Source organism: Amblyomma maculatum, chromosome 1 (assembly GCF_055883805.1).
Source record: "Amblyomma maculatum isolate TAMU_Amacu chromosome 1, ASM5588380v1, whole genome shotgun sequence".
In the NCBI taxonomy this organism is placed as follows: domain Eukaryota; kingdom Metazoa; phylum Arthropoda; class Arachnida; order Ixodida; family Ixodidae; genus Amblyomma; species Amblyomma maculatum.
Genome location: NC_139344.1, coordinates 185,232,002 through 185,301,565, shown reverse-complemented (window position 1 = coordinate 185,301,565; position 69,564 = coordinate 185,232,002). Strand labels below are relative to the sequence as shown.

At 43.5% G+C, this 69,564-nt stretch overlaps 2 protein-coding genes across 6 annotated transcripts; one reads left to right on the top strand and one right to left on the bottom strand.

Annotated features, from left to right (window-relative positions):
* The first annotated feature begins 9,266 nt into the window (after positions 1 to 9,266).
* LOC146205109 (uncharacterized) lies at positions 9,267 to 44,285 on the top strand. 4 transcript variants are annotated; one of them, XM_084589802.1, is made up of 3 exons: positions 9,267 to 9,472; positions 13,405 to 13,870; positions 44,199 to 44,285. In XM_084589802.1, the coding sequence occupies exon 2, from the start codon at positions 13,423 to 13,425 to the stop codon at positions 13,864 to 13,866; it is 444 nt and encodes a 147-aa protein (XP_084445928.1). In that variant the 5' UTR covers positions 9,267 to 9,472; positions 13,405 to 13,422; the 3' UTR covers positions 13,867 to 13,870; positions 44,199 to 44,285. The 4 variants fall into 4 exon arrangements, with proteins under 4 accessions (XP_084445928.1, XP_084445927.1, XP_084445926.1 ...); XM_084589801.1 differs by lacking the exon at positions 44,199 to 44,285 and adding an exon at positions 17,848 to 22,894; XM_084589800.1 differs by lacking the exon at positions 44,199 to 44,285 and having other exon boundaries at positions 13,405 to 15,932.
* Positions 27,634 to 61,062, bottom strand: LOC146205108 (D-aspartate oxidase-like). Of its 2 annotated transcripts, none has more exons than XM_084589797.1 (10): positions 60,747 to 61,062; positions 59,422 to 59,645; positions 53,437 to 53,560; positions 52,300 to 52,379; positions 46,153 to 46,218; positions 45,937 to 46,090; positions 43,703 to 43,761; positions 31,193 to 31,310; positions 29,965 to 30,063; positions 27,634 to 29,048 (listed from the first exon to the last, which is right to left on the bottom strand). In XM_084589797.1, the coding sequence occupies exons 2-10, from the start codon at positions 59,643 to 59,645 to the stop codon at positions 28,923 to 28,925; spliced, it is 1,050 nt and encodes a 349-aa protein (XP_084445923.1). In that variant the 5' UTR covers positions 60,747 to 61,062; the 3' UTR covers positions 27,634 to 28,922. The 2 variants fall into 2 exon arrangements, with proteins under 2 accessions (XP_084445923.1, XP_084445924.1); XM_084589798.1 differs by having other exon boundaries at positions 60,822 to 61,062.
* Between the last annotated feature and the right edge of the window lie 8,502 nt (positions 61,063 to 69,564).

Below are 69,564 nucleotides of genomic sequence, written 5' to 3'. Positions count from 1 at the left end.
AAAAGAGAGGGGGTTATGATCAGACACCGTAATCTGGGCTCCGAACAGCCAGAGGTCAAACTTCCCCAGCCCCCAAATCACGGCAAATGCTTCCCTTTCTATAGTCGACCATCGCGCCTGGGCTGGAGAGAATCGATGGCTCGCGAATGCGATCGGTCGCTCGGAGCCATCCTCCGCGCGTTGAGCGAGACAGGCTCCTGCTGCTAAAGCTGAGGCATCCGTGTACAGCCAAAATGGCTTACACGTATCAGGCGTCCCGAGGGCAACGGCTTCACAGAGCGCCGTCTTGAGATTTTGGAACGCTCTTTCGGCTCTCGTAGACCATGGGATTGTGTTCGGTATCTTTTTCCCTGTCAGTTCCGTCAACGGCGCTGCGACCTCGGCGTAATTAGGTACGTAGCCGCGGTAGTAGCCGCACAACCCGAGCACGCTACGAGGCTCCTTTTTCGTTTTTGGCGCCTTCAGTCCCTTAATGGCCGACAACTTGTCGGGATCGGGTGCGTGGATTCCTGAACCAACCACGTGACCCAGGTAACGTATGGATCCTCTCGCCACTTGGCACTTTTCTAGCTTAACCTTTAAGTTGGCTTTTTGCAGTGCTCCAAAGACGGCGCGCAAATGGCATGCGTGGTCCGTCACCGTATCACTAAAAACAGCGATATCGTCTAGGTACGCGCACGCGTTGGCAGAGTGCGGTAGTAATAGTGCGTTTATCACTCGCTGAAATGTTTGAGCTGCATTTTTCAGCCCGAATGGCATGACTTTCCAAGCAAACTGCCCCTGGTGGCAGACGAAAGCAGTGAGCAGCTGGGCGGATCGCGCCAGCGGTACCTGCCACTATCCTCTCCGAAGGTCGAGGAGGGTGATATAGTGCGCCCTTCCTACGCTCATTATAAGTTCTTGCTGCAGGGCCATAGGATAGGCATCAGCCACTGTCCCCGCATTAAGTTTCCGAAAGTCCACACACATTCGTATGGTTCCGTCCTTCTCGGGGACACAAACAGCAGGGTGAGCGTGCGGGCTTTCACATGGGAAAATCAGGCCCAATTGAAGCAGTTCGTCAACTTGCTTCCCCACTTCTCCTTTCAAGCTGGCAGGTATGCGGTAATGGTTACCTGGTCTAGGGTTAAATCCCTCTTCTAAGATGATCTAGCTTATGCTCCCCCACGTCAGCTATCCCGGGTCTGTCATCGAACAGTCCTTGATACCCCTCAAACACCTTGCGAATTAGGGCACCTCCTTCTACTTCTAGGTGAGCAGTCATCCCCTCGGGGAAGATCGTAGTCGTAGTGAGTGTCGCCCATGACCTGGGTACGCATTCCACTTCACCGAACGCGCGATCATCATCAAATATCACCCCGATCGTCATTACGCTCCTCTGGTAAGGTCGTAGTTTGCTGGCGTGTACCAGTTTTCGGCCTCCTCCCGGTATATCCACGAAGTACGAATGCTCGCGGTACTTTTCCACTACACTTCCAGGCCCTTTCCACTGAGGGAACATTTCTCCAGGGCGCTGGTCGTCAAACAGCAGCACGCTGTCGCCTACCTCAAAAGACTTCTCCTTTGCCCGTCGATTGAATTGGGTTGCGTATGCGTTCTGCTGCTTCGAGCTTATTAACTCTGCGGTCTCTGCTACGTGCTCTAGGCGCATCTTCAGTTGTCGCATATACTCTGATGGGGACGGCCCCAGTGTTGCTGGTACGCTCATCCGCCCTGCCCAACTACGCTTTAGAAGCGATAATGGGCCAGTTGGTTCTCGCCCGTACAACATCTGGAATGGCGCAACTCCCGTCGTATCGTGTGGCACTTCTCGGAAAGCCCACAAAAGGAATGGAACGAACTTGTCCCATTCTCTTCCTTCCTCTTGGATGACATGGTAAAGCATGTTTTTGAAGGTTCGATTCCACCGCTCTACCGCCCCGTTGCTCTCCGGGTGCCCTGGCGTAGAAAACTTCGGGGAACACCCCAACCTCTTAAAAAACTCCTTGGTGAGTTCAGCTGTGAAGTTAGTGCCACAATCGCAGGCCATTATTTCAGGAATCCCTGTTCTGCTGAACACCGTCAGGAGGGCGTCACAGGTAGCTTTAGCACTGAGGGAGCGCAAACACACCACTTCAGGCCAGCGCGTGCACAAGTCGATGATGCAAAGCGCATGTGACCTCTCGCTGAGGGCGGCTCCAGTGGCCCGATTATATCCGCGTTAACCTGCTCGAACGGGTACCGCGGCCTCGTTAAGGGCTCTATGGGTACATTGTCTTTCTGCCGGCGCTCAGACCTCGTTTGACATCCGTGGCAGCTGTTGCAGTACTCGCGTACGTCGCTTTCCAAACCTGGCCAATAAAAACTGTACTTAATTCGAGCTTGCGTTTTTCGGACTCCTAGGTGTCCCCCCCAGCTAGCTTCATGTGCTAATTTTAGGACTTCTGGACGCCGGGATTTCGGGAGCACAAGCTGCATTACTTTTTGTCTAAGCAAGTTTTCCTTATGATAGAGCAAGCCATCTATCTCTGCCATGCCTCCTCTCCCTTCTATACCTTGTTTCCAAGCTCCTGTCAATGTGGGGTCACTCTTTTGATCCTTCTGGAAAACTGCATACGCGCTGCTTTCTCCGGTTGTACTAAGAGCCGTGTCTTCAGTATCTCGAGCACCGCCTTAATTGTTTCCTTACTGGTTACCGCCTTTACTTCTGTGCGATAACGACCCCATAGGCTTCCTCTCCCTGCGCGTCTGGCACCAGTTCTGTCAGGTCGACTTTCATCTGGTCTGTGGCTTCCACCTTACTCGCTCATATCACATTCGGCCCTAAGAGACTCCCAGGCTTCCTCCGAGAGTAAGCAATCTTTCCTCGACACAAGTTTGTCGGTCAGGGCGCATACCACCGGTACTGCCTCTTTAATGTCGGCGAAAATGCCCGAGTCGCGGTCTATCGTGAGGGGGACAATAGCAAGTTTGGCCTGCACCTTCTCCCCGAAAGCCGATACCAACTCGATGGTTCCGTGCGGCTTAACCAACTCTAGGGGTACTATACTTTCGCGCACTACTGTGATTTCGGCCCCAGTGTCGAGAATTGCGTTAATCCGTCGGTTCCGGCATGTCAAAGAAATCGGTTTCAATTCGCTCATTGCGACAAATCCGTCCTGCGTCGCTACGCGTGCCGACAGTTTTTCCCCTTTTGTGTGCGGCGCTTTCTGCACTGTTGGTCCCCCGCCGTGTGGGCAGTCAGCCCTTCTATGCCCCATTGAGCCGGACGAGAAGCACCCTTTGTACCTATGCTTTACGTCTGGCCGCTGCTCGGCTCCTGTCTCTCGCTTGGGGGGCCCGCGTCTCGCCTTCCTTCTCGCCCGCCAAAGCCTCCCGCGCCTCCCGGTTCACGCTTTTTGACCGCGCTATTCTTTCCTTGGCCCTCTTCAAAATTTTGTAGCAAAGTGGCAAGCTCTGGTGCTTTCTTCCACCTGTCACCTTCTTGCAAGGTTACATAGCGAAGGGCGTCTTCCAACAGCGTGTTTTTTAACTGGTCGGCCACTAGCAATTCGGCCAGCTCCTCGAACGTTTTGGCTCCCCTTGCATCTGCATATAAGTTAAAATAACTCTGCAGGCGGGTTGCGAACGCTTTCCAGCCTTCGTTGGGTAATTTTTTGGACCCCATGAATCGTCTGCGGTACTCTCCTGCAGAAAGTTTAAGCTCTTCCAAAACCACTTTCTTCAGAACCTCATACTCGCGATGCTGTGCCGGTGTCAAGCGCGTTGACAGGAACTGAACTTTTTCCGCAACTAGCGGGAATACAATGTGGCCCCACAAGTCCCTTGGTACCGCGTAAGCCTCTAGCGTATGTTCGACTGACTCGAACCAGACCGGAACTTCTGCCTCTGCCGGGAACTTCGGGATCGCACCGGATAGCCATTTTGAGTAGCGACCGAACTCAGCGCGAGCGTCGTTTTTCTCCACAGCAGCGGCGTTCTTCGCCGCGCTTCCTTCCTTACTAAAGCTCAAGTTCGAGCGCTCGAACTCTCAGTTCCTCCCTTTTCACCTCCATAGCCGTCTGGCTATCGGGAATCTCAGTTACGGATAAACTGTCCTCAGTTACCACCGTCTCATCTGTAGCGCTCATTTTCCCCGCCTTTCGCCTGTCCGGGTTTAAATGTGCGAACCGGGTGTCCATGCACCCCTCGAAATCCTACACAGACAGTAATGCTTACGCCAAAATGAAGGGCAAAGAGGACTCACTCGCTTGTCGGAGCAGAATTCGAAGTTGGCTTCCGACCTTCGTCGCCTCTCCCTTGTCCTTCCTACTGTCGTTGTCTCCAGCCTCCTTGTAGCCGATGATCAGGATCGCGATGCCTGCAGCCGGTCCTGATGACGCGCCGCTGCAGCTCCCCTTCGGGATCTTTGTTTCAGCAGCCGGTCCTTTTGACGCGCCGCTGCTTGCTCCAAATCAAACCCTTGGTGCCTACAGCCGGTCCTTGTGACGCGCTGCTGCACTCTTCACCTCAGGATCTTGGTTTCAGCAGCCGGTCCTTTTGACGCGCCGCTGCTCGCCTCAGCGGTAGCCTCCTGGCTGCCGCTGTCCTTGCTGCTGCTTCTCTTGTCTGCTCTCCTGGAATGCCGCTTCCCTCCTGCGTCTGCGTTGAAGGAACGTCGTCGTCTCTCCCCTGTGCTCCCACAGGGTCCTCGTCGACTGCGCCAGTGAATTTTTGTCGTTCTTCTCGAAATTAGGTTCTTTTCGGTGACTTGAAGACGTGGCAAATTGCACCACAGGAGCGCCCCTTCCAAGACGGTGATCAGAGACGACGAAATATGGATAACGACACTTGAGAGTTACAAAGAGATTAACCGAAGTTTATATACAAAACTTTACAATATTTACAGCAAGGTTAGGCAAAATATACATGGATCTGGCTAGCTCGGCCTAGCCGAAAATGTACACATCAAGTCATAGCTCAGAACATCAGACTGGTCTCTCGGGCTTGGTTTTAAGCCCTCCGTGTCCAGCCCACATTTCAGTTGCGTCCAATCGCCACGAACTTCAACATGATTGGTTCGTGGCCACGTGCAACTTCAGCAGCGTGAGTGAAACCCTTTCCCCACAACTAAAGAAAGAAAAACACAAAATGTCACATGCTGCCCACATTCCACTGTACACCTTGCCGCGTTCTCGCGTCAAGATCATCAAAGCAAATGAGCAGGGTCGTTAGCGGACCGCCGCCGTCTCTCGCCCCCGCTCTTCCTAGAACTTGTAAAGTCCGTGACCTCCGGCTTAGCGGCGGCGCGGCGAAAAGACGCCCGGTCAGTCGGTCCTCCCGCGGACGTCTTCCCCTTTGTTCAACGTTCCCCATCACTCTTCCCCCGGCGCCGAATGTCACCTTTCTGTTTGGACGCGGCGTGTCTATGAACGGACGTTTCAACCGCGACGGCGGTGTCGTGTCGGCTCGTATGGAAAGCATACTGTCAGCCGCCCGGTGACACTTGTCACTCTAATGGCTTTCCCTGCTTTATCCGGTGATTCGCGGCGCCTTCTCGTCTGCATGCAGCTAGCACCAATTCATGCTACAAGCAAACCTACCACGAGGTACTGAGTACATAGCCGCTAATCCGGGGGTGCCTAGCGATACCTTACACCCCTCTACAACTTGATGAAACCCACTTGGCCCCAAAGCAAATAATAGATATTTTGCAAAATTTATCTTTCTTTATTAACTAATTGAGTTGAATGTAAAAATACTCTCAGGAGCACTAATTAATGACGGAAGAGTACATGACGTTAGTTTCACCGAGCTGCGCTGCACCGTTCTTTTTTATCCTTGGATCATAGTTATGGGAAACACCCTGTATATATATATATATATATATATATATATATATATATATATATATATATATATATATATATATATATATATATATATATATATATATATATATATATATATATATATATATATATATATATTTATATATATAAACTTGAAGTAGGTGAGACACGATGAAAAAACAACACTTTAATCCGACGTATATATATATATATATATATATATATATATATATATATATATATATATATATATATATATATATATATATATTTACCATGTGACAGCTGTTTTCGAAAGCTTGTGTAAGTGGTTGCGTATTTATAGTATATGTACACCCGAGGTGTCGACCACCTCGAAAAATGGTTAACTATGAATTGTTCCATATCACGCTACCGCTTAAGCAACTAATTTATAGACTTTCGAGAACTGCTGTCACGTGACCAGATGTTACTTTAAATCGTTTGCCAAGTGCGTACCAGTGGAGAGAAAAGCGGATTTTGTTGAGCTCGTCTCGGGGTTTGCAGTGATGCCGCTGTCACGTTCTCTTTTTTTTTTTTTCTTCTTTTTTTCTTTTTTTTTTTTGCTGAGCCAGGTGTCATTTTCGACTGTTAAAAAAGCACTTTACATAAATGATAATTTGATAACAACGCAGCTAGCCATTTTTCGAGATGATCTACAATTTTTGCATCCGCACTTTTTCTCTGAAGCTAATAGTTAAAATAGGTAATTAGTATTTGCTAATTAACATTGGTAAACGAACCGCCGAAGAATTGAGGCGTTTGAATTGTGGTGCTGGCGGAGACTGCTGAGAGTTCCTTGGACGGCCAGAAGATCAAATCAGTCGATATTGTCGACCATAAACCCTGACTGCTCATTGGAGGGTCAAATTCTGAAGTTAAAGCTCAGCTACTTTGGTCATCTGATGAGAAGAGAGAAGTCGCTGGAGAAAGATTTGATGTTGGGAAATATTGAGGGTTACCGGAGAAGGGGTAGGCAGCGAAAGCGATGGTTGGATGGCATCCTCGAGGCGCTGCAGATGAAGTTATGTAATGTTAGGAAGATAGTGAGAGACCGGAAAGCGTAGCGTGATATGGTCCATAGGGTGACGAAGAGTCGGACACGACTGAACTGAACTGAACTGAAACGAAAACGTACTGAAGATTAGCAGGCGGCAGTGGAGAGCTCTTGGCTTGACTGGGCTAGGGCTCATCGTATTATTTAAAACCTTGGTTACATTTAGCTGGGACACCCAATATGCATATGGTTTTGGGTTTAACCTTTCAAAGCGACTCAGAATATGGGAGACGGAGGGCTCCGGAAATTTGGCCTTCTGGGGTTCTTTAACATGCACTGACATCGCACCTGCACACGGGCGCGTTATTTTTCACCTCTATCGAAAAGCGGCCGCCGCGACCGAAATTCGACCCCGCACCTAATTGGGAACAGCACACGGGCGCCTTTCGCCTCCATTGCTAAATATCGTCTGTAGCCTATTTTAAATCATTTCTAACATGGTGTACAACTGTGTAAGAATAGAATTTAACGCCGTGGTTTACAAACAAGAATAAAAGCAGTGAGATGGGCACTAAAGCAAGGATATTACAAATGGAACCATGCTGCTGAGCCTTCAAAGGCCGCACATATACTGATAAGGCGGACAAACCATCTTTTATCACAAATGGAAATACATAGAACAGAAATGGATGTCAAGATGAATATAGTCACAGTACACACACACACACACACACACACACACACACACACACACACACACACACACACACACACACACACACACACACACACACACACACACACACACACACACACACACACACACACACACACACACACACACACACACACACACACACACACACACACACACACACACACACACACACACACACACACACACACACACACACACACACACACACACACACACACACACACACACACACACACACACACACACACACACACACACACACACACACACACACACACACACACACACACACACACACACACACACACACACACACACACACACACACACACACACACACACACACACACACACACACACACACACACACACACACACACACACACACACACACACACACACACACACACACACACACACACACACACACACACACACACACACACACACACACACACACACACACACACACACACACACACACACACACACACACACACACACACACACACACACACACACACACACACACACACACACACACACACACACACACACACACACACACACACACACACACACACACACACACACACACACACACACACACACACACACACACACACACACACACACACACACACACACACACACACACACACACACACACACACACACACACACACACACACACACACACACACACACACACACACACACACACACACACACACATATATATATATATATGTTTTGAAAATCACCTGTAGTCTATATTGTCACTCGATTCCAGCACGTACGGGTTGATATATGCTTCACATTCGCTTAATTCCCTTACGGTGCAGTTCAGGTGTTCACCGAGATCTGTGGCAGGTTATCTGCGCCTTTAATTTACAAATTAAATGCGGGTTTCCACCAAAAAGGGAGAGAAATACAAGCTTCCTTCCTCCAAAACCTACTTCAGCTGTTGAAAACGATATATAAAAAAATCGCGGAATGAAAAAACGGTGTTAAGGCGCTATCGCGTTGTTGTTAAGGGGAAGCTTAATGCAGTGTTCCTCTAATATTTTACTGGAGATCTTTGGCGTGAACTAAGTACATATGGTGTTTGGTGTTACGTAGTTTCTTAATTGCGTCGCGTCGTAATTGAGGGTAAATGTTAATATAGTTGAATATGCGAACGCGCACCATATAACGACGGTTATTAAAAAGTCAGTCTTAAAGTAGCAAAAAAAAAAAAAAGTTCAAAAGCTAAATTTCACAATCAAAATATGATTTAACAGCTCAAACAGTAAAGTTACACGTAATATATGTATGACACGGCTGGATGCATGAGAACAGATATGTAATATTTTAGCTTTATGCGGCTTGATCTTAGCTGGATACCGCGGCCAGAAGTTACAGGAGGTAGCCGGAATGCCCTCAGCGGCGAACAGACAGTTGACGCACGAACGGTGCTTTTTGTGCATGCATTGGGTTAGCGTCAAGAGTCCAGAAGTCGAATGACCCACAGCGCCCGCACTGGAGGATCGGCCGGAGCGAGGTTGCTTTTGAGTTCAGAAATCTTTACCGCAGAACAAATTTTCAGAACGATGATCGACCGCACTAGGAACCTGAAAGAAGTCTGTCGTCTGCTGTCCGCCGCCGGCCGGCCGTCCGACGAGGTTATTGGGCGCATTTCCTCGTGACGTAATACAACTTCCGCTACGTTTTGTTGAGCAAGTGGGGTATGGCGTATGGCATCTCGGGACATCTTTTTTCATCCTTCCTGTACGAACTCTGCGAACGCACCGCGAGCATACGTTTGTTGATTTCTCAGCTCGGCAACCATGGCTCTATTCTGGCGTAAATGTCGAAGATGTCCTCTTTTTTTTCTATGAGCCACTTCTGAAGAGATCAAGCGCAATAGCCTATTTGGACATCGTCAAGGTTCGTGCTTGTCTTTAAATATGTTTTACGGTATTTTGTTCTCAGAATTTTTCCGTCGACTCTTGAACAGCTGCGCCTCTTTTAGCACTCATATCTTGAGCGTTCGTCTTCTGTTTTTGTTTTTACCGCGAGCACTTGTCCTTTGAGGCGCTACTTTCTAGTAACGGGGTACGCTTCATGCGTCTTGTTGCAATCGCTTTGTGTTCATATCCTGGCAAGTTGCCTGCTCTAGTATTTGAGTCATAAACAAAACAATGTAGACACAAACTCGCTTCGCGCTCGGCGTCTATCAGATGTTGTGGGTCAGGTAAGCTCTCCGACGCTTTGATCAACCAGAATTTTCTCCTTGGGACCCGTAAACTATGTAACCGTGCTTTTGGGTTCGTTCCGAAGTCATGTGCACAGCGCACGTCCAAGTACTGTGGGGCTTCAACACACTTGCATCTCATCTTTCTGTCATGCGATGGCATGGAAGCTTGGCTCGTGTAAACTTACGAAATATGAAAATAACTTTCTGGTCAGCTGATTTTAATTACATGTCGAGATGATTGCAACTAGTATGCAGCGTGGGGACGGTGTCTGCCAAGCTTCTTGAACCGCCTGATTCGCTTTGCTAGTGCAGCGGAGAACACGGCGATTGACTGCGGTCAGAGGCGAGAGTGGCAAAACTGGCTGGACCAACTATTTTGCGTTGGCAGTGCAGCAGGTAACTTCAGAAGGCCATCATTGTGTCGTTTCACAGTCCCGCTAGAACTTTTCAACTGCATAAATGTGCACCTGCTTGCCACATCGATGTTCTTGTGGTCCCGTTGTTCAGGGTAACTTGCCTTGCGGGGAATGCTTTGCGTCACAATCTAACCACATTTGTTGAGTTTGGGAGTTTGTGCGAAGTAGTGTTGTACCTAAAAATAAAAAGAATAAATAAATGTTTTCTTGACAGGTTTAACAAAGCTAACCCGTTTTGGATGGCAGCAAACGCTACTTTGTGCGTATTCGGTGTCATTTTAGTTCTGCTAGTGTACCAGAAATTGCTGCTTTCAAGCTGTTTTTATGTGGCCAATTTTCAACAGTTTTTGCAGTGAGACTCTCACATTCATTTCATTGCTCTTTACCAAGATTACTGTTGAAGCCATGCTTTATATAAGTCCAAAATGCTTTATGAAGGAAAGTGGATTTTTTTTTTTTTGGTAATGAAAATAACTGTTATACCATGGAGGCAAAAAAATTCCTTTTCACTTTCCAGCTGCAACTTAAAGATATCACCAAGTGGACAGCTGTCTGCTTAATGTTGTCATCTGCAGTTTCTCTTGTGCTGTATCTTTTTACTTATGTTTCCTGAAGTCAATATTTCATAAATGTAGTTAAACTCACTAAGAATATTTTATCACTGAAAATCACAAGCCAAGAGTTGCAAGCTCCGTAGTGCTGCCTTCATTCCTGAGAAGCTTCATGCTGTGGTATGCCACGCACATACAACATGCATATCAGCAAAGAAAAACTGTAGTTGGATGCATTGGGTAATTGAGAGCTAGCATTATGGACTCAACTCCATTTATGCAGCATGGCTCATTGTAGAGTGTCATTAACTGGAAGGGCACAAAGGCATGCAAAATACGCTGCAGGTATTGTAAAATACAATTCCTGCAACAGTAAATCCTAGCTTGCACTTTTCATTTAGACAAGGACAATGTCATCATCTGGATCTTATTTTTTTAATTTTTTGGTGCGTTATAAGTTGTCTTGCCCAAATTATTTGCGGAAACAGTTTTACATTGTATGCAATGTGTGAAAAATGTGAAAATTGGTTTTTAGTTAGTACTTGGTTGGTGTCTGTTTTGATAGATTTACCAAAGGTAGCATTATATGCACATGTTATATAATGCTGCTTTTATTATGTTTAAGTTGTATACCTGCCAACTCTCTCAAATTGTCCGGGAGTCTCCCGAATTTGATTACATCTTCTGATTGTAAGGACGCTACCTCAAATCTCCTGAAAAGTGGCCAGCACAGCCCAGCATTTGTTTTTCTAACTTTTTTGCATGCTATAGCTATAATCCCATAACATTCTGTAATATAACCATGCCGGAAACCAGCACAGGACCAATTAGTCACCAGCATGCACCTTGAATCTACGTAGCGGCCGCCAGCACCACCATGAATGTGAGCGACTGACTGGAGCTGGATTTTCTGGACTGGCTGGTCTCTGGCTGGATCATGCATTTAGCAATCCAGTCGTTATATGATCTCGGGTGTGCTAGTACAGTGGCTGGAATACTGTGGCGCCAGCAGTGCTCTAGGTTTCATTTCTCATGTCGTTGAGTGAAGTGAGGAACACCGAACTACTCTTTGTGTTTCCTCGAGTTGGAACGATTGATGGTGCTATCAAAACCAAGAAGAGTTTCGTTACAAAAAAAGTACTTTCAAGCATACTTGGAAGAGTTTTGGACGATGCAACACAGAGATCAGTTCAAAATAAGCTAGTAGGCCGCCACTCCCACCTCTTTTGAATGTCAGCCTCAATAACTTCCGGATTGCTGAATTAAAAGATATGACCCCCCCAGCAGTCTCCCGAATTTTCATGTTACTAGATTGGCAGGTATGAAGTTGTAAGGCTTATAAAAGCATGCAAGAACACTATTTCCGTTAACAGGCGTGTAGAAAGCACCCTTGTTAATTTTAATTTTTTTTTTTTACATTTCACTCATTGGTTGCTTGATTCACTGAAAGCAGTGGCAACCAAGCACCATAGTGGCTATTTGATGCTGTCCTTGTCATTTAACAACAGCATTGAAAAGCTTTTTATTATTGCACTTAATAAATAGGCTGTCAGCTTGGTTTAATTAATGTGGACTTTCCTGAAAGCAAATGGACAATCTAGAAGCTCTCTTGATAGTCATGTTGAATAAATATCCTCTGTATACCTTAACCAGTCTGTGTGTTTTCTTGTCAAGGTGCACTAGTTGCCTGCATCACATCATCAGCCATTTACATTAATGCCTATTATCCAATTTCTTTAATTTTGCATTTTGGGACTTGAAATTTATCAATTGAGCTCACTGCATATCTTCTACTTGGTTCAGGATTGGGGAGCTGCCGCAAACATTTTATGCATCTGGCTGTAACTTTTAGTTTGTGAAAAAAGAATGGTAGCACTGCACTGCAGCTCTCTCTTTCTTCATGAAAAAAGAATGGTAGCACTGCACTGCAGCTCTCTCTTTCTTCATCTTGACTTACATGTATGCTGGAAACTGAATTTATGTAATTGACTGGGTTGGTTTATATAGCCCTTGAGCCAAGTGCATAGTGCTTTTGTATAGATGCAGTTTATCCATTTGGTTACATGGCTTTACAACGTGCAGCTACGACAATGAGTAAATTTTGTATAGTGAACGCCAGTGTCCTAGTTTGACATTTTAGTTTCATAGTAATTACTAAGTTTACATTGATGCAGGTAGTGGCATCATATTGAATGTGATGGTGCATTGTTACTTTGCTCAGCAGTGCTAGAACCTGTCATTACTACGGTAAGCTTCTATACTTCCTGTTTGAGAACTTTATTTTGATGACTCAAGCTGTACTGTCGGGGACAAAAGTCTCTGGACCGCATGTCTGGCAATTTTGGACTAGAACTACGATGTAAACGAATTATCGCCTTATTTATCCAGCACACATGAAAGAACTAAAGACCAACTTTCACATCGACAAGTATTGTCCCAGACTACCGGCCGATACGGAAATTATGCGCTTTGGTTGCAGTCTGCGTGGTCCACAGACATTTGTCCCCGATAGTACAGTGAAGCATAAAATGCTGATGACGACTAGATGGAGCAAGTGCCTTTCTTTATGTTGCGCTCGTGAAAGGATGGAGGTGTGTTTGTCAACGCATGCAATGTTTTGTCTTCACAAGCAATTGCTGGTGCTTCCTGGTGCAGTGTCCTCCGGACGGTGGCATGGCTTGGCACAAGTGTGGTGCATGTGGGAAACGTTTTGCTTTTCTCAAGAACTTGGAGGAGCACCAGCGCACACACTCGGCGGGGAGCCCTCCCCCTGCGTCCTTTGAGTGCGAGCTGTGTGCTCTCAAGTTCAGCCTGCTCTCAGAGTATCGATCTCACACAACCCAGCATCATTCTGGCCAAGCATCGCCAGATGGCTTTGTGGATGAAGACCGATCATATGCACTTGATGAGGAGGACATTGATGGTCAGTACTCAGAGACACCACTCAAGGGCTTTGAATGTCAGGGATGCACCAAGAAATTCGCAACAGCAATTTCACGTGAGCGGCATTATCAGCGCAAGCATGCCACCACACCATGTTCCCAGGAACGGCGCCGCTACCACATAAAGGACTACAAGGTTGGCCGGAGCCTTGTCATTGCGAGAACAGTGCGGTAGCATGGTTTGTTTACCCTTCATTATCTGTACTATTGCCATAATTCCAACAGATGTGTGTGTGTGCCAGCTATATGGCAGAAACAAAGAGAGGGTGAAGGTGATCTGCTTGAAAAGCTCAATTGTACACACCCTTCTATTAAAGCCTACTTGTTACACTTTTGAGCATCTATGATTAAGGGAGGCTTTCCCTGTTGATAACTCACAAGCCATATTTAATAAGCCTTGCAGAATGCGCACTGTTTTCGAAGCACACAGGCTGCTTTGTGTAGGTGATGACATAGCAGGTTAAGAGTTATTCTATGAGGCACATGTTGCAATCATAGCACTTCAAAGCATCTGACAGCAGAACAGCCGTTTTCACCTCCTGTCAGCTCAGACTGGCACCAACATCACAGGGGCTTCAGGCATGGACTAGCAACTTGTGCACTTCTGATAAGGAGTAAATTGCAACCACACTGCAGCTACTTTTAAAATACTGCATGTCATGGTGTTATCACATGGCTCATCACTGCTTCATGCTTTGCTGCTTTTGTAATTGTTTCAAATGTCAGAAGTGTGCAACTTTCAAGAAGTTGATCATGGTGATAAAATTTATGCACGGTAGAAATACTGGTAAGCAGCTTGAATGCATGAAGGATGAATGGGTAGTTCCTTGTTTTGCTGCATGCTTATTTTTGCTTCATTCATATCTTGCTTTGATAATTTGTGTTTGCCAGAATCTGAAGGCATCATTTTCATTTCTGTTTAATCCTTATCTGAAGGCATCAAAGAGAGAAGGACCTGGCTGATATGAGCAGCTGGCTGCACCATTGTAGTCAACAAATTTGTCTTCAAAAATTTTATTGTTAACTGTGGTATGTGTTTTACAAAGCTGCCCTTAGGGAAATATGGCATAAGGGCATCAAGGAGCAGGAGACGTTTTTGTAAGCATCATTGGCAGCATCTCAAGTCACATATGAAAACTGCAGCCGCATATTTTGTTCCTGGCGTACATTCATGGCCTGTACTTAGTACTCCTGTACTGTGCACAAGCTGTTTTTTTATCTGCTAGATGTCACTCCTGCTTAATCTGCCTTTATCTGGTAGGCTGCATATAACTGCATCACATTCGTGTAAATGTGGCTAGCGTTCCCTTCAGCATGCACATTCCATCATGTCCAGATCTCTCTTTATTGCACTCTTACTGGCCTTGGTGGTAATTACAGATAATTTGGAGAGTATATTACTGCACTAGCTTAATGGTATCTTGGGTTTATAGTTCAGAGTACTGTAAATAGTTATTACTGCTGCCATGTATGCCCCTGTTAGCAAACTTGAGAGGCAGAAGGCATATGTAGTGAAAGCAATTGTAAATGCTCATACATATGCATGTCTGTTTTTATCAGCTTTTTTTAGACAGTAAAAAAAGAAGCATGTGGTCCACAGATACCAGTAGGGTGTGACTGAATCAAAACTTCGGTTAGCTGTGTTGGATATGCTAAACAATGTGTGAAGGCAAAAATAAGTAGAATCATTTGGAGAAACTAAGCTTTGTGAATTACTTCAAAAGCTGCTGCTGCTGGTGATGGAAAGTGAGCATGCTATAAACTAGCACCCCTCAACTGAAATGATACTGCTGCTGCTGTTTTCATCTTGTAAGTGCTGTGCATCAACTAGCGTGATGACACTGATGGATTCACAGGCAACATGAGTGAAATAATTTAGCATGACGGTGCATTATTTTTGATGGCTATGACAAAGGTCACAAAATGAGCTGAGCCAAAATAAGTGCATGATGGTGTAATCTGTGAAACGCATAACATGAAAAACTGTTATTATTGTTTTAATTGAATATGGTTGCCTTATTCATTTTCAGTGACAGCAAATCAGGCTAACAAGGCCTTACCTGTTCTCATAGTTCTCTGGGATTAAGAATTGGCTGTGGCTGGCATAAGATGAGCAATCAGCGATCTTTGAGGAAATAGATGTGAATTAGCTAATTATGAAAATTTTGTCAGGCACATTCAGTGAGCAGAACTTACAATTCAACTCCTTGTGGTTTATTCTGAGCTTGTTTTGAATGGGGGGGGGGGGGACAGTACAGCACAGACGTCTGCAGTTTATTTATTATAAATGTGTGCGTCAGGCTTTTTGTTTGTATGTCTCCCCCCCCCCCCCCCCTAATTTTATTGCGTATAATTAATCAGCATTGTTCTGGGTGTTTGCTAGCTTGAATGTCATGATAGTTCAGCCTTCTGCAGTAATTCTGTTCTGCATTAAAGGGACACTAAAGAGAAAAATGAAGTGGGCTTGCATTGATAGAATGCCATTTCCTGGTTACAAAAAAGCCACTATTACTGAAAACAGAGTTGTTATAAGGTAGTAAAGAGGACGAACAGGAATACAGGTATCGCTGCCACAGCCGAAACGGCCGAGGCTTGCAACTACAAATCGTGGCGCGCAAGGGATCCCGGAGGCTGACAAATGCGAATTACGTTAACCGTTTGAGTGCGGTAGTCGGTTTTGTCTCGAATATGATAACATACTTTTATCACATCTAAGGGATGGCGAAAAGACGAAAAGACAATGTAAATGTTGCAAGGCAAATATAAAAATATACTCGTTTTGTCCGCTTGTCGGTAGATGCCGCTAGTCTCTCAGCTAACAGGGCATCCACTTCAGTTTCGGTTATGTACCGGCTCAGGCACTTCATGTGTGCTTGGATAGTTTAGTTTGGGCCTACCGCGCCTGAAATACGAGCTCGGAGCAGCAAATGCGCCTACAGCAACCTAAGTCTGTATCGAATGAAGATCATGACTCGGAACGCATCTGCGAAGTATTCTCCACTCCCCGTGCGCAAGCAATCACCCAGCAATCACGGAGTCTCCTCTTGCATCAGAGTGTGCGTTATCCTACCCTACTACTTACTAGGAGAAAACAGTTTGAATTCGACCGGCGGGAACAAAAAAAAACCAACTTCTTATCGCAATATCTCAGCAATAATTCGATTTTTTGCTGCCGGAAATGCCGTGACAGTGTCACCAAATGCCGTTTATTAGATTTTGATGGCATATTTGGGTGTCTTTAGTGTCCCTTTAAGTAATAGAGAGATTTTTCAAGAGAATCAGATGTCTTAGGTTGTGTTTCTCAAAACTTGTAGCACACAGAAGGGAAGCCAGTTTGTTCTGGTGTGGAAAAGTGAAAGCAAGTGAAAGCAACCATAATAATTAGGGATTTACCCATCATTTTCTGTGGAAAAAGCCAGTTTTTTTAAAAGCTTTCAAACTGGATCCTTCAGACTGAGCCGGGGCAGAAGTGCATTGTTGGTCTTACTGACCCCGGCGACAGGCGTTGTGAAGTGCTTCACTATGTTGGCCTGCATAAACCTTAAGAAGGAATGAACATCCCTGCAGAAGTCTGAAGGTGTTGAGCGATTAGAAACTTTGTTAACGGTCGAAGACAGGATATTTGATGTTTAATCCTGTGATTCCCTGGCACTGAATTTAGGTTAAAAGTTTTGAGCACTTCCAGGGATTTGCTACCTTTACATGACTGAAATATAAGAAGATAATTATTATATAAAATGCAGTATTAAATTTAGAAAGCAAGCTATAATTGCACAATTACTTACTCTATTACTATATAACTGAAAACTAAGGCTAATTTATAAACACCTCAAAACTACAAAACCGTGTATGTGTACTCGGGCATTAGCATTTAATTAATTTTTAAACTCAAAATTGTTCAAGCACCTGCTGACATAGCCAGCATGCCTGTTTAAATTTTAAGTTATTTTGCCAGAAGTTGTAGAGGCTGATTGTACAGCATACTTTCTACATCTGCAACAGTTTGAGAAATATGTTGGGAAGTGCAGTTTGCGTCATACTGTGAGGATTTGATTTTGAATTTTTTTTGTGCAATAACAAACTATTGATGTTAGTACATTATGTCACTACAACATGCGCATAATTACAGGGTTAAAAATGGCATGGTGTTTTACAGGTATGTCCTGTGACAAAGGGAAGCGGAAGGAAAAGGGAGTCTTGTGTATGGAAGCAATTGTTTACCTGTGCAGAGTCATTGCTTTCTGATGTAATGCCCATTTTACATGGGCACTTGCAATCATACATGAGTCAGTGGAGATTTAGTGCAGCTGGATGTTTACTTTCAAGCATGTTTTACTTAGTCAATCGCAGTCACAAGTGGTACTGAAACTGCCATCAGAACATTGTCTCAGTGATCACATGCATGAGAGCTGGGCGTAAGAAAAAGAACAAAGAATCATCTTGAGATCAAAATTTATACCTCTGGCACTGAGTTTGCTCTCGGCACCAGAGGATTAAATGTAACTGAATACAAATAAGAAGAGAATTGAGCCATAGTAACACACTTTGTATAGAATTTGTATTTACATTCTGGGCAATGCTTGGTAGCACTACAATGTATCCTTCAAATGCTTGGCTACCCGTGGCATGCAACCAGTAAGTCAGGGCTGTCTTTCATCTTGATGTGACATAGAGGCCGAGTTCGGTGATGCATTTTTTGATATTTGGATAGAGAGATATGCTTATCATATATGGTGCAGTGGTTGAGGACAACTGTGAAGGCAACAGTCTTGAAAAACCAGTATTTGTGCCAAGTGCCCCTTTTAACGCAGAAGTTTTAAATGCCCCGTTCTCCGAAAAATCCGATGTCGGTGTTGTTGGAGTCTTAGCTATGAGTGGAGAATCACGGTCATTGTTCTGGCAGGTGGTAGTTGGTGACTAGGGTGGCCTGGTGCTTGGGTGCAGGGTTGCCTGATGTCACATGTCCACGACGTGGCTGATTTGGCAGGATCTGCTAACTTGTTCGTACAGGTGCTTTCCCACTCCTTCTATGTAATGTTGCACCGTTTTGTTTCATTTTTGTGATGTTTCTAATGCTCTTAATGCTTTTAAATGTCTGGCAGCTTGTTGAAAATTTTCTCGGCTGTAATGAGCTTACAGCTGTGGTATTTTGTGTAGAATGGGCAGCTGTGCAAAATTCTTTCTGCTGGTCCATGAAAAGTCATCATGTGAAGAAACTAAATGGTGTGCATTTTTATAGGGTAGTGCATGTATATATGTGGAGGCGCACTACACAGGTGCATAATTACACTGTCATTACAGATGCCAGGTTGTGCTTGTGGCTGCCCAGACTGGGATGCATGAAAAGCACATTTTTATTGCCCTTTAAAGAGTGCTTTGGCTAGAAGATTCTGCAATTAGAAGTTTTGTGTTAAACTTCTGCCTTATAATTTGAGGAGATATATAAGCTATGGTATTGTGTGAAGACATATGACACAAAATTTCATTACATTTTGCTAATGATCTCTCTGGTGTTATGTTCTGTTTGACACCACTACTACTACTTTGGTGCTTCTGTACGAATAGAATCTAATGTTCATCTTCATAAGAAAAACTCCATGATATCCGGTTTTATGATTTGCTTGGAAGACATTTGATACTTTTAAGGTGTTTACTGAGATAATTAACCTCAGTCACCTTGTAGATACAGTGAAAGCAAACATATAAAAGGCAAATCGGGAACCATTGAATGGATAGCTGCTTTTAAACACGAAGTGACTTCCTGCATTAATATCATTTGTCAGAGAAGTAGGGAGTGCTTGAGGATCTGTGAAGAATACATATATACTTGTTCAGTATTGAAATTCTATCAACTCTTGCCATCGTTTGCAGCTTCTGTTGCTGCAGAATCACTTCAGTTTGTCACAGGAGGATACAAATTATTCCCCACTGACTGCTTTCCAGTAGGAGTGGATAGGGGCAAGCATTTGTAAATGTGCATCATAAGAAAATCGGTGAAGAGAAAGCAGATGCAGCACATGGACATACATGATAGGCCAGTGTTAGTATGCATTTTTCATGCTGCCGGGCTTGCTTGTATTAATGCGATAGCATTAAGGGCCCCGCGTTGCAGAAATGTCGATGTCGTCGACGGCGGCCGCCGTCCCGCGTCGTCCGGCGTTGGCCGTGAGCAAAAAATCCCAGAAGCATTATTAAATAAAAACGAGTAGGAAAAACCGCCGACCTGAGGAATCGAACGTGGGCCTACGGGGTGCGAGCCGAGCACGCTAACCACTCCGCCACGCCAGCTAGATGGTTTGAAATGGACAAAGGCGCATCTGTTGATTGCGGTGTTGTCTCAGAAATATCCCTTAGAGAAGTGTATTGTGGCGTATAATAATAATTATGAGCATGTAAATTACAGAACTACAGAACACGCAGTTATGCAAGTGGCAAATGACTTTTCCGCTGTACTTCCTCTTCGCTTGGCGTGCACGTAACGCCATCATGCGTGTGGCGCACGGAATAAGATAGACAGGGCATGGCCTCCGAGATCTTCATCGCGCCGGCTCAGATCGGCAACAATGTTGCTGACAAACTACGACTGCAACTTGAGGCCCGCGCGTTTCGGCAAGGTGGCTGGCAGTGCTTCTACGTCCCAGAATCATGTTTCAGAACAAGTAATTACCAAACAGTCATGCTTTGGACAAGTTAACGAGTGTTGTATCATGTGAATTACGTCTTTGTGTCACTCAAAAGCGCAACAAGCAAATGAGTAGATGGTGCAAACGGGGCGCGATAACGCTATCGTGTTCCATTCTTAAAGGCGAAGCTGAAGCGTCCTCCAAATTTTTGTTTACAGAATGGTAGCGGTACCAAAAATAAAAAGAGGAAACCCTTGGAGAAAAACGGCATCTTGAGCTGAGGATGTTTCTGGGTTCCCCTGAGGCAGCCAGCATTCTTCATTTTAGCCAGTAGTTTCCCCATGTTTGTATGCAAAATGAGATAAGATGCCAGCTAGGCTGCAAAGCACTTGTTACAGTAGATTAGTATCCTTCCTCTGTGCAAAGTTGTCACATCACTAAGAAAAGAGGTCAGTAGCTATGTGCTTAACATACCACTTGTGCAGACTTTTGTAGAGGTAGTCCGTCCATTGGCACAGATTCAATAACTGAACTTTTGAATCATGCTTAATATTATAAGGCTTACTACAAGTTGCATATAGTAATCCCCTTCATATGATAAAATTAAATATGCTTAGCTATTGCAAATATGTGGAATAGCTATTTGGTTATGGACAATTTGGCATGTCTAGAGGCTGCAAGATTGACTGAAAAAAATCTTACATCAGCAGGGTGAGAGCTTAAAGGGTTAAAGGCACCTGTCTTTCCTTAAAGTAATTTTGCTTTGGAACTGTGCATATTACATCAGCAAACAAGAATCACTACATAGAATCTGCTAACACAGACTGAATAATTTGTAATCGAACACTTTTTTCTTTACTTTGTAGTTTGTTTCAGTTTTAGGTTGTCAAACGAAGGTTCTGACGTCATAAGTGAGTATAAGGTCATGTGACACATAAAAGAACTGCAATATATTTTCGGCTTTGCTGTTTTAATTACACAAACTCTTACTGTAAGTTGCAGCGAAAGCTGAAATGACAGCAACTGAACAAAAAGATATTATAATGCTGTTTTTGTGGTCTCATGTGATCTCATACTCACTTAAGACAATGGAAGCAATGTTCATTAACCTGCAACAAAAATTGGAACTGTGTGGGAAAAAAAAATATAAATTGTAAGTTATTTACCAAGTGTAGGTAAATTTGACATAGTGGTCCATGTTTACTGTCTTATGCACAATTCTAAAGTAGCAATCAATAAGAAAAACTTGTTCTTAGCTGTTTGCATCATGTCAAAAAGAAGCTGCATTTTGTCATAATTTTGTCCTCTGGAGATGACACAACAAAGAAAGGACATCTCTTTTACAAGACAAAGAAAGGTAGAGCACCAATATTGGATATATATATATCATTTTAAGCACAAATGACATGCATATACAGGACAGGAGTTGCAATATGGAACTTGGTCATTCTGTTTTAATAAAGTTCAGGCTTGCTTTGGAGGAGCGGTGCGAGAATAACCTTTTAGGCTCTCTTAACTTGTGGAAACTCTACATTAAATTCATGCGCATCATAAATGCAGTGCACCTCACATTTTGAGGCAAGCACGAAGTTATTGTGATGGCATTTGACAGTTGCCTTACACAGTTTTTGTATTTTACTTTCCTCTTAAAAAGTCAAGGACAGCTAACTAAAGGCACAGGAAATGTTTTACTTTTGAAGCTCAAGAGCAGGGGTATGAAAACCTCCACACGGGCAACATTTACAAACTTCAGTCTCCTGCAGACCAGTAGCCGAGAGGGCAGGGGTGAAAAGAGGGACTCAATGAAAAAGAAAGGCAAAGGCAGACAGAAGCATTCAAATGCATAAAAACGAAGCAAAAGACTATAAACTTCAGCTAAGGCCACTTGTCAGTGAAAACCAACTGTTGATGTAGGCTGACCTAGGACAACTTCTTAGGACCAGTAGGCCGCATTAAAGACCCCATTAATCATCATCATCAGCCTGACTATACCCACTGCAGGGCAAAGGCCTCTCCCATATTTCTCCAATTAATCTGGTCCTGTACTAGCTGCATCCACTTGACCCCTGCGAACTTCTTAACCTCATCCGCCCACCTAACTTTCTGCCGCCCCCTGCTACGCTTTCCTTCCCTTGGAATCCAGTTTGTTACCCTAAGCGACTGTCGGTTATCCTCTCTTCGCACTACATGTCCTGCCCATGCCCATTTCTTCTTAATTTCCACTAGAATGTTGGTAACTTGAGTTATTTCTCTGACCCACTCTGCACGCTTCCCATCTCTTAATGTTACCCCTACCATTTTTCGTTCCATAGCCCTCTGAGTTGTCCTCCACTTAAGTAGAACCCTCTTGGTTAGCCTCCACGTTTCAGCCCCATAGGTGAGACCCCATTGTAAAGCATCAAAACAAATATAAATGGCATAGCTTATGCATGCTATCGTCCTGACTTCCTTTCACACTGGTAACAGAGCTGGCAAGAAGGAGACTGCTTGCAGCATGAGTGCCTTGGTCCTTGCTGTGGCACACTGTAGTTGGTACTTGAACTGTACAAGTGGCTTGCAGTTTTGTGTGCCTCCAGTCTCTTGGAGGGTTCATTGAGAACATTGGAAAAATGTTCAGAATATATATATATATATATATATATATATATATATATTTTTTTTTTTTTTTCACAGAAATCATGCTGTTTGGAGTTTCTTTCAGTGCTGTACAGCTTATTGAGGTTTTCATGCTTCTATATTCCACAGATGTCACTTCGTTTCATCTGTTCATTTTTTAGGCAATACAAGCATTGCCCATAAGGCAAGACAAAAGGAGGCTATTGGTCTCCTGACAAGGTCTTGGCTTCGCCAGACATAGTAAAAGCAGTAACATATTACACCAGAACATCACCTTATACATACACCCTAGTCATGAAACGAACAGATGCTTTATACAGTTCTAGTTTGTTGAAAGTTAGCTTGTGCGAAAAAAAAAAAAAAAAAGTTCCAGAAACACACATCGGAGTACAAAAGTACTTGTGGTACTTGAGCTTAAGAATTAATGAAGTCCAGTTGTTACACAGTGTTACTAACATCAGTAATGCTTCACTTTTATTTTAGCAAAGTGTAGGCATGAACATTATGTACAGCGCGAAAAACGAAGACTGGAAGAAACACGCGAACAAACAAGCGCTGACTATAAAAACTTCAAATTCAGCACGCGCAGGCGCACATTCTTTGTGCACCTGCGCATGCTGGGTTTCCTAATAAAATTTCACTTATAGTCAGCGCTTGTTTGTTTGCATGTTTCTTCTCCTGTCTTCATTTTTTGCACTGTACATAATGTTGAACGTTCACCAACTAGCCCAGTTTTCAGTTCTGTAGGCATGAGACGCATTATGTGAAGAAGAAACAAATCATGAGGCAGTCTGATTACTAAACTGTTGTGCTTACCAGAGCCGAATAGTGTGTTACCGCGTGCAGCACAGTATAGGCCCTTCATTTTTGGATTTTATTATTAAGTAGAACTCCAGTGTTACTGCCAGGTTTCGTGCTTTTCCAGCTGCTGCATCTTTATGGCCTAGTCTCATCCACTGTCATAGAAATCCATGCAATACAATTTGGTTACGTCACAACTGTGGCAGCTTTCCCGTATGCTACATTACGAATATCACTTTGTAGTTTACCCCATTTCGGAATTTGGACAGCCTACTTTTTTTTAGCTTGCACATAACAGAGACGCTAACCAATCAAAGTGGAGCTTGATTGTCATTTCACTGCCGCCATGCTTGGCTGCTTAAGGCCGGCATGAATCTTGTTGCAACTGCTGGTGCAGATCCAGCACCATTGTGGCTCAAGTGCCAATGATCGGAGGTGCAAAAGGAAACTGGCGTGGTACAGAGGGCTGTACAAAATGCAACTGCACAATTTGGCTGCAAACTGTTTCTATCGTCCACGCTTTCCTTGTTGGTTTCAATGGATGATAATTGCTGAGCATCAGCACCTGCGAAAACTTTGCCCACTTTTCATAAGATCATAAGACCTCTGCACTGTTACCTCCTTTTCAGGCCGGCAAAATTTATTGCAGGGCATTTCACTTGGCATGCTTTCGTCACACATTTGCAGAATTGCGAGGGCCACAGAACCTAGTAAATTCCGGAAAGGCATATCCACTTCCTGGCTGGTAGGTTTCTTTTTTCCCCCGTTGTCTCATGAAAAACATCACTGCAGATTTCTAATGGATTATTGTTCCCATAGAGTCAATTACTTGCTGACTGTTGCGTTTCTCAGAGCATGCTGAAAAAAAGTACTGTTGGCTTAATCACTGGCTTATTTGGCTCAAATTTCACACAGAGGTGGCATTAATAGTAATATTACTGTATGTTACATTTATGTGATGTACTTGCCTTTTTCGGCCAGAATCGTCTTCAGCGACAGCTGACCTAAACAAACTCTCACAGCAGTGGTAGAAACAGCACTGTCCGATGCTCATCGGAGGAATTAATGCTTTACCTTTGTAGCCTCCACAATGATGGAATATCTATTCCAATACTCCATGAGCTTACTGTTTTGGTTTGCTGTTGCTACAGATGATCAAAACTTAACTCTGACTAAATTGGACAAGTACCACACTCAAACATAGCGTAAAATAAAATTTACGCTTAATGCTACCCACCTCTGCATGAGATTGGACCCTAGATAAGCAAAGTGTTACCCCAAATGTTTTTCAGTATGCTCTGAACAACGTAAAAGTCAAGACGGAGAAAGCTGGTGGTGCTGCACGACATCCACCATGGACACACTGACAATGCCAGGAAGATTTACCCGCTGGTGTACACTTTCGTGACAGACTGGTGATGGTGACCAAACTTGGCAATGTTTGCGTCGTAAATACTGTTATAAATACGTAAATTACATCATAAATAATGGGGACACTTCAAGCTGCCTCATTCCAAAAATGCTATTTCTTCTTGCTATGTGCACCGACATACACGAGCATAGGGTGCGAACCCGCAATAGCAGATGACGCCAATGGATGTTCCGTTTCACAGTGCCAACAAGGAAGCTCTTAAATGTACCTTTCAGCGATAACAATGTAAGAAAAATATATATCTATGCTTTAAGAAGTGTGCCTGTTAAAGACGAAAGAAATCACTTTCAGCAGTTTGTTATATTTGGCCAAACTGAGAGAATGCCATCTCTTATCTTGAGCGAAGTTTGTGCTTGTTTACACTTACATGCTTTTCTGCTCATTTATCGAAATTTATAGCTAGCATGTTCAATTATAGGTAATATGGGATTGTAAAATCATTTTTTTTTGCGATACATTTTGGCAGAAATCTATATTTCTGGAGTCATGTCTCATCTTTCTGGCATACCTGCAGTGGATGAAGAAACTCATTTAGAAGGTGGCAGCAGCTTTTCTTCTAGGTAATATTAAGTAACTTGGCTTATATTGTTCAATGTGGCAACTCAGTGGTTAAGGCACTTGGCTGCAGAGTCAAAGGAAGCAAGCTTTATTCCGACCACATTGGTTGTGTTTCGATGGAACCAGAATGTGATGCTCTCGTGTACTTAGCAGTGGCAGTAACCCAAGTTGCCAGAATGAATCTGGAGCTCCTCCACAACTATGGAACCCCTCACAGCCCATATTGCTTTTAAACATTAAACATACCATACCAATGTCCAGGGGTGAAAATAGAGTGCTTTCTTTTTAACCGAGGATCAAGTTTAAACTGGACTTCCCTGGTAATCATTCCAGATTTCTTCTGTGTGTGCTGAAATTGTTAAAGCACTCTGTTGACATTGCAACTGCCTTTTGCAGCACTACAGCAGCGATAGCTGACATAGTGACACTCAATAGACTGGCACGAATAAACTACCACAGGAATACTACTTATCTTGTGGAGGTTCACATCTTACAGATATCCTTCAAACTCATCTTGAAGTGTATTAAAGGCCCATTGTCCAGGGAATGGCCTTTTAAGTAAAGGAGCCCAGTGCTTCGATCAGGTGCCGGAGATAGTCCGTGCAAAATGCTACAGCGATACGCGCTCTGCAAAGCAGCAAAAATACAAATCAAAGCTCTCTCATACTCCCCGTCGGGAAACCAGCTTCCCTGTTCTCTACGAGCCGCAAGGATGACATAGTCGCAAACGACATCCATTGGTCCGTCTCGTTCACTGACGGGTGAAGGATGGGCGTACACCATTAATTGTGTCCACTGCTCGCTGGGAAGGGGGGCTTTTCCCTCGCCACGGTCGGACTGAATGCAGCGACGCGCGCTCCCGCGCTCGTTTTTTTTTTCTGCGCACACAGAGCCCACGCCCTACCTTCCGCCAAACTCAGAGAAGAATGGGGAATTTGGCTTGCGGAGGCTAGACGACCGGGTAGGAGAGTGAAAAACCTTTGTGAGGGAACGGGAGGAGAGAAACACGACAGAATTGGGTGATTGCGGTGGCTGTAACTGCGTTATTAATTACTCTTTTCAAAAACATTTTGCGGCTTTGTGTTCTGGGGGCGAAGTCGCACAGTCACCGGGGAAGAAAATATTTTCGACCGGAGGGTGGACAGTGGGCCTTTAAGTAACAAGCCAAGGTTCACAAATATGTAGGATTGATCGAGGTGCGCTGGTTAAAATAGATGCTAGGTACTGAAAATTTTTTTTTCTGCGATGCCTCCACCTTTTTGCAATTTCAATGTACACTTTCAGGGAGATGGTATTTAATCAGGATTTGGTCTTAACTTGACTAAAAAAGTTGTTTTAAGTGTTGAAATTGCAGAACTATTACATTGTATTCAAAATGAAAGGGCTGTAGGTATACTGTGCTTGAATCATCTCATGGCTCATGCATGCTCACTTTCAAGTGTCCACAGCAGTGCTGCTATGTAATTAAGCCAAGTTAAAGCTCCTTGCAGTAATTTGTCTTTCACTTCATACAACAAATAACACACGTGTAGGCACCGGTTGCAGATGAGCCATTACTTACTGCACTATGTTGCTTTACGGTATATTGTAATCAGTGTGTACCCGCCATGCACTGCTCCACACAGTGCTTTAAAATCAACTCGCTAAGTTTAATTTTCAATTTTAGATCTTGACATCAATGGTTTACATTTGTAGAATATGTGCTATGACCATCTGAACTGTATTGTTTTGCTTCAGTGGTTTTTTTTTTTTTTGTTTTTGTAAAATCTGAAACCCTGCAGCAGTAAAAATTCATTGTTAAAATGTTGTGTTACTATGCTGTTGAGCCACATATGCATATATGTACTGCTACAGAAGTGTCATCACTTTCCTATATGTGATCAAGTCAGGATGTTATACAAAAGTTTTCAGTATCTTTATTTGGTATGACAGTGTCCATTCTTCATGTATTCTTATGAAGCAAATGGCAATCTATGTGCTACCACAACTTCACATATTTGTTACATATTTGGAAAGAAAAAAAAGGGAGGAGGGCATTTCTTTTTCTCCAAAATAATTGATGTTTATTTATAAAAATGTGTCAGCCTAGATAAAACAAAGTAATTTACATAGAAAGTTGGAGTGGTAAGCTAGACTGTGCTTGGTGGCTGTTCTTGAACAACTTTTATGTTAGCCAATCATTTACTATCACAATAAAAACACATACAAACAGCGTAGCACCTAGGTGCTCTGCTGTTCAATTTTATTGTCGGTGCGCTTGTACCAAGGTGGTAAAAAAAAAAACACTCTAGAATCATTCATGATCGTACTGTGGGCTACTCTAGCATGTTTTGTTACCACCTAGATACAAGCTCGGTGACAAGGAATTCAAACAACAGAGCCTATAGGCAGCCATGTTGTGCACATTTGTTTATCGCCCTTGTACACATGTACATATGTACAAATGTTCTAAGAATTCCAGGAAACAAAATGGGCCATAAGCATTTAGTTATACTTAGGCATCTTTTGTAGTCAAAGCTGCTATTATTTACGATATTAAACTACCTGTTCTGTTTTAGCAGTGGAATCACATTGTAAGTATAATGTACATATGTAAATAATTCATCTCACTTATGGTTGTCACATACGACTCACACAGGTTTGCATGTACATACAATGACAATAAACTATTGATAATCAACATTTTGTGTGAAAGCTGTATATGTGAATTGTTGTTAAACATCTGGGTTATTATTATCATCTAATTAAATAATAAACAGTACTGACTGGCAAGTGTTATCGTGCCTTTTCTAGCTACCAAACTGGACTGATCTGAAAGTTCAAGGAAAAATGGATGTAGTGGCTCTTGAAGTATTTATAGAATGGTAACATGGGGGGGGAGGGGGGGGGATCGCTCTTTGCTGTCCGATTTGTTCATGAATCTCTTATTTTGTTAGCTTACATTTACTGAGGCTTTTGTTTGTACTCCATGCTTCAGTAAGTTGCACTCTTTTACTTGCTTTGATGCAGTAACCCCAGTAATGACGTTTACTGTGCAAAAACTAGAAATATTGCACAATTGCACTCCTCAAGAAATTACATTCACAATGAACAGTACTGAACTGCATGCGTTCATCTAGAACTATTTTTCTGTTACTCTGCCACTTTATTCGTGCCAAATTACAAGTTCAAATGCCTCCTGCAACAAGATAGACGTCTAGTCTACAGCTTCCCTCGTATGCCAGCTGTTTGTTGTTGCAGTACTTCATTCACAAGACTAGTTGCATGAAGTGCTGTGCCCCAAGAAGTATTGATGCCGTGTGCTCCATGGCCATAGTTGTGAACCACCTTAGAGGAAAAATCAAAGTTCAAGGTCAGGTGAGCCATTTTTTTTTTTTTAACATACTGCCAGCCTGAGTGTCAGGCTTTAGGCAGGAGCAGGCATGACTATAGTACTCTGTTTCATACATCAGGTGCAACACAGCAAAAGCTACACAAGTAGTCCGCAAGAAAAAAAACGGGAGGCGTATTACTATGCACTCGTTCTGTAGCAGAGTGGTTCCTGCGGAAACAGGCTCTATTCCGAGCATACACGTTTGCAATAACATGCTTCGCATGCCTAGACATCTTTGCAGAGCGGATCTTATAGAAAAAATGCGCACCAAAGAACCATTTTCTCAAAAAGAGATGCGCAGCGCGGAGGGCACAGCCAGCGCCATCTAGTGACACAGCTGGCAAGGTTGCGGGGCAGCGAAAACGCGGCACGAACAAAAACGACATAAAAAACATACAAATTAGCCGAATCCGACCCTTTCTCCCTAAAAAAGGTGCTTTTTATGAAGTTGATGGCAAATGTAAAATGTGTTAAGCTTGCAGATAAAGCAACTATTATTTTCTCTCGTCAAGAGCAGGCACTATTTTTCATCGCAGATGCGGAGAGCGCAAACAAGAGCTGTAGCTTTGGTAGTGTTGCACTTGATCTATGAAACGGAGTATAGTCCAGAACTACCATGCTTGTGAGTACAGTGTAGAGGCAGATGTGCTTCTAACATCACAAAGGCCTTTAGAGAGTTCAGGAAACCTTTTCGACTTGGGTATTATAGGCATATGCTTCATTATAGTTACGTTATAGTGCAATATGTTTTGTTACTGCAGATAATTAACTTAAACATAGCCTACTCCATGCATTTATTTATATCTGGTGATGTCTTTACCTTTTTTAAAATATTAATTCACAGTAAACAATATGTGCATAAAGAGGTACCTTGCACTTTTTTCCGCCGCATCCAAGAACTTCGGTTTCAATTCTTATTGGTTGACGGAAAGGGCGCAGTCCTACCCAGTCTTCAATAACTTTACAGTCCTTAATAAGGAAGACACACAGTACTATTAGACAATCCTGTTTTGAAATATGACCTTGAATTATTGTCACTTGTATAAGTGACCAAAAAAAATCTAACCATGCTAGCTTTTATGTTTTGACCAGAAGCAATGTAAATGGTACTTGAAAAATGCATGTTCAATATTAGTTTGGCCTGTCCGGTCTGTACTGAGCCATCAGAATTGTATATTGGAGACAGTTTACCAGAGTTCTTATGATCATGCATTTTAGAATTTCTACTACCCAATTAAATATTAAAACTAAACTGAAATTTGCAGGAAATTGGAGTGAGTTAATCAGGTTGTTGTGAATTCTGTCAGACAGTCTACTAAGTTAACTGAAAATCAAACGAATAAAAATTTTATTAAAGTACACATTGCTTGATACTGTTGTCATCAAATGAAATGCAAACAGAAGGGCACCTTGTCAAATATTCAGTTCATGCTGTCTACCAGTTGTTACCAGAAATAGGTGCACTCACACATTTTATGGTAGTTGGTTTTTTTCTTTTTGACATTCATTTTCGCACTTTTCCACAGGGGCATCATGTGCATTTTTTCCACCTCCACCATGCTAGGCACACCACACACGGTACTACTGGTGACTACGGCTGTGGCCAGTATGGGTGAAGAAAGCCCTCTTAGCTGCCTGGTTAGCAGCAGTTCTTTTTTTCCAGCATCACCATGTTATCAGCATCTGGTTGCAAAGTAAAAAGTGAAAGACACCAATCGGGTTGTGATCAGTGAATGCTTGCTGGCAGTGGTTCAGTGGCAAGGGGAGATAATGTATGTCAAAAAGATAAGCTATATTCTCACTAATCTGATGAGTGCATCTATCTCTGATGATGACTAGTGGATGGTATAAACTGTAGCTTTGACCATGTGCTCCACTGTTTGCATTTTATTTGACACTGATACTATGTGAGAGCACAAATATGTTCTACTAACTCATTTGAAGATCTGTGATATAAGGAATGTGCTTATCACATGCATGAAAGCTCTAAAATGGCTCAGGTTTTCCAAAGCTTATAATATAGAATAGAATATTTGTTTTCAATACTCTCAATTTGCTTTAAACTGTGAGCATAGCCAGATCACCAACTGAAACAAACCTTCAGGCTTGGTAGTACAGCCGTGCAAGTGCTCCATATGTAATCCCTATCATGTTGTGACACTTGAATATTCCAGTCACCAAGCTGCTTTGTGCCACCCAGTGTTACATATTCTGTCCTGAAAGTATGAGGGAAACAACACATGTCACAAGTGAAGCAAGGTGCTTCCTGAAAAGCTTGATTACAAAAGGCTCTTTCTCACAAAGCCTTAAATGCAGTATGTGGGGACCCGCCTGCTTCATTCCCTTGAATATGTTGCTCCGCATTGTCACATTAGTCATGGCAGCACTAGCACAACGATGGTGCAATTATTTCCAGTGCTAGGGAACTACATCGATAGCATTGGGAAATCGACACGTTAGGTGCTTGTTTTCGTTCCACTCTCAGCCAGTGGAGTGAAGCTTCGCAATGTCCCCTGCCCTAATGTAAGCAAACACTCACTTGTTACCTTGCTGGTGAGTCAAACCCTAAGCATATTTTTTGCTAGCCAGTATTATATTTGCAGCAATAAATGCCTGTTGCATCAGCCTTTGTCATTCCTCTGTTCCCAAGGGCACGGCTGGCAGTGGTCGGCGTGTGCTCGGTAGCACATGCAATTATGAGGTGGGGTTGGTGGTTTGAAGTAAACTACAAAGTGGGGAAAACTGACCACCAATTTGGAAAATATTAATAATTAAAATTGCTTATAATTCAAAGCAAAACAAAAATAACCAAAGTAAAGCAAATGCATTCTTGCTTACATATATGTAGTGGCAGCTGCAATACTAAGTGGAATGATATCATGTCACTCTGACATCATAGCATAGTGTCCAAAAGCAGAGGCACCACCAATTGCATGCATGTGTCGTGACATTCAATCACATAATGTGGCATCATAGAGCTGACAAAGCTCACAGGTACAGCGTTCTGAGTGTGCACTGAACAATTATGACACAGTTGTAGCTGTTACTTTGCTCACTGATGGCGAAAAATTATGACAATTTCCTGGTTGCTATTAGAGTGTGTGTATGTGTGTGCATGTGCATGTGTGTGTGTGTCCCAGCTAAGATGGACCAAGATAAAAAGTTAACCATTCTTTCCAACTAAAATTAAGTGTGTTCTACCTATCTGAATAATTAGTTGACATTAAGTAATTAACTTTTATCGCTTTAAATGCTCAAGTATGAATAGGAAAGTTGTTGAGCACCACGCAAATAGTTTGGCCCAAGTGTTTTCGATGACATAGTCTTAGTGTACCCCTTTTTATTTGGCATAAATGAAAGCCCATGAAGTTTAAAAAATACCATGTGACAGTGTGCTCCGCGCACCTGAATGTGCTGCAATCACAGCGCTCGCACACTATGCGATTGAGTCAAATACTGCCACTTTTGCACCTTCTGCGATGCTCACAACAGAGCTTATCATTGCTGCTGGCTCAGAGACGACCACCAGCAGCAGCGTTAGCCCATGCACTTTTCCCAGCATGCTTTTTCAGCACGCTGCCAGCAGTCCTTGATGCTTATCTTGCAACCAACAGCAAAGCGAAGCTCTGTCGTGGGCAGCCCAGATAGGGCAAAGCCGGCAGCATTTTAGCAAGAAACGGATTGAAGCACTGTAATAGTGGTGCATACAGGCACATGAAGCCCGCTTTCATGTGGGATTTTTTAAACTTTGCAGGCTTTCAATTTTCATCAAGAACCATACATCATCTGTTGTATTTATCTATTATTGCATATATTTATTACTGTATTTCTCTATTTAGCATGCTCTTCAGGCATTAAGGCATTATAGAGGGGAACGATTAGAACCAAAATACACACAATAAATTTAACAAACTGGGCTTAATCAGGTAGAACAATGGGAGAAAACATCTAATAATTGGTGATCCTGTTTCAGTTTCAACATTTGAGCGATGAATATGATGTGAAAATTTTATAGGTCATGTGAAGGATAAAAAAAAAAATGCAATATATAATCACTCCGTCGTTTTGATTCACTACAACCCTAAAAAAGCCAGCCTGTCACAAGCACAGGAATCACAAGTGAAGCAGCAGCAATTATATCGTGGCCTTTTCATCTCTCACTGAGCCAATACTTAACTTTGATGTTACAGCCATTGCATGGCTGTTGAAACCGAAAACGAAACAGGCAAGAGAGAAAAGTTCAAATATAGATTATTTAGCAGTCATAGGTGAACACCATGTGGTGATCCATGTATAGTAATGTCTTGTATGTCACTAACAAAAAATGCAGCAAATATTTGGTGTCTCTACTCATTTACACAGTCAACAGCAAATAAGTGAAAGTGAATGAGGTGCAGGAAGGCAAGTTGCTAACCCTATGACACTCTTATGCATACAATTATGTACAAAGTAAGCGTGCAGCCTTTTCTGAGTGTGTGCTGCACCTAGCAGTGGTTTCATAGTTTCAAGTGGATATCGTGATCTCCATGTCGCAAATAAGGTGGGGATTTTGGCCATATAGTGAATGCAGTATATATTTCACAATGCAGTTTTGAGCATGAAGTGCTCCTTCAAAATTTAGATTATTTCTACGATCCTTCGAGTGTTTATGAGTGGGGGTATTGAATGATACAGTATTTACTTGCATAATAAACTCACTTTCTTTTTCAAGAGAGATTGACATCAATTTGGGGGAGAGTTTATTATGCGGTGGCAAAATGTGGCTACCATAGTACCATGATATAGACACGCCATTGCAGGAGAAACTACACAGCTGTCTACTATGAATACTTCAACTGCTAATGTGCACCTGGTGGTTCTACACATTCAAATTTTTTAGCACCAAAACATGGTGTATAAAGTAAAAGTTTTTAAAGATATGTATATTTCTGAAGTCAGTATGAGGGATAGTTAATTGTTGCTTTAGTATACCAAACCATTCTGCTATTTTCTGTTTTTTTCCAACTTATTCAATGTTCAGAGGCATGACAGATTTAGTCTGTTTTTTTACTGAGTGGCTCATAATCTAGTGCTTGTTCTTCGTATATGGCTGTGTGTGGCCCTCATAATTTCTCATTTTAATTTTTCATTCCGTGAAGAATGCTTAAAAAATGAATTGAGAGCAGATTGTCATCTTGATGGATTTGCTGTTTCAATAAGCTTTGTGAAGGTTGTATGAACTGCACTCTTCTGAACACATTAGTAAATAACATAGCCTCTGCGTGCTTTGAACACAAAAGCAGCTAGTCTATTGCATGCCACCTGACAAAGCATATTAGCCAGTGCCATTTGTGAATGAGTTCTACCCTCAAATTTATAAGTGTGAGCCATTTGCTCCTTCAGTTGTAGTCTGCTGTAGTGCACTGTATTCCGGTCACTAGCCACCCATTTCTCTGCAGATCTCAAAGTAAACAAATGTAGTACAAAATGCAAACGGAAAGTACCCAGGCAGCACAAAACTTTTTCTTCCTATGCCCCCAGCTGTTTTAAATGTGTCAAAGCTAAAGCAAACATCCCCATGATTATGTTGTAATCTGGCTATTTTTTGTTATTGCCACTCTGTGAATAAGTTGTGCATTACCTAGACTGCTGCACCATGGTCAAATTTCACCTGACACTTCAGCTAGAAAATAACACAGGCATATATCTCGGCATCCATTTGTAAACAAGATTAATTAAGGTACCTAATTAAGGTTAAGGGTAGGATAAATTGATCAAAAAAGTAATTTCTTGATTTCATTACCAAAAAAATATTAAAAAATGCTAAGAGCAAACCCATGTAGTGGCAAGTGCTGAGGAGTGCTCTAGATGGTGTGAAATGCCCTGCATTAATAATATTCTTTAAAAGAATGAAATATTCTGCTAGTTGGTGTTCTGACATCACAGGCATACTGTTGAGTGCAAAACGACAGGACAGCAGGAAGACAAGATGAACATGGGTGCTACTGACCACTGATTTATTGAAGAAAAATGAGGCATATAAATATGGAACAGGCCTGCGCAGGCACAACCTGACAAGCAACTTGGAACAGTTGCATAAAATCAGATTAGGCGTGAAAGAAAATTCATCCCAGCATTATACAATATGATAGATGTGTCACTAATACTATTCTGTCCCATTTCCTGATAAAGAATGTTTCCAAGGTTTCACGAGCAATTTTTTGATAACTGCTGCCAAGGATTGATATGATTTGGGAGTGTAGCTCACAATCGGTGTGAGCAATGTAGTGGTAAACAAGGCTCGTGTGCTCCTTATTATCCAGATATTTTGCAAGCCCCCTGAGTCGGTCGTTCAAGCAACGCCCTGTCTGGCCGATGTACACTTTGCCACAAGACAGGGGAATCATGTAAACGACATTCATGGCGCACTGCACAAAATGCTTTTCATGCTTCTGACAGCCCTGCTTTTTATTTTTCCAAGTAATGCAATGGCTCAGATAAGTAAATTTCTTGGTAGCTGAAGAAAAAAATGGCAATGGCTTAGCTCAGCTATGCCAGGATATACGTAGCGAGAGGTATGTTTCCCTGGCTGAGCTTGTTGTGGTCATTTATGTTTTGCAATGAGACGTTGGGTATACACATCTTTTATTCATGCTGCTTGATAGAGATGAAGACTGCCCGATGATCTGTGATGTAGCATGCAGTGGTCTCAATTTTGTCTATACAGTATTTTGCTTTGGCAGAGTCTCCAAACGCAAAGTCACATACATTGCATTACTCACTGGTGTTAAGTCCATTTGGTGATACATTAACACATTTGGTGATACAGTCTCTTGCACACACTACTCATGTGTCCAAACGGATTGTCCACAAGGTCTGCTTCAAATGTCCAAGTAGCAGATTGTCACAAACCCCCGCCTTTATGGTCAAAAGAGGCGCAGCATCCCTTTTACGGTTACCCGTCGTCCCACTATGAGGTTTGAGAACACATTTAAAAGTTGGGCAGGTCAACCCGTGAAGTACGTGTGTCAGTGTGCGATTGAAGAATAAGCTCAAGAAAGGTCATTTTCTTTTACCAACAATTGAATGTATATAATTAGTAGTCCAATTTACACTGCATAATAATAGAGTACAATAAAAAAACAAAACAAAAAACGCCACGACAAGGTATTGAAAAAAGACTAGTTAAATGACGAGGAAAACCAGACAATGAACAAAATGTTGTGATAAAAAGAAGACTATAAAGATAACAAAGCAAGTATTCTAGATATTAAAGTAAGGGCAAAAGTCACATAGAAAACACAGCGTAAAAAATATTACTAAGTCAGGTAAAGGTTAACAAAAGCGAAAATAATGTTTGATTGAACAACAGTCTGGCGAAATGGAATTCTCACGGCTTTCTTGCTAGTTGAGGCGTCGAAGGCTGGGTTGTTCGGTAGCGGCGGCCGCACGGGTGAGGAGAACGATGCGTCGATCGCGGGCCCGGTTAAACAAAAGACGATTTCCCAGAGCGGCCGCGGAGAGGCCTGGAAGACTGCATCTTCCCAGAGCGCACTTTCCTCATTGCGTTCCTTTCTGCGATGAGCTCGCTCTTGGTCTACCCATTTGAGTAGCTCTTGACCCTCAAAGCCGAAACTTTGGCCATACTCAACAAGTCGTTCTAACTCTGCATCAGCCATCTTAGGGGTGAAGCGTTATGCAGTGCTAGGAAACAACACTAAAAAAATTTGCCTACTCCTCTCTCTCTCACCGACACTTGGTTGACCAGTCCTGTTGCGGATGCCAATTATGTCACAAACCCCCGCCTTTACTGTCAAAAGAGGAGCGGGATCCCCTTCGCGGTTACTCGTCGTCCCTCTATGAGGTTTGAGAACACATTTAAAAGTTAGGCCGGTCAACCCGTGAAGTATGTGTGTCAGTGTGTCATTGAGGAATAAGTTCAAAAAAGGTCATCTTCTTTTACAAACAATTGAATGTTTATAATTAGTAGTCCAATTTACATTGTATAATAATAGAGTACAATAAAAAAAAAACGCCACTACAAGATATTGATAAAAGACGACTAGTTAAATGACAAGAGGAAAACCCGACAACGAACAAAACACTGCGATAAAAAGAAGACTATAAAGATAACAAAGCAAGTATTCTAGATATAATAAATATGGGCAAAAGTCACATAGAAAACACAGCATAAAAAATATTACTAAGTCAGGTAAAGGTTAACAAAAGCGAAAATAATGTTCATATTGAACAACAGTCAGTGGTGAAATGGAATTCTCACGACTTTCTTGCTAGTTGAGGCGTCGAAGGCTGGGTTGTCCTGTCGCAGATGCCAATTGTGTTCTCAAACCTCATAGAGGGACGACGGGTAACCGTAAGAAGAATGCCGCGCCTCTTTTGACCGTAAAGGCGGGGGTTTGTGACACAGATGCTCTTTCAGAAACTTGAATGGAGTGATCAGTCACACGGCGTGCCTTCAGATCCTCTTTTGTTGGTTCCCGTTGACTGAACTCTTGCATAGGCCCCACCTATTACGCTCGGCAGTCTGGCATCACCGTTTGGCAGGCCGTTCCTCTCTCTGTTCGGGCATCTCCGCTGCTCTCTTTGCCTTCTTACAATCATTCTCTTAGCTGCTGCTATGCGCTGCTTTTTACGCTCTGCTGCCGGCTGCACTCCGATCGAGGCGAAACGGAGAGACGTCCATGTGCTGTGCAATGGCAGCGCCCGTTAAAGATCCCCAGGTAGTTTAATTTACACTGTAGCCCTCCACTATGCCACCTTTTTCTTTCTTTCCATTTTCTCTTCACCTTCCTCTCTTCCATTACAGCGCAGTTCAGGCATCCACAGAGCGTGCGACAGGTACTGCGCCTTTCCTGTGAACCAATTTATTATTATTATTATTATTATGATTATTGTGCTCTGCATCTTGGCATCTCCACTTGGCAAGACGTTCTTCTCTTTGTTTGGGCGTTCCTGCTGCGTTGGCAGTGGAGTCGGCATGCGGCCGCGAGCTCTGATGTCATGCACAGCGCACCTGTTGCTCCTCTCCGGTTTCTGCGCGTGTGCACTAGTGGCCAGTCTTACACACAGTGAAATGTGCTGCTGACTAGTGTAGTGTAGCTCTCGCTACAAAACCAATAGCATGTCAAACCAATCAGCCACCTTTTTCAGATTGTGGGAGACCTTGTGCTGATATGAGATCACTTCCGGCCACTGCTAACCATCCAGGGGCTTTGCAGCATCTGTGCGCTTAACGGACTTCATTTTCTTCAAGAGTGTTTCCTCTATTGACACCACGACCGACCCAGGAAAGCCAGCTGAAAACAGCTTACCCAATTGAGGATCAAAACTTACTTGCATCTCGTGGACACACGATCTCCATAGTGCTGAATTCACGCAGAGAATTGCAATGCCTCACTTTACTATTTTTGAATAAGGGAAGTCGTATGGAAAGAGTTCTTTTTGTGCGCGAGTAGAATACGCCCAGCAAACATACCTTTCCTTGAACTTTAAACTAAATATAAAACTGAGGAATGCCTTCTTTTGGAAGTTGGTGAGTAAAAGTTAGCCCTTTGCCATGAAGTTTCAAATCGCTGAGAACACGATAGACCGATCCCACCGACTGATCTGCGCATGCGCCAGTTTTCCGGAAGTTCTCCGCCGCCATGTTAGTTGTAGTCGGCTGGTCAGCGCGCGCACATGCCACTGCATTCCTGGAATCACCGCTCCACACAAACTCATCGCACATTTCTCAGACTGCTGCTGAGAAAAATTTGACAAGTCATTATTTCAGAAAATTTTGCTGACTGTTACACGCAAGGAAAACGTTCTAACCGTCCGTTTGTTCTTTTAAGCGATGGCATATACTCTTTGTTTGTTCGAAAAGCCGTCGGCACCACACGTTCGAAATCATTCGGGCCTGAGTAAAAAATATCATATCAAGGCAATTTGTGGTTCTAGTGATTGATAACTGATTGATGTGTGATAGGCGATGACCAGTAAAGAAATAATTGTAATTAATGGATTAACTGACAGATTATGGAAATGAGAAACGAACAAAGGAATTTCTGAAAAGGGGCCTCACAGGTGTCAAAATAATCAGAATGAAAAGCCAATGGTTTGTGAATCTCATTAGGAAAATTCAGAGTATGTAATTAATAAATTAATTCAAGTAATTGAAAAATTAAAAATTGGAGAAAGGGGTTTCAGAGCTGTGAAATTGCTCCGAATGGTGACTGGCTGACGGAAAAGCTTTACTGAGAGATAAGGGAGGGTGCTGTGCTCAGAATGAAAAGGCAATGCTTGATTATTCTAATTAGGATAATATAGAGCCTGCAATTGATCTATTATTACTTGAAAGAATTGATAAAAAAGAGAAATTGGAGAAAGGGCTTCGAAGGCTTTAAAATGCTGAGAATGAAAAGCCAATGCTTCATGCTGCTATTAAAGGAAATTTAGTGCGTAATTGATCAATTAACAAATAGTTGGAAAAATGAAAAGTTCCAAAAACGGGGCTTCAAAGAATTCAGATTGCTCGCAATGAAAAGTCAATGCTTGTTGATGCTAATTTAAGAAATTTAGAGCATGTAATTGATGAATTAATTAATTGAAATAATAAAAATAGAAAAGAATTGCTAAAAGGTATCACAATGCTCAGAATCAAAAGCCTATGATTGATTATGCTAATTAAGGGAAGTCCCTACGTGTAATTGAATTAAATTGAAGTAAATGAATTAAATGAATTGAAGAAAGAGAAAAGAAGAATCAAAGGTCTCAAAATGCTGCGAATGAAAAGTCAATGCATCAAGAGGCTAGGGAAGAAAATTCAGTGTGTGTTATCAATTGTTTCCAATAATTGAAAAAATTGAAAAATGCCTTCAAAATATCAAACCGCTCAGAATGGAAAACATGTTTTCTGATGCCGAGCATTATGTATAAAAAGAAATAAAAATACAAATAAAAGAAAAAAATAGAAAGCGAGAAACAACCGTGAGGTGAAACGCGCGCTATCGAGTCATAACCAGCGGTGAAGCTGAAGTGATCCCTTAATTTTGTTTCTGTTGTTACCGAGTGATTACACGGTGATGTCCTATATTTGAGCCATGTATGAATACTTTGATGCAGAACGATTGTTTGGAGGTTTTATTTTAGCACGCGCGTTTTCAGTGTGTGTTGTGTTATTTTAGCTTAATTCCGGATGCCGTAGGGATGCAATGGAGGGTGGAGAAAATTTTTAATTGTGGCATCACTCCTTCGTGTCTTAATTGTCATCTGGATTTGGCACAAAGCCGATATTTCATAACAGACCTCGGCAACAGTGATATCAACTGACTTCTAGTAGATTAGGTGATGTGTTTTATTTGTGTTCGCCTGAAAACAGTGAAGTTTCAGAAATACCACTGATCCTGAGGATTTGCGAGTTTACCTTACCTTAGACCAGAGAGTCCTGGGTAAATTGTTGCAAAGTGTGCTGTGGAGCACATTACGTCGATAAAAAATTAAGTGCCATCATAATAATAAAATTAATTGATCAATTTTATGCTCCAAATTTTCTTAATTAGCACCATTGAGCATTTCCTTTTTTTATTCCTAGCATTTTTGCACCTACGAAGACCCTTTTCCTTATTTTTAATTTTTTCTTTTATTTCAATTAACTAATTGTCACAATAATAAGTTTATTAATTGATCAATTACATGCTCCAAATTTTCTTAATTATCGTCATTAAGCACTGGCTTTTTATTCCGGGCATTTTTGCACCTACAAAGCACCTTTTCATATTTTCATTTTTTCTTTTATTTCAGTGAACTAATTGATCATTTATACTTTTCAAATTTTTAGATTGCATCAGCAAGCATTGGCTTTTCATCCTGAGCATGTTGACACCTTTGAACCCCATTTTTTCAATTTTTTCTATCCCCAATTAACCAAAATGATTTTATTAACTCGTCATCGCCTATTACACATCAATCAATGATCAAACACTATAATGAAAAATCACCATGATTCAGTTTTTTGCGCAGCTCCCGAATATTTTCGACGCGCGCCATTGACTACTACTACTACTATTACGACGACGACGGCGCCGAAAGCTTTTCGTCCGAACCAGCTGAATAGGCTACACCTAAAACCAGTCGCTTTTCCATTGTGCTATGCTATTGTTATGGCATCGGGGAACGTAACAGGTGAATTTTCCCAATACACTCGGGCATACACACGAGCTAAAAACCATTCGGAAACGCGCCGCGCGGGCACTCCAGGCAGGTGGAGCAGCCGAATGACTACATCTACCAGCATGCACTGCGGCAGCGGCGGCATCGTGAAACTGGCCGGTGGGATCGGTCTATTAAGTGTTTGCTCATTTGAAATGAAGCAAAGCTTGTTGAAAACAATTAGAAAGTTCTCCATATAATGAAGAATTTTAAGGACTTTGTCACTGTTAAAATGATCGTATACAGAGCGATTTATGTGCGATAAAATGATTTTATGCAACACGGGGGCAATGCATGAACCTACACAAATGCTTTTCTTTTGCAGATAAATCTGGTCATCAAATTTGATAAAAGTGTTATAACATAAAACTCTAGAAGGGCTAAAACACTGTCTATTGTCAAGCCTGCTGCATTCTGGAAAGCAATAGCACCGTTTTCATCTATGCAAACTTTGATGGTAGCAAACAGTTCAGGATGAGGCACTGCATAAAAGAGCTCTTCCACATCTACAGAGAAGACACATCGATGGAGAAGAGAACTGAAGCCTTTTGAAGCATTTTGTGCAGTGCGCTATGAATATCGTCTAATAGATTCCCCTGACTTGTGGAAAAGTGTACATCGGCCAAACAGGGCATTGCTCGAACGACCGATTCAGGGAGTTTGCAAAATATCTGGATAATAAGGAGCACGTGAGTCTTGTTTTCCACTACATTGCTTGCACCGATTGTGAGCCGCATTTCTGCAGCGTATCAATCTTCGACAGAAGTTATCAAAAAATTGCTCGTGAAACCTTGGAAACATTCTTTATTAGAAAAGGGGGGACAGAATTGTGTTAGTGACACTCCTATTGTATTGTATAATACTGAGATGGATTTCCTGTCACGTCTACCGTGATTTTATGCAGCTGTCCCACATTTCTTATTAGGCTCCGCCTGCGCCCAGGCCTGTACAACCTGCATTACATAGTACAACCATAGCCTCAAAAAGGGTACTCGTAAGGCATATTCCCATGAAAACAGCCTCACACCTACTTTTCTAAACGTATCAAAGCAAGAGTAGGCAAGTGTTTCCATGATGACACAGGCCACCAATGAAACAATGAAACGACTGAACTGTTGCTGCTGCCCTAAAGCATTTGTTCGAGCCGAGTTTACAGTGGCAGAGCAGGGGGGTGGGAGAGGGGATGTTAGCAAACATTCATGGCTGCCCTTTCAAATCCGCTGCATTGTAAACAATTGCACGCTGGCAGACCAACAATCTTTTCCTGCAAAGTCATTTGCTGCATTACAATAATATGTATAAAATGAAACAGGAGCACATGCTCGAAAAAAAAAAAAAAAATCTTAGTCTAGATGTCTACTTGCTTTCTTTTTTTTTCTAATTCAGACTGATATATATTGAAAATTAGAGGGCAAGTTCTCAACACCAGATACATACAAGCAGCTTCTTGTCACTCCGAGTGCTAATGACAGTTTAAAAATTAGATAGCTCCCTTAAACATTTCCTTACGGTGAGCAAGCAAGGAGGGCTCCTTGTGAAGGCAATCTAAGGCTAAGGAGTGTTCTGAAATTTGGCCCTAAGAAAGGTTTTGGGAAGATGCCAAGAAAGCAGGGGAATTTTTTTATTTTCCTTATTCCTAAAGAGCCATTGTTGTATCGTCGAAACATAAAACTGCAATTTTCCTAAATTAACGTTTTCTACATTCAACCTTCCTCTTTCCTTCAAAACTGCTCACTTTATTGTGCAGAAATTTTCCCAGATCATACTGCAACCTGCTGTCACTAGTCTGAACCTAAAACTTTAGGAAATTATTGAGCTGTAAATCTGAAAAAAATTAACAGGTTTGAAGTTCTCTGTTACGGCCAATGACAAGTGAAAGTATTATTTTCCTGAATGGTGTGAGCAGGAACAAATTGTTTATTAAGTCCAGTTTAAGGCTACCAACATCTGAAATTAACTGTAAAGTTTAGCCAGCATATTAATGTCTGTTACTGAGAAAAGGCACATTTAATACTATTAGCCTAAATTTTGGCACTCAATTACCAAAAAGTTATACAACACTGCAGTAAACAAACAGCCAGCTGCAGAATTACCAAAGAACACTGTAAATTTCAAATGAAATTATGCGGTAGTTTCTGAGACAAAGCAAAGCGAACAATACCCATTTACTCTACCATGCCCTCACCACTAATTACTTTGCTTTCTATTACTTGATCCTTGTATGAATGTGAGCAACAGCAAAAAATGAAGCGTAGATGGCATTTCACGGCAAGCAAAAATCAAACATGCTCAAGTTGAAACCTTTGAAGTGAAGTGGAAAAGTGTGTGTCCTCTGCATAGACAATGATCGAGAACTGCTTCATGCAGGCACACGACACTTCTGTGAAAATTAACATGTTCACCAGGAGTGCATACCTACCCTGGAAGAATGTAGCAGCCATCGGCATAGTAAAACTTAGTCACCCAGGGGGCATACACCTGCATTGAAGAAACAGCCCGTTATTACCTTGGACCAGAAGGCCACTGTGGCAGTGACCTCTTGTTTTTCTAAATTCCTTGATTATGAAATAAAAGTTAAGAGCCCTTTCTGTGGAAAGCCAAAAGCATAAAACTCTTCATGGTTTAGAAAAAAATTAGTTGTGGTTTAACTCTAGTTAACCCTAGTTGAATAGCAACGGCGGAAGCTTCTTTTGCCTGCTACATTATTCCCCTATCACGCCCTATCAGTGTAAGGTGCTACATTATTGGGGACACAAGCTCATCCTTTAAGAGTATGACACGAGAGCATAAGCTACCAGCCCACATATAAATGAGAAGGGTTCAATGCTGCGGAACTGAATATGGAGCGAAAGCATTAGCTGGCGGTGACCGAGCGTTCTTCTTCTTCTTCCTCCTCCTCCTCTTCTTCTTCTTAGCGGCTGTTCAAGGTCAACTGTGGCGACCGGCCGTGAGTTACGCGACGGCTCGAAACTTGGTGCAGTATTGCTATCGCAATAAATGAGTGCTATTTCTACTTGTGACATTGCTGGCAATACTGTCATCCATGCAGATGAAATGCTGCCTTAATCCAGCTTATCAATGCAAATGAATTAAGTCTGCTGTGTTACTTTACACTGCCTTATGTACATTTCCAGAAAAATGAGTGCTTCTGCAGTCAAAAACGTAGTCGTTGCCTGCGTGCTCGTATGAGGTGCAGCAAGTGGGTAAAGTGCATCGCACTTTCTTGGACTTGCCCATTACTTGCAAGCTGAGGAAACATTGAAGTTGGCCAGTGCTGTCGCACTGTAATGATAAAGAGTTTACTTTCACTAGAAACGAGCTTTTACAAGCTAGAAAACACTAAAAAATAAAATGCAGGCATCGCCAGCACCGATCAGTTTTGCAAATCAACACATTTTTTTTTTTCAATGTTAATCCCACAGGTCTGTCTACACAGCTGCCATTCATATCAAAAATGTGGTCACAGAGCCCTTCTTAACCTGAATGTCAAGAGTTTGAATTGAGTAACAAAAATATTTTTAAATGCATTTTTAAAATTTATAATTCTCTTGATAATTGTGTCTTTTACTACTGGACAAACATCAACATATGCAAAAAAAGCCATAGAATGCATTTTTTAATAACCGTAGTCACTGTCCTCTAGCAAAAGACAGCTCAAAAGTTTCTACTGAAGGTCGAATGAACTCTCTAAGAGCAAGTTTTACAGTGTAGTTCAAGAAGGCCCTTCATTCTTAAAGGTAGTCTGCTGTCAGAGATGACTATAATTATATGGCATATTCTGGTAGATCTGACAGCTTGGTGGCAGCAATGAGTGCAGAAATAGTGGTTTGAGCATGAATTTATTATTGTAAAATCGGGAAGAAAGTCTGGTTTTGAGCAGATGGTGGTACCACACTGTGTGCTTTCATTGTGGCTAACAAGCTAACTGCTTGCAGAGGGAAAAGTGAATATATTACTTCATGACTATGCCAGAGCATCATAAAGACAGTTATTTACATTCATATGAAGTTAAGGTAGCCTATTTGTCTCTCTCTCACCAAAGTGAGGCTACTTACATTGCTAAGCTTGCTTGATCTGTTTTTAAAATGCTTTCAAAAAAGAAATTGCACAACCACCACCGCCGCCGCTATACTTGCAGCAGCACTACTATTAACAGTGCTGCTACAGGCAAGAACTATTGTTATATCTGTGATAGATATTACCCAATTTAGTTAAATTCTTCACTATTTTATTTAAATCTATATTAGCTGTCTCAATTATAGTTTTGACGAAGTCTGCGCAACTTGGTTAGTGTCATCCTCAATATTGCTACTGAGCCACCTAAATGTCGGCAGTTGTGTCTATTGAGCTGCATAGAGTTACTATACTAACTATATATCGTGTTGCCGAAGTTATGGTTTATAGACACTGTCTACAATTGAGAAAACGAGACTAGTCATATAAAAAAATTCAGTTCTAAATGGTTGCACTGTGTTTCTCAGCATCACAGCCGGGGATTCATTAATTTCGGAAGGGAACTTTCAACTGATGCAAGAAAACAATTACCCAAAAAAGTCAGCAGACTAGTTTTAAACACTTTTTAGCTGCAAGCATACTCAGGTGCTCTTCAAGACATGTTGTATAGTAAAGGGCATGCACTGCTACGGCCATTACCTTGATGACCTGTCCTCTGACAGGAGTCAACAGCGGGTCTTCAGTAAGCTCCTTGGCTCTGAGACCACTGCAGTTCACTATCACACCAAACTCCTCAAGGTCTCGCAGGTCTTTGATGGTCTTGTTTTTCAACTGTCCTCCATTGTAAATAATCCTAAAAGCAGATGCAACCACCAAGTGAAAACTTCCAAACTGCATAATATGACAAGCACTCACCTGTCAGTCAACCACTTCAAGTATTTTCTAGGGTCCGCCAAGATGCTGCTGTAGAAAATTCCATACCTGTAAAAGCACCAGCATAATGTTCTAATTTGAGAAAAAAACACAACCAGAAAAGGTTTATTATTTTATACAATACCAGGCTGTCTCGAAAGAACATAAGATCATTCCATGCCATATGCATCAGATATATACAAAATATCAAGATTAAAAAAAAAGAAAAAAACTTGCTTATATTCAATGGTGGAAAGATTTTGCAGCTTATTTCATGCCAAACTAATGTTCTTCACTTCCTTGCTGCCACCTGAAATTTACAGAGCCAACAGGAATATGCAGCACAAAAGGAAAAAAAAAGAATGGTTTGAACTTGCACGCACTAACTACTTAGAATGACTGAAAGGGCTTCCATGAAGTGCAGATGTCCTCAAAAAATTGTGTTTCACTTTTGCAGCACTTGTGATCAGATCAGCATGTTTTTAATGGTGCTGTTCTTGAGACTACCATCTTTATTTGTGTGAACACGCTTTTTGAAGCGAAAAGCTTCACTAGGCTAGTCAACTCCGAGTCTCGCGTGTGCTCTGTCGTTAGAAACACATATAAAGCCCCGCTTTAACCAAGCCGTATGAACATACCTTAGTGGCTTATAGGGGTAATGAGAATGCAAGGGTCCTGGCAGGCTGAGTCTGACATAACCGTCCCATGTGAAACGAGAGACCCAAGTTGGCAGCTCCTGCCAGGGGACCACGATCATGGACACGGACACGGCACACAGCGACGAGCGGTTAGACCTGGCGTAGTATTGCTTTCGCAATAAAAGCCACTGCTGCGCATGCACAAACCACGTGACATCACAGGAGAGGCGCAGGTGGTCGGAGCCGCCGCTGCCGCCGCCGCAACCACCACCGCGACTTTGCCGGTTGACTTTTAGCCGGTGCCGCGTGCTTTCATCGGGCTGTGTTTATGTCTATACAGAAGTATAACGGTGATAATGATGTCGAATCAGAATAAAGTTTAATCTTATGTGATGTACGGCTGTAATCAATGTTTCACCGTGATGATAAGCCATGGAATATCTATAAGGTGCAACCGTGAACAACAAGGTAAGCCACAACTGCGCCAAAGAACCACAAGCTAAGCCATGGCATCGCCGAAACTTTTCGTTTCTGATATCCAGGCTTAGCCATCACCAATTTTTTCCCCAAAAATCTTTGTGCAACTTTGGGGAGTAACTTAATTATGCAGGGCAAAATATTCATAAAAACTTCAAGCAGTAAAAATGGCAAAGAAAGTAGGCTGGTAGAATGAATACCTTACCAGGTACAACTCACATTCTAAATAAAACAAAATGCGCTCTTCAGCATGGTTTCTATCCTGGAGAGCATAGTCAACAACTTTCTTTTCAAACCTGCATACACCCACACACTTTAAAAAATTCCTGGAAAGAGTGAGTTGGAAATAGAAAATATTCGCAGGAACAAACTTTCATTCATGGCGGGCACAATTTGCTGCTCTTCTAATTATTCAGCCAGTTCACTAAAACCCACCAATTTTAAATTACAGTCAAACCCACATGAAACAATACCACTTAGAACAATATATCAAATATACAGCAATGGACTACTGTGGCACCATCAACTTTACAATGTTTTCTGTGGTAAAATAAACCACTTATAAATATCCTGTCAAAGCGTATTATCGGTTATAACAAATAAATGTGTCACTGGGAGCCAACCTTAACAGAAGAAAAGAACATGGAAACACTACAACCACACCAGCCAAACTGCACTGAAAATGCGAAAGCACATACTTCTGGAAACTGAGCTTTGTTCAGAATGCCAGTGACACGAAAGTTTGAATAGCTTCCATCTATGTAAAGATGACAGTGGCATGTTGAGACTTGCAGAATTCTTGCATGTTGAGGACGTGGTCATGAAAAATGCAGATTTCACCGACGATGCTATCTCTTAGCTGTAACGTGCACTGACAACAATGATGACCAGGATACTATGAAAAAGACGTCTTACAAATGATAAAATTTCTTTGGGACATCATTTTTGCAGCATGTCCCTCACTTGGGTATGTGTGCTAGTTAGGGCCTGTCCAGGGAGTGTGAACTAAATATGATGTGAACCAGTCAAAGCTGACTAATACCGATTTTTCCCTGCAAAGAAATCAATATCCTAAGCAATTTTCCTCTCATTAGGTGCCTTGAAGTTTGTAATTTGTTTTGCTTTGGCAAAACCTCAGTTATAACAATTATTGGTTGTAAAGATGATACTATATCGATATATCCTTGACACTTTGATATTGTGGGTTTGACTGTATCACAGATGGTTGATTAGTCTAAATGGGGAGTTTGAAACCATGAATAAGACAATGCCATATCAGTTTTTTAAACAAAAAAAAACTAATCTTTTAAAGCATTGCAATGCAAAGAAATTAGACACATTTTTCCGTACGAAACCGAAACCGAGAGCATGAGATTTGTAGGAAGTTCAGTACAGATGCGATGTCGGGAGATGATGTGATGCAGTGGCTACGACACTTAATTTGAACTGCAAAGCTGTACTGCCTCACGCCATTACATTCTTTTGCTTGCCACAGCGATGGAGCGAAATAAAGGGCAGTACACATCACACAGACTCACACTAGTGTAGAAAGTTTAAGTTTGGCACTAGAGTCACTGCAACATGTCATTACAGACATGGCATCTGCACTGAGCTCCCTATAAGTCTCTTGTGGTCAGTTTAAGTTTCATATCGAAAAATGTGTTGGATTTCCTCATGCTGTAGGGCTTCAGAAAATTAGTTTTTCCTTGTTTCAAAACCTAATATGGCATTGCCTTGTTTACAGCTTTGAACTCTATATTGAGATAACCACCCAACTGGAATAATTAAAAAGTTAATGAGTTGAATGATTAGAAGAGTTTTGCAGTAAATTGTGGCTGCCATGCCTGCGAGTTTGTTCCTGCAAATACAGATATATATATATATATATTCTTTGAGCTCACTATGTTAGGTATTTTTTTAAGTGCTCGCTCAATACCCTGCATAACTGATGCACGGGCTCAAAAAGGAGCTTTTTCAGCTATTCAATGCAATCTGTATGCGTGTGAAGAACATGTGATAATTTGATCAAAGACGAAGAAAGAAACGAAGAAAGGAGAAAGAAGAAGAGGAAAACGTGAAGGTTGGCTCGAGGAACGCGAGACACGAGCAGAGGAGAACAGGCGAGCAGCGGAGCCGATAGGCTGTCCAAGGAGCTCGGAGCGGCGCGTCTTCTGCCAGGCCTGACCCGGGGATCCAGACCTGGGGCCTGCCGGCCGTATCCTGTCCTGTTCTCCTGTCGTCCACGAAACTCGGAACGGTGGTCGGGCCCGGGAGTGCCACAGCGCCAGCTCTTCACTGGTACGAGCGTTCGGTGCCGTGCTGAGCCCAGGCACGTTGGGGAGGCCTGACGCATCGGCCGTGGAAAGGCAACCCGAGGCCTCTTGCCTCTACTGGGCCCCGTCCAGTGGCCTAGCCTTTCGCTGGGCTTACCGAGGCCCTACTGCACCGACCCTTCAAAACTCTGACTACCCGGAGCGTCTGCACCGGCTTCTCCATCCAACAACTTGGTGACTTTTTGACAATTTGAGTTTGCCATCGTCCCACTTGCTCGTTCTACTTTCGTCCCGTCCATGTCTGTACATAAAAGTATTCGTTGTTAGCTTGGTCAATCTGGTCGTCTATTTAGATTGCTGTTTCTGAATAAGCCACAGAATAAGGTGGCCAGAAGATTCAAAGAAAAGAACCTCACAATTTTGGCGTCCACGGCAGGACCAGGCCGGCCAAGCAACATTTTCCCGCGGCTAGAGATTTGAGAAAAATGAGTGCACCAGAGTTGCTCGCGGTAGGGGAACGTATAGGTTTGCAGGGAATCGAGTTGCGCGAGTGGGTAGAGAAAGAATTGCAGAAGGCAAGGGAAGACAAAGCTGCGAAACGCGAAGAGAGAGCTGCAGAACGTGAAGCGGCGAAGCAGCGCTTGGAGCAAGAAAACCAGAATTTGCAGCTACGAGTACGACTTGCGGAATTGGGAGAAAACGCCCCTACTGCTGGAAGCGCTGAGCACGGTACCGTACCAGCTCCGTCTTTCCCAATTAGTCCTCATGGATTGATTCCACTGTTTAATGAGGAAAGGGACGATTTGGACGCGTATTTGAAGCGTTTTGAACATGTCGCCATTGGCCAAGGCTGGCCGAAAGAGAAGTGGGCCACGGCTTTGAGTCTGTGCCTCGGCGGAGAAGCTCTCAGAATCTTTGGACAACTCTCTCCTGAGGACTCAGTCAATTACGATGTAGCGAAACTTGCCTTACTTCGGAGGTTTCGGTTCACGGCTGAGGGCTACAGAGAGAAGTTTCGTGGAAGCAAGCCGCAAGATGGTGAGACAGCTTCCCAGTACACCACAAGGCTGTTAAGTTTTTTTGACCGCTGGGTTGAGATGCGAGGTCAAGGTCGCACGTTTGAAGTGGTTCGGGACATGATAGTGGCGGAGCAGTTTTTAAACAGCTGTCACGATCGTTTAGTTCTCTTCTTGCGAGAACGTGATTGTAAAACGGTGGACGAGATTGCTGAGGCCGCCGATCACTTTCTTGAGGCTCAGCGACAGAATAACCTCGTGATTTTTAAAGATAGAGCTGAGCAGAATTCTGCGAAACCGCAGGACGCAGCCCCAAACCCAAAGACTAGAATTCGATGCTTCATCTGTGAAGAGATCGGACATAGGTCGGCGGATTGCCGTACAAAACCGAAGCCCCCATATTGCACATTATGTCGCAAATCTGGGCATGAAACCCAGTTGTGTCGATACGAAAATTCAAATGACCGGGAGACGTCTGCTTGCTGCACGTCCCCTCGAGGTTCCCGCCCTGGTCGTCAGCTGGGAAGAACATGCCTAGATGTTCGAAGGGACGGTTCGGCTCTTAGTCCATCTCAGATTATTAACAACATGCCAGTGGAGCATGGAGAAGTGTTCGGACAAGCAGTGTCGGTGCTGCGCGACACTGGTTCTAATAGCATCGTGGTGCGTCAGGCTTTGGTGCCCGAGGCTGCATATACCGGTGAGCGAGCATCTTTACGTTTAGCGGATGGTTCTGACATCGAAGCGCCTGAGGCGGAGGTTATCAAGTCGCCATACTTCACAGGCAAAGCTGTTGCTAGGTGCCTGCCGACGGCATCATATGACGTAATTATCGGCAACGTTCCGGGTGCAAGTGTCCCATTCGCCGACGCTCCAACAGTCTTGACGGGCCAGAGAAGCAGACCTGCCAGTGATGATGGGTCCAGCGCTTCTTTCCAGGTTCTGGCGGCGAAAGTTTCAGGGACTGGTTTGGATGCCACTCAAACCATACTCCACTTATCTCGGTCTGTCTTTCGCAAGAAACAAGAAGAGGACGCCAGCTTAGACGTGTGTCGTCGCAAGCTTAAAAAAACCTATCACGGAAAAGGGCAGACGGCCTACACCTTCCATCTAAGTGACGGCATTTTGTACTGGACCTATCAACTTTGTCCGGGAAAAACAATTGAACAAGCGGTCGTTCCGAAGGTTTTGCGCCGTCAGGTCCTCGTGCAGGCACATGGGAGTGCACTTGTCGGCCACCAGGGTGTCAGAAAAACCAGCGCAAGAGTGCTTGATGACTTTTACTGGCCAGGGGTGCAAGCTGACATTAAGCGATTTGTGAGGTCGTGCGATGTATGTCAGAGGACTGTCCCGAAAGGAAACCTGAGCTTTTGCTTTTGCTGCTTTTGCTGCTACAGTGAACTTAAAATGGAAAAGTGCAAAAAGAGCATTTTGCCAAAAATACTATGAGAAACTGCTACTAAATTTTCCACCATTGAATACTTAACCACACATGAAAATTCGAGAAATAAGTGAGAAATCTTTATGCAAACTTTTAGTATATTTGGCATGTCTCACGAATATGTTTAGCTACTCTTTCTTTTTTCAGGAACAAACTGCTTTTAAGTTTTCTCTCCAACGAAAGATTAAGCAAAAGCTTTCATGAAAGCAACAAAAGCTAATACTATCACACGAATACTTTCTAAATTTATCAGTTCTTTTTACAGCCATTTAGAAGCTATTTCTGTAGTGGTACGAAAGCAATACTTGTATTTCAGTGGAAAATTCTTCAGCTCTCCTTCAGTAATTGGTCTGAGGCCATCACAGAGCTCCTTCATTGTCCCGTTCTGGAAAAAGAAGGAAAACGTGTTTTGTGATCAACATTTTATACGTGCCGAATCTCCATCACCTACACTATGTTGTATGCATATTCTCTTACATTGTTTTGTTGTTTTTGTGAGCCTATTTCCTTGAATGTAGTCTCATGTTTTTTTGTTAAATGATGCACTACATAAGTAAACACTGATTCTATTGTAGTTGTAAAACAGCACAAGTGTGCTTTAAACTGCTAAATCTAATTTAATGTAAAGGGTGTTTGTTTGTTTTGTGATAGTGAATACATGTTCTAGGGCAATTAATAAACCAGAGACACAAAGTGACAAATGTAAATGAAATGCAGATGAAGTGACAATTTACAGATGTACTTGCACATTAACTCCAGTGTCCCTGCATCATGCTACACTCACTCTTTAAGGTGTTGGACGTTTACCAGATTGCAAGAAAACCAGTACCAAATTAAATGTTCTGTCAGTGACATCATATATGTGACAAGAGTTTAAGAAACACAAACAAAAATAAAAAAGAAACATTAAAAGTAAATTATCAGTTCTTGCACTGCTAGAAAAAAATTGAACAAGCAATAATTTTCTGATTGCATTTTAAACTGTCAGTCATAAAATTTATCAAGAACAAAAGGAAATATATTTGTAGCAAATGTGCAATTCCCAACATTAAAATGTTTGTATTAGAAAGACAGGTCTGTCATGGGTTGGCCTAGGCAATATGACTAGCACATTACTGAAAACTTCCTTTTACTTCAGCATCACTAAAAAATCTGGTGAACAAAGTTCATTTAAATTAATACATTACTCAGTCACTGCTACAATACAAAGATTTTGATAATGCTTTCCAATTTTTTTATTAAACTATTTCTTGTAGCTATACCAATATTAAAACAAGATTTTCCTTTCAGTGAGATGTAATGAGACCTATGCTTTTTCCTTAATCCTTTTACTGCCTGTCATTGGTAGAAGTACGACAATAAAAGGCAAATTTAATTGTCCTAAGTTTTCTTTTTAGACAGCTGCTGTTCTTCAAGCAAGTGGAACAAATGGTTGGTCATACCACAAGTTTTTCTGGGTTGCTTGAACTGAGGGCGTAGCCAGAAAGTTTCTTGATCCCAGCTGCTTCAGCAGTGTTGCTATGTAGTAGTGCCTCATGGCGCCTGAATGTTCTTCTGAACCAGTCCCTGAAGCATGGATAGTACAAGCACTATTAAGTGAATTACCATTAATATAGGATTTTTAATAAGTATGCACTGTATAAAGGGGGTCTGTTTAATGATTTTTTTTTTTTGGTGCCGTAATGTCAGGATTGCAAGACCTGTCATATGTAGTAACTAGTATTGCACATCACTGGGTTATTTTGTCCAAATGTATCAAAACATAAAGTACAACATATGAAACAACTTAAAAAGTAGACATGCCCTTGGTTTCATCTGTAAAACTGAACATGACATAGTAGTAAATAAATGTATTGCCTATTCCCAATTTCTACTGTTAGTAGCACAAAGAAAAGTTTGAGGCACAGGAAAAGCATGATTCAGAACTGTGTGGATTTAACTAGCGATATGACATTCATGCTTGGGGTAGACACCCCAGCTGACAGTGTTAATAAAACAGCAAAAAAATTAGTTGTGGTTTAGCTCTGGTTAGCCCTAGTTGAATTGTGAAGGCAACGGCGGAAGCTTCTTTTGCCTGCTACATTATTCCTCTATCACGCCCTATCAGTGTAAAGTGCTACATTATTGGGGACACTTAAGCTCATCCTTTAATGGTATGACACGAGAGCGTAAGCTACCAGCCCACATATAAAGTCACGCTTCAACCAAGCCGTATGGACGTGCTGCGTGTCATAGGGGTAACGAGAATGCAACAGTTCTGGCAGGCTCATTCTGATATCACCCTCCCATATGAAAGAAGCGACCCGAGTTGGCAGCTCCTGCCCGTGGCATAGGGGTAACGTGAATTCAAATTCAAGGGTTCTCCGGGCCCCGTCAAGCTGCAAAAGCAGCTTTTTTCCAGGAGATCCCTCCAGCTGTACTGGTGAAATCAATAAATATATATATATATATATATATAAATGTCATGGCAGGCTGATTTTTTTATGAAGAGACCGTAGCTACGCCTCTTCACAGCGTAGCTGCGGCCAGCCCAGGTCTCGCTTTGGCTGTCTTAGTATTGCTTTCGCAATAAAAACTAATTTAGCATGGTTACACCAAATGCGAATTAGGTGGGCTAGCACTTCAGTTTTGGTTTTGGGTCACACACTCATTTGCATACAGACGTAAGCTACCTGATACACGGGTTGAGGCAAGACTCATTTGATGGTTTGGTTTGTGTAATTACTGAATTGTTTATAATTTCATTTTAATAGTTATTTTTTATTATGTTTTATTAACAACTTAATTGGTAGCGTAAGAGACAGAAAGGGCAGGGAAAGAAGCATAGCATATGACTGGTAGTAGGTTCAGGCATTGCTTTTACAGTATTCTTCTACTTTTGAGTGTGTGACCTTGTCACATATTTTCAGCCAAATGCCTCGAGCAAAAGATGCTTTTGTCTGATCATCCAAAATGTGTTATGTATGCAGTTCTTCTACACTAAGCCCTGGTCTAATAAGGCAAAGCAAAGTTTAATTGACAAGGTGCAACATAGTCCTAAGCCAAAAAGAAAGATTGCTTGAAGCATTGTTTCACATTACTACATTAATGTCAACTGAAAATGTGCCTAAAGAAAACAGTATTAATGCAAGTGATTCACCAGAAAACATTAACGCATTATTGCATGTCTGCATTTAATGCTAATAACCCAAACATGTCCCAGTAACAAAAAATCTTTGGGAGGGCTCATGCATCCTGGCAACTAAATAATCTAATCTAAATAACCAAGGGCTGGGAGAACGTGCTTGCTCCACCCTTGAGTATCGAACCATTCTTACCAGCACTTTCGGCTCACTACATCTGTGACATATGCTTGGTGAGGAATAGTAATCCCCTTTCCTTAAGACCCTAGGAGGCAAGACCTGGCCTTGTGCTAAGAAAGTTGTTTCTGCCTCCCCAGCTTGCTTTGTAGGTACTACATCACAGCGTATTTCCACCACATAACAGTACCTCTGAGGCCATTTCATTTTTGCTATATAAAGCTCATAATGTTTTAAGCTTTGGAGATTTTCACCACTGAAAGTGCAGAAATTTAACCAGCATCAGCGCTTATGCCTCAAAATGCTCTTCGACCCAATCGACATTAAACTCAATGGGGATCGGCCAGTGCCACACAGTAGTTTTCAATGACCGCTGAACTAAATGGGCATCAACTCAAAGGAGCTACAGTGAACCAAAATAGGGCTAATTTGCTCACTGTTCCGCATCACCACAAACAGAGGGGAAGCCGCTGGTGCTGACATTTCCCAGTTCTCCGCATGTCTGCTAGACGTCACCACTGTTCTGAACACTGCAGTTGTCTTGGGACCAAAGCAATGGCAGACTACACCAACTAACTGTTTGGCAGTCGCTTTTCTATCGTTGTTCCATGTTTTGCTTATGCTTAAGGATTCAGTGTCATGCATACATTCTTTTGTGTCTCACAAACATGCAGAGTAGGAATGTAGTATGCAGAAAAGATTGCAGTAGTGTCCCAGTAAGGAAAAAATTTGCTGGGGTTTAGCTTTAGTTAAACCCGGTAGGTTGCGTAAGCAAAGCCGACATAGCTTCCTCTTTCTGTTCTTTCTTCTTCTTATTATTATTATTCTGCTGCTTCTGCGGCGTGGCGTGGCTATCGACTGGGTTTATTCGACGGCTTGAAGAGGGGCCCCATCTGCGGTCGCTCTAAAAGTCACACGTGGCTACTGGCCGGGTTTACGCGACAGGCTGAAATGGCGTAGTATTGCTTACGCAATAAAAAACAATCCTAGGTCATTATTTCAAGCAATCTTGAGTTGCTGGCTTGCCTCATAGACAAGCTGAAATTTAAGTACTTGATGTCTAAGCTAAGCCAAGACCTATTACAGAACCTATTCGGCGTCATAAGCAGCAATGAGCACCCGGCACCAATGCAGCTTTTAATCATAGTCAACTGGTCTCACATAATGGCTTGGTGAAATGCATTGCGCGGGGAACTCTGATGATTATACATTGGCCCCTTTACTTAAAGGAGGTCAAACACTACAAAGTATGAAGATAGTGGAATATCTCATGCTAGCAGGGACTGCAATGAATTCAGTGATTGCTCAAGCTGGATCATGTCGTGACCATACTCGGCATGTCGTCAAAAGTGACTCTCGACTAGTCTTTTACACTGCAGGCTATGTAGCATGAAAATCTGTCCTGAAGAAGTGTGAAAGCTGCATTGGTCTCTTAGCTATGCCAGCCACTGACGATGGTTTTCAACTTGTAAGGTATACTAATTACTGCTACAAAGGGGCTCTTGCACTCTTCCAAACAGCTCCATGATTTCGTACTGAAGCTTGAGAACATTTTTAATGCTTCAGCCTAATCCAACTTCATTCAGGGAGCATCTTTGAAGCACTCGATATGGTTAGTGTAAGGCTGTCCAAAGAGGTCAGTTGCCATCTTCATGCTGAAGCCACTTCAGAGGAAATGGAGAAATTTTACCTTATAGTCCAGCTTCACTTTGTGAGAAAGAAGTGAACATAAAGAAGCTTAGCACATGTAAATGGACCAAAAATCTAAAATTGAGTCATAGCCAACTGACATAGTTGCTTTTCTATGCATTTACCTCGACCGATGTGAATAAATTTCCTGCAAAATTTGAAGATGAGCAGCTTCTTGTACTGTTTTATAAATTTTCCTGAAAACCTTTGAACTTAAGCTATGGCAGAGAAGAGAGTCTGTATGCATGTTCAAGTGGGTGGGTGGGTACAGGCGATGCAGTGTACCCAAAGACCAATTCACATGATGAACCATCAATCTGCAGGCCACGCATTACATGTTCACGTCTTTTCTCCAGTGGGATTTAGCAGCGGACTGCGAAGCTATGTGCACTAGGTGTGGCAACTGGCCCACTCTTCCCCATGTTTTAGAAGAAGGGGGGGGCTAGTTTTGGCTGCCAGAAATGGCAGAAATGCTTTCCCCCTTTCACTGTGATTGTTTTGCTTTGGGCCAAGCACTGTTTGCACGTATTGCGGAGGATATGTGCAAGTGACGGGGTGGTCTTATGGAGTGGCAATTATTTCATAGCTCTAGTTGATGAGTTTCCCAATTTGTGAGATACCAGTCCTGATGGTTATTTTCTTCCCGGGTCCCTCTCGGCGACTGTCCTCAGAACCCCACAGGCATGGCACGCAGCTTGTGACTTTCATAGTTATGGGACAATAGAAGGAGATGTGCCTTTGCACCTGTGCCCATAGTTTGTTGATTGTTTGGAATAGGGGTGGGGAGGGATGAAGAGGGAAAGTTGACAACACGGGATCGGAAGGTCTACAATAGGCCACAACATGTGCGCAAATGTCTGTTCTGTCCCTTTTCCTTTCCTGCTTCCTGGTGTTGCCAATCACTTTAAAAGTATTCTAATAACTTTGGTTCGCCCAGTGCGCTGTCTGCTTTCTTGGTCCGCCGGGTCTGCTTACAGGCATCAGAGCAGCAGACCAGTTTGCAGTGGCGTGTGAACATGTGATTTGCTGTCCGCGAACCGGTGGTCCACCATGTGAATTGGCCTTAAGCATTCAGAAAACATTGAGCTGAGAGATGTCGAGAATGGCAGTGGAGTGTCACATTTAATAGCCATTAGTGTTGATCTAAACGAGATGTAATTCTGCTTTTACATAGGGAATAAAACAACCAACATAGTAGCCGAATTGGTGAGCTCAAAACATTTAACTAGCACTGGTAAGCCTTACTAAACGTGATTTATCAAAGTCATGTGCGCGCATCATATGCTATGCTGCAGAGCGTTAATTCTTCAGTTTCAATTGATGAGCTGTTGGACTCTTATAGTAGCAGCCTTTGTGCCAGCACTCCATGCGTTTGACTCCCTGCTTTCAGGTACAATGTTTAATCTACCAAGTTCCGGCAAGAACTTTCAACAGTAATACGGCATTTTAGCCAGCATACGTGTTGGCAACTTTCCCAGCCTTCCCACAGGAACACAATGGCAGCACTACCATGTGGTGCCGCAGCCACTTTGCGACATTTGTGGCTTCACGTCAGCTCAGCCAGTGAGCACACCTCTATTTGAATTCAGTGTAACGGAGGTTCACGAATAACCATTGGAATCTCAAGGGCTGTTGAGAACAGCCCCACACTCATCAGACATCCAAAAAAGAATATATAAAAACTCCAGATAAGTAAAAATGTCTTCTTGATTTAATTACAAAAATTTTGACATTAACCAGTTCACAAATTAATTTTTATTTGACAGTCAAAATGATTACTCTGTAGAAGTTGCGGTGGTCAGATGGAAACAAACTGACGCTCTTAATTGTCCCCCAGGTGCTGCAAGTGCTCCACAAGAGCAGCTATGATAGCAGCTATGAATGCAACCAAGATGACTGCCATGGCGTGGCAGCTTTGCCGGTGCAAAATGAATGCTTCAACAGTCAAAAACTGCACATCGTTATCCTGTTATCATTTGGCTGTTACTGCCTGTGGCTTATGCTGACCTGTGAAGTATTTGAATACCCTTCTTCCAACAAACTTTCAATTAAAAGTAGCACTCAGTCCAATATTCAACTCGTTTTATGCTGCTTCACTTGATATTTTTACCCAATGTTATTCCTAGTGCCACCTGTTGGATTACATGTGCACTACTCAATGATCATTGAAATTCACTAAGTGGCAGTGATGCATCTGGATAGCCCTAGAAAATTTCGATGGCTACTTACTCAATGGGTACTGAGATTGCCCGTGTGCCAGGTGTATTACACTCTATATGCAAATTACTGTGTAAATTTAAGAAAACGCCAAGTTCAAATTTTACCAGAACTATGGATTGCTCATCTGCCGGTAAGCCTGCACAGCTGCTTGCTACAATGATTTATTCGGTGCCCACTTCAGAGTCACTGTGCCAGATTTGTTCTTCACTGCAGCCATACCTGGTGATATCAAGTGTAGGTCCTATATTTTCATCTGGACGGAAAAACCCGGCGGCCCCAAAGCTTAGCGTGTCTTCAATAAATCGATCAGCAAAAACTGTAACCGCAATTCCTGGAATGTTTTCTTGGATACATAGGGCTGTGGAGAGGCCAACCACGCCAGCCCCTACCACTGCCACCCTCTTCTGAGCAGGGCTGCCTACTTGGCTCTGATGTGCAGGCATCTGCAGAATACAAATAGTGTGCATTAGTGCATTGCTTAAGGTTCTGCACACACACACAATCGTATTTTTTATTACAAGGGATGGAAATTACCATCCACAGATTGCTTACTTACTCACTTGTTAATTCATTCAAGAGCATACGTGTTTATTACAGAATACAGACAACAAATGTAATAACAATAAAAGAAAGGACTTATATTAAACTAAAACAAACCAAATACCATCAATTTCACCGTCATATATGTAGCACATAACCCGTGATGTAAATTAGGTAATCATTATAAACTTTAAAAGTTCCACAAATATATAATTATGTTAATAAGCTAACTTGTTAGCAGCATGGTGAACTTTCCTTGCAGTACAGTGACAGTTACAAATTCATAATATGCACCGCCAATTAAGTTTCACAGAGCAGGCTATCTCACTGCTCTGATGAGAGAGTCAATACTTGATGTAGATTGTCCTCTCCTCTGGGAATCCTTGCAGTCTGGCACAATAGTAAGAGACACTGACCTCCTGAAGGTTATCTTAGGCACTGAAAGAAATGGTGCTGGTTGGGTCACGGTTAACAGATTGATTTTCTTGTTCCAGTAAAAAAAGAAAAAAAAAAAAAAAGCTGTGGGGACGTGTAGAGGAGGACTACGGATTAATTGCGACACCAGGCTATTTTAGAGCACTGTAATCGGGCTCTGCGGCCGACATGGCTTCGAGTTCGGGCGAAGCGATAATGATACAGCGTATGATCTTATTACGACGCGAACATCAATGGAATGGCCAAGTTTTGACATTCATTTCTTGCGGATCATAAACTGGACTGAACTAGCACGTCACGCAACCACGCAACGTTTGCAAATGATACGGCCTGAGGCGTGAATTGATCCAGTCGTCTTTTTCTTTCCCTTTTTTTTTTTCTTTCAGCTGCCGCAGCAACAGAGACCAATCGAAATGATGTGTCGAAAATAATACTTCGCTCAAATGCAGCGCATGAGGACATGAGCACCTGCAGGTTTCAGTCCGACGGGGGATTTAAAGATAAGGAACAAATGGAGCCAACAAAAGTGAAAACCAATAGCCCACGAGCAGCACTTCTCTACTACGAACCTCTTTTCTGCTGTCTGGCGCTTGCAAGCACGCACTTTTCACTAATGTACGAGCAAGCGATTTGCCAACTTTTACCTGCGCACTGCCGGAACCGTCTGGCGACAGTTTGCTATTTTTCTACCGGCGTTATCAAGACAGAAGGCAAAAAAAAAAAAACAAAAAAAAAAACAACATCTAGAGTGCCTAATTAGCACAAGGTATACTGCCTTGGACAGCATAACACAAGTACACGCCGTACAGCGCTAAACTGCTAAACCGCGACATAAGCGCGAGAGCAAGGGGCGACACAAATTTCACAGCATCCTGCACCGGGGGCGGTTCCAAGGTATATGTATATGTACATATACCTTGGCGGTTCCTCGCTGCTGTTACATAGAAGGCTTTGTAGTGGCAAAAGCGGCGCCCTCCCCGTTGCTCCCGATGAGGCTTTTGAGGCGGTTGCCGCGCCGCGGCGCTGGCGTCGACTCCTGGAGCAGAAGCCGGCTAGCCGACGGTACTAAGCCGGTACGCGCAGCACGCGCGGCGCGCGGGCCGACTAGAAAATCGCGGCGTTCGCTGTGGCGTTAACTCATAAACATCCACCCTTTTACGCATAACGTAAGGGCCCCGTTTCGCAGAAAATCCGGCGAAAGCGTTGCCGTGGTTTTAACGCGAAAGTCGGCGGGAAGCAAAAAATAAGAGAAAAATAGCCTCGCAGGGCCCATTTAATCGGACTCACTTATAATGTCATAATTTATCGTATAAAAACTGTGGTCCAATCTTTTCTGCGCTGTGTTCAGGGTGGGGTCATATCATTTTGCTTCCCACTTCCATTTGCTAAACATGTTGAAGGTAGTCTGCGATATGGATTATAATCCTGACGACAATACGTACAGTCTTTGTCAAAAATATACAGCCCAAGGGTTTTGCTTCTAAGCCCCGTAACGGGGCTCAGTACGCATCTGCACCATTCGAAATCTATTAGACGAAAAATATTGTTAGGGTTTATTTACAGAGTGATTCTGCACCTTAGCCTGATGTGCTAACTAACATATGGTGAGCTTCTTCTTCTTCTTCCTCTATTCCGGAGAGCCTCTTTTTGCCATAGAGTTCCTTACACTAACTAGAGGGAAAGCTGAGGGCGCTGCACTTCAGCCACCATGGGCGCGCTAAGAATCATGGGCCGGTGTGCTACTTGTTGCGGGACAGTCGGTTTTTCTCGGGTACGTGGAGTGGCGTTACTGCGAGGTTTCTTTTTCGTCATCATCATCATTTGAAGGTGCGTACATAGACCGCGAAAGCCATAGTAGCGAAGGCTCAAAAGCAGACGTCGCCAATAAATGGTTTCTGTTTCCCGAAATGCCACTAAAAACTTCCTGAAGTGATTGCGCAACCATAAATATTTTTATAACGTTTTTTTATTTCAAAGTTTGCATATTAAGTGCGAATTATTGGTATTTGTGCTGCTCAAAACTAAGCCAATAGGAGAAAGAGCCATCGCTTATATTTGATAAATATCACACTGACGTGCTGTTTCTCTCTCTCTTTACAACTTATAGTCACAATATTCAATCTTAGGGCATTATTTACGGTAGAACAACGTTTATCTTTGCATTAGTTTTGGCCAAAAGTTGTAGTTCTGCACTCGGTAGCTCACCGGCCCATGATGCTTTGAGCGCCCATGGTGGCTGAACTGGCCGTCTGGAAACTCCATGTAAACGCCCATAGACGGCAGCACAGCTTTCCCTCTAGGTAAGAGTAAGAAACTCTATGCTTTTTGCACTTCCTTCTCCTCTTCTGTGCGCATGCCTGACATTTCCCCCTTCGCAGACGAAGCCCCTGGGCTGTCAGAGTCCCGAGCGAGAGTGGCAGCGCTTCATTCTTGCGACATGAACTACCTGTGTTTTCCGAGAGGGGCGACCGTGGGAACATTGGCGAGACACGACGTAATTCAACTCATTGATGCATTTGAGCACAAGAAATGGGCCTGTGTAGTGCGACAACAGCTTCTGGGACAAACCACGCTTGCGGAGAGGGGCCGTATTACAGACGGCTCACACTCACAATCACACTCACACTCACAATCTTCCTATTGGCCAGCGGCAAAACGGTGGGAGTGGCCGTCCTTTACATCATCGACGTCTGCTGTTTACGTCATGAACACACTTGAAGTGGTGACGTCGACTACGGGCCAATTGTGAGCGGGGGATGTGAGCGACGCGAGCCGCTCACAACTCGTTTGTGAGCGCGCTCACAAAGGAAAAATGGCGGCGGTCTATGCGGCGGCCGGCGTTCTCGTGAGGCGGTAGCGGCGGCGCCCCGACGCGATCATCGGCAAAGGACGGTGTACGAAGACTGTTTGACGTGCCGGGCGAGATGTTTCGACGCATGTTGCTACTCGAGAAGGATATAGGACAGTGACTGTGCGACGCGACGAACTGAGATAGGTGTGTGCGGCCGAGTGCGCTGTCTGTGTGGCGGCAGATAATGTGTGCACTGCGCTTTTTCCGAGCTCCTAGTGGCTTCCAAACCGCTACTGGCAACGAGGCGAACATCGGCCTCGCGCAGCCGACACTTCGAAAGCGTTTGCGGCATGCAGCAAGGCGGCGGCGAAGAAAGGCTTCCTTCGTCACGGCAGCATACCGGGCGTCGTCGGGTTTGTCGACGGCCCATCGGGCGTCTACTAGTAGCCTTGTGATGTCCCTGTTTTCAGATATGAGATGCCGACATGATTTGGGCCATGAACCTCCCTACGTGGTATCTTGGCATGATGCTTTCTTCTGGCGGCCTTCTCGGCTGCACACAGGCATGACACAGGCCGAGGAAGGCCTTCTGCGAGGCGTCGAATTCACGACAGTGAGCCGTGCTGCTCTTTGCAAGATAAGTTACGGTAGGCTCCACATGCCTCACATGTATTGCCGTTCTTGGGCTTTTATAAAAGCTGAAACGTAAGACACGTCGTACATTTTTGAAATGCCTACGTAAGAAACGAATATGGGAATGCGTGTGTTTGACGCCTGTATTGAGTAGGAATGGGGCACCATTTATACCGATATGAAGTGCAAGGCTGTCCTTACAGCAATGTTGCTGAAACTTTCAATCATTCATTGTCTGCACTCCCGTGAATGTCATCGTCAGCAAGACCTGGCAATGAGCTACTTGATGCGACTCTTCCATTGTGTCAGCAAGGCTGTTAAAGTTTATGAGGCTGTTGAGGTCGACAACGACGAAGAATGTGCTTAACAGCGTGCCATTTTCGGTTATGCTGGTGAAAGGGGCACCTGTTGGAGACATGGCTGCCAGTGTCATGGCATCCCGGTCCGGACTCTCCATAACGGCTATAGAACAAGGCATACACCTCCACAAGGTTAATGGTGGATAACTGTGCAGGCGTGCTGAAGAGCCGCATCCAGTGCTTGCAAAAATACTAGACGCTCCTCTACCAGCCAGAGCGTGTAACATGTGCCGTGTTGCATAACTTCTTTGGATGTCTTCCTGCCTGCAGACGAGGAGGGTGCTGCTGGCTTGGACAAGAAAGGGTCACATCTGTGTACCGGCTACTTGGAAGTGGGATCACTATTGCCATGCATACCTCTAGGGAAAAGCCATACAGAATCATGTTAGCCTGTTCCACAGAACCTGCCACCAGAGCTGGCTGGCACAGCTGCCCATGGTGCGGCAACAGCTGCGGCAACAGCTGCGGCGTCAATGCCAGCACAACAATCGGCTATGATATACCACACGTAGCTGACCAACTCATCGCAGGCAGCCAAGTGCAGCGCCTTCTCGTTTCATGTCTGTGCCAGAAACCTTTGTGATAATGATGAATCTTCTCGAACCTCATCTGTCAAGTCAAATTTGTCTTCGTACCCCCTCCCCCTCCGCCCATTCACTGTTGCTTGCAACCGTGCATGTTGGTGTTTGTGTGTGTGCCTGTGTTTGAGTACATAATTAAAGTGTTTCACAACGAGGCAGCAATTGTGATGCCTATCGGAATGGGAAAGTCTCACAGAAGTTTTTTAGAAGCACGTGTATCAACCGTGCCCCTTTATTTTCCTGCAGCGTTTCACACGCTTGAATATGCAGCAGCGAAACCAACTGCCTGCAATAGCACAGGCAGTTATTTGCACGTGCTGCACGATTGTGCTACACAGAGAAGACATACACGAATAATTTTTTAGAGCCTGTAAGCTGGCACTGTACTCATCGCAGGTCTGACACACTTCAGAAACAAGAAATGAAAGTACTGTGCATAAAACTGCGACTCAGAGGCATGACACAAAATAATAGTTGCTTAATGATTACAGGCTTGCATAGTAGTTGTCATAGGTTTGGCACATTTCAGAAGCAGGAAACAAAGTATGGCTCTTAACAGTGCAGAAACATGACACAAGTAGTGCTATGTACAATGTTTGCATAAGGTAGTCTCCATTAGTGAACCTTCCAGGACTACAGGCCTGCATATACTGTTAGGACGCATAGAAAGCATTTGCTTAATGCTAAACAGTGTAAAGCTGACAAATTGAATGCATAATATTGCGAGTTTTAGTGCTCACAGTGATTGTAGCGTACGCAGAAAAACATCACATATGCATCAAGCAAATGGTGTGTGGGCAGAAGGTATCGCTAAAAAACAAAGCAACTCACTCATGAGAACAAAGAAAAAAAAATACAGAGCACACTACAATGAAAGCTACATCGAAAGCCCTGTCACGGTGGCACTGCAGTGAATGAAGGCTTCGGGTTCAGTCACGGCAGGGGTGGAAGCATTCCCATGATCATGTTCTTTCCTAAACTATCCAGCTACATACAAACAGATGATAATGCAAGGACAGAGCTTCATTTTGGCCTACACTACATGCTTCACAGTCGTCTTGCATTTCCTAAAGAGAAACAAATAGAACCACGGAGCCTGCATGTTGCACTTTAAGCACTTTTCTCATCGATACTAGTAGGCGCCGACCGAAAACAACCTTCGCAAGTTGTCTTTGTCCATTTCCGTGTCAAGCGCTCCATGAAATTTTATCGCTGCAGGCCCTGGACTTCGACTGCATTCTATTAGATTTTCAGCATGCTCACGGCACTTGCACGGTACTTCGATTACCGACGACACTAAAAAAAGCAGCACCTTCTCGGGGAATCAGCTGTTTGCTTGCAGGCCGCCATGTGCACGCCATGACGCCGCCGGCGCACCCTCGCGGCAACAAAAGTTACCTAATAGCAAGTATAACTACACAACTAAGAACGCTTCAACTTGAGCTCAATGTTAATCAATACTAAAAATAGTATCTTGCCAAAATAAACCTTTGTTTGTTTTATTTATTGCGTATTAGTTGCGTCGTGTTAGAAAAAGTTAGGAGACGGTCCCTGCTCAGTTTTGTGCCACACTGTGGCATCAACGTTTGCCGAGGATTCGGGACTACTAGGGCGGAGCCACGCTAAAAGTCACTGGTAATTGGACGATTTCGCATACTCGTCACGATTGACGTCTCAAGGCTGCGTCACAGCTTCGTAATTTTGACGTCACGCTCACAAACTTGTGAGCGGAGTCCGTAATTCGGCCCTAAGTCGCCGGGAAGGTTGGGGACATCCATGATGCCCACGATAGTAGCGCTGCTTAGAGCGGTCCTGCGAGGCCAGAGTGCGTAATCGGGCGACCCGACGAGCCTCTTCAGCGCGGCAGAGGGTGCTCGAAACAGACGGCTCGGTGTCGAGAGAGAATGGCAAAATGGTGTCAAGACCACCACGGTCGAGACGCCGACTGAGGAGCCGCACCAGACGACTGACTCCAAACTCCTCCACATGTGGGAAGCGCATGCCAGCCTACTAAAACTTTGGAAGAGACAGAGACACAATAGAAATCTACGCAAGCGTATAGCGCAACTCGAGCGCCGTATCGAAACGTACACTGTAGAGCTGCAGGAAAAACAATGGGGCCAAATCTGTGATAATACGAACGGGCAGCTTGGAAACAAAAAGACATGGTTCTTCCTCCGACACTTGCTCGACCCCACACAGACAAAATGCACACAGCGAGACCGACTCACGAAATTAATTCACCAATACCAGGGTACGGACGCTGAGCTACTTGCCGAACTGCGAACACGCTACCTGAGCACATCCCACACAGACCCTCTACCCGCGTATGAGGGTCTCCCCAACGACACCCTGGACGCCGACATAGCAGATGCCGAGGTCTGGTTTGCTCTCAGCCAGCTGCGTACCACCACCGCGGCGGGACCTGACGGGGTGTCAAACAAAACGCTCCGAAACCTAGACCACACGTCTGTGGCGGCCCTGACGGAACTAATGAACACCTACTGGAGGGAAGGCGAGATCCCTCAGGAATGGAGGCACGCGCGGGTCACCTTCATCCCAAAACCAGGCAAGAAACTCTCGATCGAAAATTTGCGCCCCATCTCCCTCACGTCTTGCATCGGAAAGCTAATGGAACATGTCATCCTTAACCGACTGCAAAATTACGCGGAAGACCGCGACTTACTTCCTCCAACAATGATTGGCTTTAGGGCAAACTTGTCCACGCAGGACGTGATGCTACAGCTTAAGAAGGATGTGCTGGACCCTCCATGTGGAACTGGGACGAAGGCGGTACTCGGGCTCGACCTGAGCAGAGCCTTCGACAACGTCTCGCATGAGACAATCCTCACGAATCTCTCTCAATTGGACCCTGGTGAACGGATATTTAATTATGTCCGATCATTCCTATCAGAGCGGACAGCAGAGCTCACTCTAGGTAGCCTTAAATCAGATCCCATTCCTCTGGGAAGCCGGGGCACGCCACAAGGCTCGGTGCTCTCGCCTTTCCTATTTAATCTTGCACTCATTACACTTCCCCCCAAGCTCGCTGCCCTGCCGGGGCTGCAGCACACCTTCTACGCGGACGACATCACCCTGTGGGTAACCACGGGGAATGACGGCCAAATAGAGGATACGCTGCAGCAGGCAGTCGACATAATCGAAACCTACGCGTCGGGAGCGGGCCTTGAATGCTCGCACGCAAAATCAGAACTGCTGGTTTTCAGGGCCAAGCCGCGAGGAAGAAATGCAAACCAGGCCCCCCCGATCGCCCTGAACGTATGTTTGAGAGGCCAACCGGTCAGGGAGGTTCAAACCATGCGCATACTGGGCATGCACATACAAAACAATCGCAAAAACACCGAAACAATCAACAGACTCACTGCCACGGTGAATCAGACTGTACGACTTATCAGACGAATCGCCAACAAAAGAAAAGAATGAAAGAAAAAGATCTCTGTCGATTAGTCCAGGCTTTCGTACTGAGCAAAATTGCCTACTCTCTCCCGTACCTGAAACTGCAATTCGCCGAAAGAATGAAGGTCGAGAGCCTAATCCGACAGGCCTACAAGGCTGCCCTTGGGCTCCCGCACAGCACGTCTACGGAAAGGTTAGTGGCCCTTGGGGTTCACAACACACTTTCGGAGCTGTGCGAGGCACACATTGTCTCCCAGCTCGGACGACTCACTCGCACGAACGCGGGAAGGTCCATCCTGTACAGACTACACATGTGCGAACAAATTCCAGAGAAGGACGCGAAAACACACTTACCTACACACATTAGGACAGCTCTATTCATTAAACCCTTGCCCAAGAATATGCACCCCGCGCACCACGAAGGCCGACGCATGGCGAGGGCTCGCGCCCTACATGCCAAGTACGGCCGACACGTCAATGCAGCATACGTGGACGCGGCGGAATATCGGCACACCCAGATACAAGCGTTCGCACTGGCCGCTGTGAATGGGAACGGTTCTCCGTTGGCGGCCGCATCAATCGCATCCACCTCCTCCGAGACGGCGGAGGAAGCGGCCATAGCCTTAGCTATTGCAAACACGTCCGCCGATATTATATTCAGTGACTCTAAAACAGCCATTCGCAATTTCGCGAGGGGTCGCATCACGTCTACCTCCCTCCGCATCCTCCAAAGCACCCCTACTCCGGTTAGGGAAATTGAACTAATCTGGGTCCCGGCCCACTCGTCTAATCCGGGGAACGAGGCGGCTCACGCGCAAGCCCGAGGTTTCGTCGACCGGGCAGTGAGCGCGCCCTCCGACCCGAATTTCACGAAGGACGGGTTAATCTCTTTTCATGACATTACCCATCACTTCAGGCTGGAAAGGCGCACATATCCGCCCCCCCACAAATCTTTAACAAAGGCACAGGAAGTTACCTGGCGCCGACTACAAACACGCTCTCTCCTAAATCCGGCGGTGCTTGCACTGATGTACCCAGGCCAGTACAATCCAACCTGCAGTAAATGCGGCGAAAGAGCTACATATGATCATATTCTCTGGAACTGCGCAAATGATCCACCTGCGGTGGAATTAATACAGCTCCCTTCTCCCGAGCAGTGGGAAGCCGTGCTGGTCAGCTCGGACCCGCAGATTCAACTACGGGCCATCGAGCGGGCTAATAAGGTCGCCGCCAGCCATGGACTAGCGGCCATCTAGTACGTCTCTCCATCGACCTGCTTGAGCGACGAAATAAATGTTTTCCAATCCAAAAAAAAATCGAGGCGGACGGGCGTAGAGGAGGAAAAATGGACTATAAGAAGTTGTCTCATATGCTTCGAGGTGTTATAGGCGTAAGTAATGAAAGGAAGCACGTCATCCCAGTTCTTGTGCCGCGAGTCAACATACATCGCAAGCATGTTTGTCAGTGTCCAGTTTGTACGTTCGACGAGGCCAATTGTCTGGGGATGGTACGGTGTAGAGTGACGCAACTGGCAAGTACAATAGCGCAGAAGCTGTTCCACAACATCTGCCGTAAACTGGTGGCCTCGGTCACTGATAATTACACG

What these genes read in the sequence shown, in the direction of transcription:
- LOC146205109 (XM_084589802.1), top strand. Translation starts at nt 13,423, where the DNA reads ATGGCTTGGCACAAGTGTGGTGCATGTGGGAAACGTTTTGCTTTTCTC.
- LOC146205108 (XM_084589797.1), bottom strand. Translation starts at nt 59,645, where the DNA reads ATGCCTGCACATCAGAGCCAAGTAGGCAGCCCTGCTCAGAAGAGGGTG. An exon ending in TTGAAGTGGTTGACTGACAG is followed by an intron (nt 46,091 to 46,152) that starts GTGAGTGCTTGT and finishes ATCTGCTTTTAG; the next exon opens with GATTATTTACAATGGAGGAC. An exon ending in CTGTACTACCAAGCCTGAAG is followed by an intron (nt 30,064 to 31,192) that starts GTTTGTTTCAGT and finishes TTCCTTATTAAG; the next exon opens with GACTGTAAAGTTATTGAAGA.